A 72,089-nucleotide genomic window follows, 5' to 3' on the forward strand; every position below is an offset into this window, starting at 1 on the left:
ACAAATCCGCTGCTAAATGTTTTACTTAAAATGGCACAGTATAATTATTTATTACTTGTTAAGTTAAAAAATGTTAGCTCAAAATTGTCTGCGAGCCATATCGCGTTATCGAAAGAGCCGTATATGGCTCGCGAGCCATAGGTTCCCGACCCCTGGGCTAATGCGTGGAGAAAGAAGGGATCTGCTCATGATCCCAAAACACACATGCTCATCTGTGCAACATGGTGGAGGTAATGTCATGGCTGGGGCTCGCATGGCTACTTCTGGGATGGGCTCATTTATCTTCTTTGATGATGCAACACATGATGGCAGCAGCAACATGAACTCAGAAGTCTACAGAAACATTTTGACGGAGTTCATCAGGGGAAGAAGTGGAAGGTTTTACACTGGTCAAGTCAATTCCAGACTGAAACCCTATTGAGCATGTTACCTGCTAAAGAGGAGACTGAAGGGAGAAACGTCTTCTTCTAAGTGTTTATCAGATCTAGATGTAAATACCTGGAAATATGCTGAAAGACTGATCTTTTCTTCTCAATTTCTCTTCTGATGTCAAAAATCAAGTGAATGCAAAAAAAAAAGGAATTGGCTGCTGTTCAATAGTTGGAGGGGATGTATATCTATATCTATATCTATATCTTATATATATATATATAATAATATATATATATATATCTATATATATGTGTGTATGTATATAGATACTTTTTCATATTTATATCTATACAAAATAACACTTACAATAAGGGTACATTAGTTAATGCAGAAAACAAATATTAACTACCACTTAACTAACGTGTTAGTAATCATTTAAAAATGGTGTTCCTGTCAATTAAGGTATTAATTCATAAAGGTTTGAGTACAGTAATAAGCATTGATTTACCGTTAAATAGTACAATAATAAGCATGAAGTTACTGTTAACATTTATTAAGGGCTTCCATGTAATTAATTCACAGTTAAACGAAAATAAACTGTTTGTTTTATTAATGTTTATTTAAGGGTCATGATTGTTAATTTACTTGTTCGTAATCCAATTTATAAACTCATTTGAAATTGCAATTTGGAACCGGCACTAATTGGAACCGGTTCTCGATTCCCAACCAGTTCTCTTTACAACACAGTGTAACTACCAGATAGTCTACCTTGCGCTATACTCTACTAACACAGGCAGTCGCGAGATTCTCAGTTGTCTCAAGGAGCACATGAATCACAGCATTTGGTTTTGAAACATAGACATTTATTGTTAACAATGTTTAATACCAAGAATAATAAACAACATAAATTGTGCTTACATCTTTACAACAGCCGTATGCTGTCGTCTGTAACAACATAATGCAACATATCCTTGGTGTAATACTGTATACATCTATTTTACTCCACTGTTTTCCACCTGGGTGTTTGTGTTTTTGTTTTCCAAAAATGAGTCCGAGACTTTTCGCAGTCAGCAAATTTATTGCATATTACAGTAAGTGTCTGTGATTTAACCTTTATTGCCTTAAGAATTTGCACAAAAGAATATCAAAACAACATCAACAACCATCCACATAGCCTAATATGACATAAAAACATGAACATAAAAACATCAAAGGAAGTAAATTAAAGACATCAGGTGCCCGTGTAAAAAAGATGCAGAGAAAAACAGGACGTTGACGATACAAACCAAAAACACAGCTGTGTGACCGCGTTGCAGCGCTTTGTCCTTTTTACTTGTTCAGACACCATCTCACTGTCTTAAATTGAAGAGCTTATGCTTCTTACCTAATGTATGTAAGATGGTAAAATACTCAGTCAATGAATCAATTACAGAGTTCCATTCATCAAACATTTACTGTAAAGAACATTTCTTTTTATCGCCCAAAATCTCTCCCTTCAAACACGTATCTGCGACTCACAGCCAGGAGTGCGTCCACTTGGTTACTGTCCCGGGGTTCGCTGGTCTTGCATCAGATGGGCGGAGTTTTCCATCAAATAAATGGTAAATAAGCATATATGCCGGGGTAATAGACTAATGCTGTAGACCTAGCGTTAGAATATCGGACTCTCGAGAGCTTTCGTGATGTTTCGCTGGATTAAAAAATACGTGGTGCTGGTAGCCAAACAAAAGAAAAATGCTCATCAAGACATTGTTCTACACCCGTCCTAGTGGTCAAAAACCTAAAACAAGATTCCTCAATTTTCTTTCATTAACCGATATTTCACCAAGGATGTTGTCTCTCCCCTCAGATGATAGCAGAGCCAGTCCTGGCGACCGTCATCAAACTCTCCAGGAGCTCCAGCAGGAGAACCTGCTGAAGACTTTTCCCTCTGGTCCGTCTCTCCCCAGGTCCAGACACCGCTTGTCCCAGCACCGTCCCCAGGGGTCCTCCCCCCACCTGAACCTGAGGAGGACTCTGAGCTTTTTATTCTGGACCTGAGGAATTTCCCAGAGCTGGCCAATGCAGACATGGGCTCACAGAACCCCAACATCCAGGTAGGCATATGCATATAGGAAGAAGTCATAATATTGTGGACAAATTGTACCATTGGAAGTAGGTTAGGTCACTTTACATATCAGTGAAGTGTAGATGTTACATTAAATCATGTAGCGAGTCCTCTTCCATCAGTTTCAGTTCTCAACAGCAAATATCTCCTCTCGCTCCATACACACCATCTCTGTACAGCTGGTTTGAGTTAGGACAGCGTCTTAAGTTACCAAATGCAGGAACTTTAACAGTGGGCGCTCTATGAACATCAGAACATCTCACAGGGTTTGGAGGAATAACAGAAAAAAGGGGGAAAAATGGAAATATAAAACATATGAGAGCCGAATTAATAGTTCAAAAGGTATCTTAACTGTGACTGTGAAACAAAATCTGGTGGAGTTAGCTACAATAAAAGTGTTAAGACTTGTGAGTTGATTTACAGAAACAATTGATGTCACTGTGGAATTCACTGCCTGGTCCACATCCTGAACTTAGTAGAGACAGAAACACAATATAAAGTACAATACACGTACAAGTCTTTACTACGGGCTGAACTTTGTGATTCCAAGTGTATTTCAAATCAAATGAAATATATATATTTGTATAGCCCAATATCACAAATTATACCTTTGTCTCAGTGTGCTTTACAGACTGTACAGGTTATGACACCCTCTGTCCTTAGACCCTCGCATCGCACAAGGAAAAACTTCCTAATTTCAAATTATCGGGTTTGCAAGCATGGGTCGGGGGTGGCCGTGTGTGCAGGTGGATGGGGGTGGGGAGAGGACATACTATGGTAATGATATTGTTGGGGATGGTTAATTTGGCGGTGATTTGGACCGGGCGGTGCCTTTGATGTTTGAGGCTTTTTCTTGTCGCTGTGTGCACTCCACACATGGGCGATGATGTATGTCTGAATATATGATGTGTGTTGTGTGGGGTGGGGCGGGCGGGCGGCGATTTCAGATTGTTGGATGTATTGTTTGGTCCGGATCGCTGCGGATGATTGTTTTGACGGTGTTGTTGTTGTGGTGTGTCTTCTTTTTTTTTCACTTTTGTCGCACTTGGCATACATGGGTCGTTTTTGGCCCATGTGAGTGGACCTGGTGGTGGTGCAGGAACTGTTTTAGTTCATGGATTGAGGGGGAAGGGGGCTGGTGAATTGTGGTGATGGAGAAGGGATATTTGATGACTGATCGAATAAGTTGATTTCCGGGGATGTGGCGGGAGGGCACTCACACGGGGTGGCTTTGTGGGTCGATGCTGTCATGAGCCCTCCCCTGCCTGGTAACACCACTAATTGTTTTCAATGATGTGCCACTCTGCTCCCTGCCCGACGCACTCTCCAGGATGCTTCAGAAGGATGAGGCATCCAATGAGGAGCTGACACCATCCTCTCAAGCCCTGTGTTGTTGCTGCCTTGACCTGGGACATTGAGAAGCAGGTCGAGAAGCCATCCGGAACCAGCCGAGCCCCAGTGCATGCCCCTCTAACCGTCTCTTTGTCCCAGCAGATCTGAGGTCTCAGGTGATTCAGTGGGGGCACGACTCTCGCCTGGCCTGTCACCCCAGAATCACACGCACCCTCCCTCTGCTCTCCCAATGTTTCTGGTGGCCGTTGATGAGGAAAGATATCCAGGAGTTTGTTAGAGCTTGCCCCACTTGCAACCAGCACAAGACCCCCAGTCAGCCCCCAGCTGGGGTTACTCCAGCCTCTGCCAGTGCCCATGCGACCCTGGTCCCATATCTCCCTGGACTTCGTTACGGGCTTCCGCAATCTGAAGGAAACCCTGTCGTCCTCACCATCGTTGACCGCTTCAGTAAAATGACCCACTTCGTGCCCCTCCCAAAGTGCCAACTGCAAAAGAGACGCCCGGGTGGTCTTGGAACATGGTTTCGAGTCCATGGTCTGCCCAGGGATATTGGTGTCAGACCGAGGCCCTCAATTTCTCTGCGGCCTTCTTGGAAGGAATTCTGCAACCTTCTTGGGGCAACCGCCAGTCTGTCATCGGATTCCACCCACAGTCGAATGGTCAAACGGAGCGCATGAACCAGGAGCTGGAGAAGGCACTGGGGTGTGGACTCACGCAAACCCCGTGCTTGGCCCAACATCTTCTCTGGTAGAATATGCCCACAACTCACTCACCAGTTCTGCCCCCGGACTCTCCCCCTTTCAAGTTGTTTATGGATATCAACCACCTCGTTTACCAGTCAGGAGGGAGATGCTACCTGTCCCTCTGCGCTCGCCTATGCCCGCCGCTGCCGCCGCACATAGGCCCAGGCTCGCGCCACACTCCTGAAGTCCAGTGCAAGCTATGCTATCGGAGCCAACCGGAGGAGGACCCTAGCACCAGTTTAACCATGTCGGACAGAAGGTCTGGTTGTTGGCTCGAGATATACCACTGCGGGTGGAGTCGCGGAAACTGGCGCCTCGCTTCATTGGACCTTTCCCATACAGAGGGTCATCAGCCCTACGGCGGTCCGACTACTGCTACCCAAGACCATGAAGGTACATCCCACCTTCCACGTCTCCAAGCTCAGACCTGTACATGAGAGTCCCAGCAGCACCATCGCCTCCTCCTCCGCGCTTCCTCGACGGTGGCCCCGTTCTACACGGTCCGGCGACTGCTCCGCTCTCGACGAAGGGGTAGGGGCATCCAATATCTGGTGGACTGGGAGGGTTATGGTCCTGAAGAGAGGGCTTGGGTTCCCGCTGGAAGAATTGTGGATCGGCCCTATCACTGAATTCCATCGCCAACACCCTGACCAGCCATCTCTCCGACGGGGTCGGCGCAGGGCTTCTTGCCATGTAGATCCACTTCCAGGCCCCGTGCCCTGCTCCGGTGTCTAATCTGACCCAGAACCTGGTTCTGAGCTGGGGCCCTCGGATGTCGAGTCTTCTGATGGAGACGGTGCCGCTGAGGATATGGACTCTGACCGCCCAGAGGAATTCTGACCCTCCGCCGGCTCCCCCTCCTCCAGCCCGCCTTGGTGGTGTTTCTTGGGGACTTCTGGGGCCGTCCCTTGGGGGTTACTCTCATGAGCCCTCTCCCTGCCTGGTAACACCACTAATTTTTCAATTATGTGCCACTCTGCTCCCTGCTCTCTCTACCTGTCTGATTACCTCCACCTGTCTCTGTCTGCTCCACCTCGTTAACCTACCAGCTGCACTGCATTTACCACTCATCATGCCCTGTATAGAAAGCCTGTTTTTAAACACTTGTCAGATAGTTGCAATGCCTGCTCGGAAAGCCTGCCTGCCTGCGCCTGCCTGCCTGCTGCCTGCCTGCCTGCCTGCTGCTGCCTGCCTGTCTGCTTTCAACTCTGACTCCTGATCTGTGATCCCGGACCTGTTAATATTACTCTGATCTCCAGCCCCGTAAACCCGACTTGTCTTCCGCTTACGACTACGAGTTTGAAAAAGGCCTAGTCATATGTAATTCAAATTCAGTTCAGGTATTCTGAGGCGGAACAAAATGCCACTCCAAATTGACTTCACTTGAAACCAGAGCGGGTTTGTTTGCATATTAAGCACAAAGGGTTCGACTCGTGGAGGACAAATAAAAATTCCTCTGTACACTTTTCTTGAATTTTCCTATGCTCGTCTTGCTCGTACCTTTCTTTTTTTTAATGGGAGTAGCCAAGCTAACTCAAGTATGAAGTGCCAGGTTAGTTGTAGTATGCTCCAATTTAAATAATATAAATCATTTTTTAGCAACTGTCTATAAGCATGCTTATGATAACATATTTTTAATGGCCATAAGTTTATTTTTTTCTATACTAGCCCAACATGTATATACCCGTCCAAGAGCACATTCGCCATTGTAGTGCTGGATAGACCGCCACAACTGACAACTCTGCAGTGAGTGTAGGTCCAAGCAAGTTTAAATATCTTGTTTCAACTCTATATTTGCATCTTTTATCAATTATTATTATATATTATTTTTAATATTTGTAGGCTAATATAGCAGACACTTTCAGTGTTTTAATGGGGTTGTATGTAACAGCCATGCTTGACCCATTTTAAAAAGGCTGCAGGAGAAACGGTATGTTGTTAGTTGAGATAATGGAGCTTAAATTAGAAGAACTGTTACCCTGTTCATATTCGTATGAATATGAACACAGAAGATGCAAAGTCCCACAGGGCGTTCAAGCATCAGCTGTTGCTGTAGCTTTAGTATAATCGTCGAATATTCTTACGTCATTCCTACTTTCAACCCATAATGGATATTTGCCTTGCATAAAGGTAAATGATGAACATAACAAATGACTTCCTGATGTTTCATCCACAAATATGCTGAATGATAAAACGTTGTTTTTGAAGGAGCATTTCACTTACTGACCACCAACTGACTCATGCTATGATAAAATAACAATTCACTTTATTCAAGTTTTTCATTCTTCAATGATTGAGTTTTTATTTTGAAAACACATCACAGTCCTTGTGTCTTCTGTCTGTGAGTGAGGGGGAAGGGCATTTAGGGCTTATTCAAAAGCAGTCTCTAATTTTACAGCAATTTGTATCATAAATCACTCAGTTTGTGTTGTCAAGATGCATCAATAGCAGCTAAGGGTCCATACCGGAATGCTGCTTTGTGTGAGCAGTTGCTTGTTTACTCAGTATGCTGACGTACACTGCTACAACAGAAACAGTGGACCTGGGCTGTGTTGGTGGTTGTCAATGACTACTAAAACACATTATGCATTTCCACTTTTTTATTTAGTAACGTGAAGGGCTTACACTGCAGTTGCAAGCAGTCATCAGGTGAAGTAACCTTCACATTAACATGCTCAGACAGAGACTCTCAGTCAAGTCTTATGAATGGACAAATGGAAGGCTGGGAGTTACACTCTTGGCAGAGAGCATGGCTTCTCCCAGGTGTTGAAGAGGTGAAAGGACATTTGTGACTTGTCTGTTTAAAATCAGCTACACTCCATTGGTTAAGTTGCTGGATTACAGCTGTTGACTGTATTGCCTGACTCTGCCTGCTTTTTATTTACAGTATCTTTTGTTCCATTAGTGCTACTTTGTCAAGCTACAAAAAGCAACTTTTGACAATAGACAACAATAAATACATACACTTAATATTATATATCACCATGCACCTGTGACCCTGGTACGTCCAGTCCCCTCCAAAACTATTGGAACAGCGAGGCCAATTCCTTTATTTTTGCTGTACAATGACAACAATTGAGTTTGACATCAAAATAATACGCTTTAATAAGCTTTATTTGTATAGCACCTTTCATACAAGAATTGCAGCCTAAAGTGCTTCACAGCTCATCAAAAGATGAATATGAGAAAGAAAGATCAGTCTTTCAGCTTCTATTTCCAGGTATTTACATCTAGATCTGATAAACAACTTAGAAGATAGCATTTTTTATTTGAACCCACCCATTTTTCAAGTGAACAGAAATATAGGAACATGTGACTGACAGGTGTTTTTTGTTGCCCAGGTGTGTCCTGTACATTGATTATTCAAACATTAAATAACATTGTGAGAACTGTAAAGAAAAACTCTAAAACAACTGTCAGTGACATCACCAACAACCTCCAGAGGGCAGGAGTGAAGGTTTCACAATCCACCATTCGCAGAAGACTTTGGGATCAAAAGTACAGAGGCTACACCAGAAGATGCAACCACTCATTAGCAATAAGAATAGGAAGGCCAGATTAGAATTTGCCAAAAAGTACAGAGACGAGGCTCAAAGGTTTTATGGACTGATGAGACAAAAATTAACCTTTGCCAAAGTGATGGAAAGGCTAATGCAGGGGTCGGGAACCTTTTTGGCTGGGAGAGCCATAAAAGCCAAATATTTTTTTTATGTATTTCCTTGAGAGCCATATAAATTTGAATGCAACTTTATGCGTGCATTTTTTAAGAATAACACGTCTCCGAGTACTAATAGAGGTATCAGTGTTGCATTGAACAGGAGCTCTTTTATTAAATAAACTAAACGCTTACGTTATTTATCTCATTTATGTGCATGTTTCAGTGTTTACTGCACGGGTGTCAAACTCAATGCAATTATATTCCGGCCCGCGAGAAAATATCATATCTGTCATAACTAGTTTTGGTAATTAAATCAATGCATGGCACAACCACGGGAAAAGACATTTGAGGAAGAATCTAAATATGTGAATGAAATGAAAGTTTTTGGAAAGCAAAGGGAAACACACCACAGATCTCTGGGACGATGCGAGCTGGACTGTTTGTGCGACATAACGAAGCATCTCACTGTTAAACCTGCAGCTTCAGGGCCGTGTGATCACGGACATGTATGATGCCAAGCTGCCTGTGAGAGACTCTGATGCAGAAGGAAACTTTGGTCACTACGTGTTTCCAAACACTGACAAACATCTCCACCGCTGTGTTCCCGACAGCATTCTGCTGATCAACTGAGAGTATTTGCCGACTTTGCAGCTCAGATATTTTAATTGAACTGCTCAGCAATCCGTCTGCAGTTGACTTAAATATGTTCCATATCTTTTTGCACTTTATGTGTACCCTGTTCAATACATGAGGACCGTGTTTGGCCCTCGACGTAGTCCCAGTTTTTAATGTTGGCCCTCTGTGAATGAGTTTCGGTCTACTGCTTGCTTTGCGCAGTCTCGCGACGGGCGGGGCTCCGCCCCCTACACACACACATCACACACACACACACACACACAGCGGAGGAAAGGAGAGGGGAGAACTAAAAACAAATCCGCTGCTAAATGTTTTACTTTAAAATGGCACAGTATAATTATTTATTACTTGTTAAGTTAAAAAATGTTAGCTCAAAATTGTCTGCGAGCCATATCGCGTTATCGAAAGAGCCGTATATGGCTCGCGAGCCATAGGTTCCCGACCCCTGGGCTAATGCGTGGAGAAAGAAGGGATCTGCTCATGATCCCAAACACACATGCTCATCTGTGCAACATGGTGGAGGTAATGTCATGGCTGGGGCTCGCATGGCTACTTCTGGGATGGGCTCATTTATCTTCTTTGATGATGCAACACATGATGGCAGCAGCAACATGAACTCAGAAGTCTACAGAAACATTTTGACGGAGTTCATCAGGGGAAAGAAGTGGAAGGTTTTACACTGGTCAAGTCAATCTCCAGACTGAAACCCTATTGAGCATTGTACCTGCTAAAGAGGAGACTGAAGGGAGAAACGTCTTCTTCTAAGTTGTTTATCAGATCTAGATGTAAATACCTGGAAATATAAGCTGAAAGACTGATCTTTTCTTCTCATATTTATCTTCTGATGTCAAACTCAATTGTTTTCAGTGTACAGCAAAAATATAGGAATTGGCCTCGCTGTTCCAATAGTTTTGGAGGGGACTGTATATCTATATCTATATCTATATCTATATATATATATATATATATATATATATATATCTATATATATGTGTGTATGTATATAGATACTTTTTCATATTTATATCTATACAAAATAACACTTTACAATAAGGGTACATTAGTTAATGCAGAAACAAATATTAACTACCACTTAACTAACGTGTCTAGTAATCATTTAAAAATGGTGTTCCTGTCAATTAAGGTATTAATTCATAAAGGTTTGAGTACAGTAATAAGCATTGATTTACCGTTAAATAGTACAATAATAAGCATGAAGTTACTGTTAACATTTATTAAGGGCTTCCATGTAATTAATTCACAGTTAAACGAAAATAAACTGTTTGTTTTTATTAATGTTTATTTAAGGGTCATGATTGTTAATTTACTTGTTCGTAATCCAATTTATAACTCATTTGAAATTGCAATTTTGGAACCGGCACTAATTTGGAACCGGTTCTCGATTCCCAACCCAGTTCTCTTTACAACACAGTGTAACTACCAGATAGTCTACCTTGCGCTATACTCTACTAACACAGGCAGTCGCGAGATTCTCAGTTGTCTCAAGGAGCACATGAATCACAGCATTTGGTTTTGAAACATAGACATTTATTGTTAACAATGTTTAATACCAAGAATAATAAACAACATAAATTGTGCTTTACATCTTTACAACAGCCGTATGCTGTCGTCTGTAACAACATAATGCAACATAATCCTTTGGTGTAATACTGTATACATCTATTCTTTACTCCACTGTTTTCCACCTGGGTAGTTTGTGTTTTTTGTTTTCCAAAAATGAGTCCGAGACTTTTCGCAGTCAGCAAATTATTATTGCATATTACAGTAAATGTGTCTGTGATTTAACCTTTATTGCCTCTAAGAATTTGCACAAAAGAATATCAAAACAACATCAACAACCATCCACATAGCCTAATATGACATAAAAACATGAACATAAAAACATCATAAGGGAAGTAAATTAAAGACATCAGGTGCCCGTGTAAAAAAGATGCAGAGAAAAACAGGACGTTGACGATCAAACCAACAAACACAGCTGTGTGACCCGCGTTGCAGCGCTTTGTCCTTTTTACTTGTTCAGACACCATCTCACTGTCTTAAATTGAAGAGCTTATGCTTCTTACCTTAATGTATTGTAAGATGGTAAAATACTCAGTCAATGAATCAATTACAGAGTTCCATTCATCAAACATTTACTGTAAAGAACATTTCTTTCTTATCGCCCAAAATCTCTCCCTTCAAACACGTATCTGCGACTCACAGCCAGGAGTGCGTCCACTTGGTTACTGTCCCGGGGTTCGCTGGTCTTGCATCAGATGGGCGGAGTTTTCCATCAAATAAATGGTAAATAAGCATATATGCCGGGGTAATAGACTAATGCCTGTAGACCTAGCGTTAGAATATCGGACTCTCGAGAGCTTTCGTGATGTTTCGCTGGATTAAAAAATACGTGGTGCTGGTAGACCAAACAATAAAAGAAAATGCTCATCAAGACATTGTTCTACACCGTTCCTAGTGGTCAAAAACCTAAAACAAGATTCCTCAATTTTCTTTCTATTAATCCGATATTTCACCAAGTATGTTGTCTTTCTCCCCTCAGATGATAGCAGAGCCCAGTCCTGGCGACAGTCATCAAACTCTCCAGGAGCTCCAGCAGGAGAACCTGCTGAAGACTTTTCCCTCTGGTCCGTCTCTCCCCAGGTCCAGACACCGCTTGTCCCAGCACCGTCCCCAGGGCGTCCTCCCCCCACCTGAACCTGAGGAGGACTCTGAGCTTTTTATTCTGGACCTGAGGAATTTCCCAGAGCTGGCCAATGCAGACATGGGCTCACAGAACCCCAACATCCAGGTAGGCAATATGCATATAGGAAGAAGTCATAATATTGTGGACAAATTGTACCATTGGAAGTAGGTTAGGTCACTTTACATATCAGTGAAGTGTAGATGTTACATTAAATCAATGTAGCAGAGTCCTCTTCCATCAGTTTCAGTTCTCAACAGCAAATATCTCCCTCTCGCTCCATACAAACCATCTCTGTACAGCTGGTTTGAGTTAGGACAGCGTCTTAAGTTACCAAATGCAGGACCTTTAACAGTGGGCGCTCTATGAACATCAGACATCTACACAGGGTTTGGAGGAATAACAGAAAAAAGGGGGAAAAAGTGGAAATATAAAACATATGAGAGCCGAATATAATAGTTCAAAAGGTATCTTAACTGTGACTGTGAAACAAAATCCTGGTGGAGTTAGCTACAATAAAAGTGTTAAGACTTGTGGAGTTGATTTACAGAAACAATGATGTCACTGTGGAATTCACTGCCTGGTCCACATCCTGAACTTAGTAGAGACAGAACACAATATAAAGTACAATACACGTACAAGTCCTTTACTACGGGCTGAACTTTGTGATTCCAAGTGTATTTCAAATCAAATGAAATATATATATATTTATATAGCCCAATATCACAAATTATACCTTTGTCTCAGTGTGCTTTACAGACTGTACAGGTTATGACACCCTCTGTCCTTAGACCCTCGCATCGCACAAGGAAAAACTTCCTAATTTCAAATTATCGGGTTTGCACGCATGGGTCGGGGGTGGCCCGTGTGTGCCAGGTGTGATGGGGGTGGGGAGAGGACATACTATGGTAATGATATTGTTGGGGATGGTTAATTTGGCGGTGATTTGGACCGGGCGGTGCATTTGATGTTTGAGGTCTTTTCTTGTCGCTGTGTCGCACTCACACATGGGCGATGATGTATGTCTGAATATATGATGTGTGTTGTGTGTGGGTGGGGCGGCGGGCGGCGATTTCAGATGTTGGATGTATTGTTTGGTCCGGATCGCTGCTGGGATGATTGTTTTTGACGGTGTTGTTGTTGTGGTGTGTCTTTTTTTTTCACTTTTGTCGCACTTGGCATACATGGGTCGTTTTTGGCCCATGTGAGTGGACCTGATGTGGTGGTGCAGGAACTGTTTTAGTTCATGGATTGAGGGGGGGAAGGGGGCTGGTGAATTGTGGTGATGGAGAACGGGATATTTGATGACTGATCGAATAAGTTGATTTCCGGGGATGTGGCGGGGAGGCACTCACACGGGGTGGCTTTGTGGGTCGATGCTGTCATGAGCCCTCTCCCTGCCTGGTAACACCACTAATTGTTTTCAATGATGTGCCACTCTGCTCCCTGCCCGACGCACTCTCCAGGATGCTTCAGAAGGATGAGGCATCCAATGAGGAGCTGACAACCATCCTCTCAAGCCCCTGTGTTGTTGCTGCCTTGACCTGGGACATTGAGAAGCAGGTCAGAGAAGCCATCCGGAACCAGCCGAGCCCCAGTGCATGCCCCTCTAACCGTCTCTTTGTCCCAGCAGATCTGAGGTCTCAGGTGATTCAGTGGGGGCACGACTCTCGCCTGGCCTGTCACCCCAGAATCACACGCACCCTCCATCTGCTCTCCCAATGTTTCTGGTGGCCGTTGATGAGGAAAGATATCCAGGAGTTTGTTAGAGCTTGCCCCACTTGCAACCAGCACAAGACCCCCAGTCAGCCCCCAGCTGGGTTACTCCAGCCTCTGCCAGTGCCCATGCGACCCTGGTCCCATATCTCCCTGGACTTCGTTACGGGCCTTCCGCAATCTGAAGGAAACCCTGTCGTCCTCACCATCGTTGACCGCTTCAGTAAAATGACCCACTTCGTGCCCCTCCCAAAGCTGCCAACTGCAAAGGAGACCGCCCGGGTGGTCTTGGAACATGTGTTTCGAGTCCATGGTCTGCCCAGGGATATTGTGTCAGACCGAGGCCCTCAATTCTCTGCGGCCTTCTTGAAGGAATTCTGCAACCTTCTTGGGGCCACCGCCAGTCTGTCATCGGGATTCCACCCACAGTCGAATGGTCAAACGGAGCGCATGAACCAGGAGCTGGAGAAGGCACTGAGGTGTGTGACCTCACGCAACCCCCGTGCTTGGGCCCAACATCTTCTCTGGGTAGAATATGCCCACAACTCACTCACCAGTTCTGCCACCGGACTCTCCCCCTTTCAATGTGTTTATGGATATCAACCACCTCTGTTTACCAGTCAGGAGGGAGATGCTACCTGTCCCTCTGCGCTCGCCTATGCCCGCCGCTGCCGCCGCACATAGGCCCAGGCTCGCGCCACACTCCTGAAGTCCAGTGCAAGCTATGCTATCGGAGCCAACCGGAGGAGGACCCTAGCACCAGTTTACCATGTCGGACAGAAGGTCTGGTTGTTGGCTCGAGATATACCACTGCGGGTGGAGTCGCGGAAACTGGCGCCTCGCTTCATTGGACCCTTTCCCATACAGAGGGTCATCAGCCCTACGGCGGTCCGACTACTGCTACCCAAGACCATGAAGGTACATCCCACCTTCCACGTCTCCAAGCTCAGACCTGTACATGAGAGTCCCAGCAGCACCATCGCCTCCTCCTCCGCGCTTCCTCGACGGTGGCCCCGTCTACACGGTCCGGCGACTGCTCCGCTCTCGACGAAGGGGTAGGGGCATCCAATATCTGGTGGACTGGGAGGGTTATGGTCCTGAAGAGAGGGCTTGGGTTCCCGCTGGAAGAATTGTGGATCCGGCCCTCATCACTGAATTCCATCGCCAACACCCTGACCAGCCATCTCTCCGACGGGGTCGGCGCAGGGCTTCTTGCCATGTAGATCCACTTCCAGGCCCCGCTGCCCCTGCTCCGGTGTCTAATCCTGACCCAGAACCTGGTTCTGAGCTGGGGCCCTCGGATGTCGAGTCTTCTGATGGAGACGGTGCCGCTGAGGATATGGACTCTGACCGCTCAGAGGAATTCTGACCCTCCGCCGGCTCCCCCTCCTCCAGCCCGCCTTGGTGGTGTTTCTTGGGGACTTCTGGGGCCGTCCCTTGGGGGGTACTCTCATGAGCCCTCTCCCTGCCTGGTAACACCACTAATTGTTTTCAATTATGTGCCACTCTGCTCCCTGCTCTCTCTACTCTGTCTGATTACCTCCACCTGTCTCTGCTCTGCTCCACCCTCGTTAACCTACCAGCTGCACTGCATTTACCACTCATCATGCCCTGTATAGAAAGCCCTGTTTTTAGTCAACACTTGTCAGATAGTCTGCAAGCCTGCATCGGAAGCCTGCCTGCCTGCCTGCCTGCCTGCCTGCCTGCCTGCCTGCCTGCCTGCCTGCCTGCCTGCCTGCCTGCCTGTCTGCTTTCAACTCTGACTCCTGATCTGTGATCCCGGACCTGTTACTATTACTCTGATCTCCAGCCCCGGTAAACCCGACTTGTCTTCCGCCTTACGACTACGAGTTTTGAAAAAGGCCTACGTCATATGGTAATTCAAATTCAGTTCAGGTATTCTGAGGCTGGACACTCCGATCTGGCGTGCCTTGTTACACACGCCTGACCGAGGCTGTTTCTCTGACTATCCTGCCTGCTCTTCGTGGATCGAGGGTGTCCCTGTGATTTATCGCTAACACGGAGGCTGCCCGTCACAGTGCATTGTCTGTGCCCACCAGCTAACCTGCTGCTAGTCACCCACCTGGGTGTAGCCTGTAGTCTGTGGCTACATCTAATGCACTCAATCTCTCTGCCCGGCTGGTTCCGTAGCTTCCTCGTCATCCCATGGACTATAGAACTGCTAGATTACACTGTGACTGACCCCTCTACACCAGCACGATCATCAAACTTTTCAAATCGACTACTCTGTGTTTCTCCGCCACAAGCATCGCTCCACCACTGAAATACTCTGTAACGGGGTTGCTGTCTCTTCGATCCCACTACATGACCCCGTCAGCTCTGCTTTCCCATCGTGACATCCTCAAACGACCCAGATATGTACATCGTGGATCGCGTCGGAACTTTCAGTACGCCAAACACAGCAGCAACACAAACATTCGTTCTTTCTGGTCCACTGAGCCCCGCCCCCCTCGTAACGCCACCTGTACTGTCAATCACAGTGTGTTACTGACCCTTCATAAAGCTGCCACCTATACGCCACTCGACTGTTTGAAACTGGCTCTTTTCAATAAAAGATCTCTCACATGAGTTTATTATTGACACAAACCTTGACTTCTCATGCCTCACTGAGACCTGGCAACAGCCAAATGACTTCTCCCACCTGGCTTCACCTTCTTCAGTAAACCCTGTGCTACCGGGAGAGGGGGTGGCCTTGCTGTGCTCTATCTAGACAGCATTAAAATCAATACTATCACCGTACCCCATCATTCCTCTTTTGAATGCCCAGCTTTGAAACTCACTGGCTCTGCATCCATCATTATTGTTACCATCTACAGACCTCCTAAAAAAACCTCTGCTGTTTTTCTCACTGAACTATCAGAACTTTTAACATCTGTCTGTGCGATGTCCCCCACTGTCATCCTCATGGGGGACTTTAACATCCATATCGACAACCCTTCCAGTGCTCTTGCCAATGACTTCACCTCACTTCTTCAATGTCTTGGTATCACACAGCATGTCAACTTCTCAACGCATAACAAAGGTCACATACTGGATTTAATCTGCTGCACTGGTCTCACTTCCTCTTACGTCACTGTTGCAGAGTTGTCCATCTCTGACCATAAAGTTGTGTTCTTTAAGGTCAACGCCCCCCCCCCCCCCGTATCCACCATAATAAAGCAACGGACCATCTCCTTCAGAAACATTAAACACATCAACCCCACACATCTCACCACCCTCATTAACTCCTCCCACAGTATTCCCCCATCCTTCTCCCCTGCTGAACTGGTGAGTCACTACAATGACTGGATGCTCTGGCCACTCAAGTCTCTTGTTCATATTGTTCACAATCCACCCAGGATGGTTACCAACAGCCAACCATTCACCATTCACCAGCACCCTCTCCAATTTCTCTCTAGCAACAGAATCTACTATCTCCAAGCTCATCCTTAAATCCAAACCCACTACCTGTCAGCTCGACCCCCTCCCCACTATCCTCATCAAAGCCTGTCTGCCCTCCATCTCCCCATGATCACAAGAATCATTAACTCCTCCCTCACCACTGGATCTGTACCCCCCTCCCTCAAAACAGCTGCAATTACGCCCATTCTGAAAAAGCCTGGTGCTGACGTAAACCATTACCGGCCCATCTCCAACCTCTCCTTCATCTCCAAAACCCTTGAGAGAGTCGTTGCTGCTCAACTTCAGTTCCACCTCGACACAAACAACCTCCATGAACCTTTTCAATCTGGTTTCCGCCCCAACCACAGTACTGAAACAGCCCTGGTTAAACTCACCAACGACCTCCTCCGTGCAGCGGACTCTGGACTACTCACCATCCTCACCCTCCTTGACCTCACCGCTGCCTTTGACACCATCTCCGACCTAACACTCATCCAGCGCCTGGCTGACATTGGGATCTCTGGTGTAGCACTTTCTTGGTTTTCATCCTATCTCTACGACAGACAACATTATGTGCAACCACAGGTCAAGGTGTTCTGCTGTTTCACGGGGTGTCAGTACTGGGTCCACTATTGTTCATTTACCTCCTTCCCCTTGGCGCAATCCTCCGCCACCACAATGTCCACTTTCACTGTTGCCGATGCAACAGTGACTCTCAGGTCTACATTTCTATAATACCCACCACTGCCCTGCCGCCCACATCCCTCACCACCTGCATACAAGACGTTCGGAGCTGGATGACCTTGAAGCTCAATGGCAACAAAACTGAGGCCCCTTTTCATTGGCCTTTATCCAAAGCACAAAACTCCATTGCCCCAAACCTCATCATCGATGGCTTCTCCGTACCGTTCTCCAGTCAAGTCAAGAGCCTTGGTATCATTCTGGACAGCACCCTCTCCTTTGCACCCCACATAAAGAACATCACCCGCACTGCTTTCTTCCACCTGCGCAACATCTCCAGACTCCACCTGTCCCTGTCCCAATCCAGTACAGAAGTCTTGGTCCACGCTTTTGTGACATCACGGATCGATTACTGCAATGCTGTTCTCTCTGGCCTTCCCACCAAACTGCTCAACCGACTTCAAATCATCCAAAACGCCGCTGCCCGGATCACGACCCGCACCAAATCCTCTGAACACATCCCCCCCATTCTCCTGAAACTTCACTAGCTCCCTGTTCAATCCCGGATCGACTACAAAAACCTCCTGCTCACCTACAAAGCCCTCCACAAACTCGCCCCCACCTACCTATCTGACCTCCTTCAGGAGTATACCCCCTCCCGCTCCCCCGCTCATCCTCAGCTGGTCTACTGACAATCCCCACATCACGCCTCATCACCATGGGTGCCAGGGCCTTCAGCTGCACTGCGCCCAGGCTCTGGAATTCCGTCCCTCCACACATTCGACAGTCCAAAACTATTACAACATTCAAGTCCCACCTCAAAACTCACCTGTTCAAATTGGCCTACTCTCTGTAGTCTCCATCATCCTGTGTCCTCCCCCTCTTCTCTTTCTTTCTTTCTTCATGTGTCTCCACCTTATCTCTGGTTTTGTTTGTCTTATCTCCCTTCCAATGTCCCTCTTTTTTTATCTCTTGTATTTTATTTGGTGTCCTTGGGTGTCTTGAAAGGCGCCTCCAAATAAAATGTATTATTATTATTATTATAGTCCCAATGTCTTTATATCTGTAGAATATGTGAGGTATGATGATATGAAACAGTCTAGTATATTAATATATAGGCCATTAGGCCATTATCAAATGCAAACTCAATCTAGAAAGATAGGGCTGGCAGATGCAGCTCCGCAAGCAAACCATTTTCTATGTGTCATTCCCTGCCACCGTCATGTCCCAAGACTGGTTCATGGCCATTTGATCTAATCTTCATATGAGTGACCCAGAGAAAAATTAGGAAAATGATCAGAAAAAGGGCACTGAGGATAATGACCACCTCCACCGGGTCAGACCTCTCATGGAAATGATTTGCATGAACTGCAAGGCCATCTACCACCCAAGACAGCCCCTTGCAGTTGACCAGAGGATGGTTGGTACTAAGGCCAGGCTCAGCATCAAGCAGTACATGAAGGCCAAGCCAACAAATTGGGGACTGAAGTTTGTTGTGCTTGCTGACATGAATGGCTACACCATCGACTTCAAGCTCTAAACTCTGCAAGAGTGTGTGGAAAGGACTCAGCCTTTGTATATGGGTTGCCCGCGCTACCGGGTGAGCTACTGGGGCACCCTGGTTAGATAATCTTAAAACGTATAAGAAGCCTCTCCGTAATGCTAGAGCAGCTTATTACTCTTCATTAATAGAAGAAAATAAGAACAACCCCAGATTTATTTTCAGCACTGTAGCCAGGCTGACAGAGAGCCACAGCTCTACTGAGCCTTCTATTCCTATATCGCTCACCAGTGACAACTTCATGAGCTTCTTTAATGATAAAATTATAATTATTAGAGACAAAATTAATCTCCTCCTGACCTCAATTGGTAATGACTTAACTTCAACCTGTAACAACTGTAACTCCTGAAATATATCTAGACTGTTTTACTCCAATCAACCTTAACCAACTAACTTCAACAATCTCATCATCTAAGCCATCAACCTGTCTTTTAGATCCGATTCCAACTAAACTGTTCAAAGAAGTTTAACCCTTAATTAACACTTTGTTATTAAATATGATCAACCTGTCTATATTATCTGGCTACATACCACAATCCTTTAAAGTAGCTGTAATAAAACCACTTCTTAAAAAACCCCATTTATCTGAGCGATCTCAGTTTGTACGTGTTAACAATAAATCTGAACGATCTCAGTTTGTACGTATTAACGATAAATCCTCCATGACAGCCAAAGTCAGTCTTGGAGTCCCGTGAGGTTCTGTACTTGGACCTATTTTATTCACCTTATATATGCTTCCTTTGGGCAATATTATAAGGAACCACTCTATAAACTTTCATTGTTATGCGGATGAAACCCAATTATATCTATCAATTAAACCAGATGAAACCAATCAATTAGCTAAACTTCAAGTATGCCTTAAGGACATAAAAACTTGGATGTTCTGCAACCTTTTGATGTTAAATACAGACAAAACTGAAGTTATTAGTCTTGGCCCCAAACGCCTCCAAAATACATTTTCTAATGACATAGTAACTCTGGATGGCATTAATTTGGCCTCCAGCTCTAAGGAATCTTGGCATTATTTTTGATCAGGATGTGTCTTTTAACTCCCACATAAAACAAAGTGCAAGGACTGCCTTCTTTCATCTACGTAACATTGCAAAAATAAGACACATCTCAAAACAATGCAGAAAAACTAGTCCATGCATTTGTTACTTACTGGTTTACTGCAACTCATTATTATCAGGTTGCCAAAAATAAGCTTAAGATCCAAAATGCTGCAGCACGTGTATTGACAAGAACTAGGAAACAGGATCATATTACTCATGTATTAGCTGATCTGCACTGGCTCCCAGTAAAATACAGAATACAATTCAAAATCCTTCTCCTGAATTACAAAGCAATTAATGGTCAGGCTCCAGCATATCTTAAAGATTTCATAGTACCTTATAAACCAACTAGAGCAGGTTCTTCAACGTTTTTCGGGCCAAGGACCCCCAAACTGGTGTAGCGTGGTGTAGGGACCCCCTACTGTATATATTGTATAGAAGAGGCTTGAAGAGGTCCGTGCGATGGGGGGTGCGTGGCAGATATTTCTTTTAGTTCACCCCTCTCCTTTCCTCCACTCTGCCTCTGACTGTAGGTGTGTGTCGCCGCCCTTCGCGAAGTACAACGGAGGAGGGAATGAGTTTTTAAAAATGTTTTAATTGCTTTATCTACAAACAATTTTGCGACACCCCTGCAGTACCCAGTCCGTGGACCCCCTGTTGAAGACCTATGAGCTAGAGCATTGCGCTCCCAGAATGCAGGGTTACTTGTAGTTCCTAGAGACTCTAAAAGTACAATGGGAGCAAGAGCCTTCAGCTATCTAGCTCCTCTCCTGTGGAACCAGCTTCCAGTTTGTGTTCGGGAGGCAGACACCCTCTCCACATTTAAGAGCAGGCTAAAGACTTTCCTTTTTGATAAAGCTTATAGTTAGGAATGGCTCAGGCTTGCCTGGGACCAGCCCCTAGTTATGCTGCTATAGGCTTAGACTGCCGGGGGACACCTCTCTGCTCTCCTCCTTCTCTTCCTCTCTCCTTCCCTCCCTCTCCCCTCTTATCCCTCTCTATCTGTATGCATTTATGTAAATGTATATATGTGTATATATTTTTTTTTGGAGACACCGGGAAGCCATTTTGACATCATCCTGGATTCATCCTTTCTTTTTCTTTTTCTTTTTCGATCACACCATCAGGTCTGTCACATGGATGTTGTATTTTTACTATGTTGTTTAACCTGTACACACGTCATCTATTGCACGTCTGTCCGTCCTGGGAGAGGGATCCCTCCTCAGTTGCTCTCCCTGATGTTTCTTCCATTTTGTCCCCCTTTAATTGTCGGTTTCTTTTAGGAAGTTTTTCCTTGTGTGTATGTGTGCTTTACAGTCTGTAAAGCCCACTGAGACAAATGTGTAATTTGTGATACTGGGCTATATAAATACATTTGATTTGATTTGATTTGCCTCTTTAAGATTGTTTGAATATCAACCAGTTGTTACAAAAGTGTTGATGAGATGGTTGAGAATTGGAAGAAGGTCAGAAGCGATAGACTGGAGAAGGTGAGAGGAGATGGGAACGAGGTCATTCAGTTTTTGCCAGCTGCAAAAAGCCCTGCTCTGCTGAAAGCCCCTAACAATATTATTGTGAATGCAGATTATGGCCATCACTTCATTTTAGTATTGTTAGACTTATCTGCCGTCTTTGACACTGTCAATCATACTATCTTTGATATACTAAAGCACTGGGTCGGCTTAGATGGAACTGCCCTGAGATGGTTTTCCTTATATCATACAGAGATCTTCCAGGGTGACTGTTGATGATTTCATCTCATCTTCAGCACATATGTCATGTGGGGTTCCACAAGGAACAAAGAGTGCAACAACTGCCACAACACACCCATCTTGTTTAGTTTGTATATGCTCCACCTAGCTCATATTATTCGTCAGTTTAATGATTGTTGACTACAATTATGCAGATGACACCCAGCTTTATTTATAATTTAAATCTAAGAAGCTTTAACATCTGGATCCACTGTTGCCTTAATACTATATATCAAAATATCAAAGATTGGATGTCACTGAATATTTTACAGCTGAATACGGACAAAACAGAAATCTAGGTCATTGGCCTAGCCCAAGTTAGTTCATACCTCGAGCATGTAGCAAGAAATATGAAACCATCTAATAGAAATGTTGGTGTTGTGATGATCTTTTTGCATCTCCAAAATCAGTTCAGCTTTGCCTAAGAGCATCATAGCAAAACATGGATCAACCCGCTCCCATTCTCAACTCATCACATACTGACACTTGGTCAGCACCCATTGGTTAACAACTATTTCATCAATGACAGCAAGCATGCAATCTTTAATGGTTTCCACGTCAGTAAAGGGCCTCTTCTGTCTGGTTAATGTCCAGGCTACACGCAGGGATGCTATCGTCGCTCTCTCTTGTTCCGTGCAAAAGCGACCAAAAGCCACTTTTTCAGTCCATTTGCTCTGGAATTGCTGATTTTCACAATCAACTTTACGTTTCTTTGGCTTGGAGAGAGACATCTTGAAGCGTTAGCTTGCCTAGTTAAAGTAAGAGAATGACTTTCTCTGTAGCCTGCCAACCTGGTGTGCAACGTGATGACCTATAATGTGATCTTCACTGAGCCAATGGCAGGTGCGGACAGAGTGTGTTTTCTTTCCCACACGCGGACGGGCCTCATATTTTTTTGAATGGAAAAACCTGCGTTTTCGTGTTTGTAGATAAAGCAAATATTTTATATACCCCCCCCCCCCCCCCATTGCACACAACTTGGACAGTTGGACAGCCAACTTGGACAGCACCCCCCTCGCACAGAACTCTGACAGCACTCCCCCCCCCCCCCCTTGTTTGAATATCGCTGCAGTAGGGGGTCCCTGCTCCATGCTACACCCGTTTGGGGGTCCTTGGCCTGAAAAACGTTGAAGACCCCTGCCTTAGAGCATACATTTTTGTATGTTTTAATGTTTATGGGTGGCTCTGTATTACACATTGCACCTATATGGTTCTGCTAAAAAAATTGTTTTTAATTATGTGGTGCTGGAATTACTTATAACTGCTATATAGAGGCGTTTATGTGAGCGAGGATGCTCTGTCACCATTGTTATTTGACACTTATGCGTGAATGCATTTTGTAGGTTAATGGCAATTATCCACTTCTTAAAATGACAGAAGCATTGTTCTTGATGTTGCTAGCTGCTGAGGTCACTGCAATCAACTTTGGTCCATTGAAGCAGGTTGTTGAGTGTCGTGAAATTATAGGTCTATATGACATTGTAGTAAAATTTAACAATATTCATCAACTCAAAATTAGGTAATTTGCATAAGTTTAAACAATATAGTAAGTATTTTGTGTTTCTTTCAGGTGACCATCGAGGTTGTAGGTGACACACAGACTGACACAGAGTTGGAGATGGACCTGGTCAAGGAGGGTCAGCGCAACAACTGGTCAGTGTCATCCTCAGAATGGGCCAACAGCCACAAGAAGCTGTTCTGGCCACTGTTCTGGAAGTACCCAGAGCAGGTGGAGAACAGGCCGGAAAGAGCCAGTTTGGATGAACAATCTGAAGACTACAACTATGACCCAGAGGAGCCCGTTTTGAGTGGAGTGGGGGGAGACTGGGGTGGTCACTGGAACAAAGACTGGGATGCAAAAGATAAATACGGTAAGAATGATTTTTGAAAGCAAAACAGTACAGCTTTGATTAACACAATATGAGGAGGGATTAAAGGAATTTAAATCTCTATCACAATAAATTGTGAGGAGGCAGTGAGGATGTCAAAATCCACAAATTTGACCCACCTTATTATTTAGCAAAGAGCAGAGTAGAAACCATTCAGGTTGCCACTTCTCCTTCTTAGCCTATGCTTTCACCAGTTAAAATGACAAACGTCAACATCAGTTGTCACTGAATTAATGTTAATTCCTTGAGTACCTTGATGACAGGCCAGAATATAACTGAATTGTTAAAATGCTCCGTGCAAGCAAGAACCTCCACACTGTAACAATCAAGCAATGTATATATATATACAGTATATATACAATTTATAGAGCCCAATATCACCAATTACACATTTGTCTCTGCAGACTGTACAGCATACGACACCCTCTGTCCTTTGACCCATTAACAAACTGCTGAAACCGCTGGTCGAGTGGGCTTCCCATATACTAAAGGCTGAGTCCTTACTTCTCAGGTTCAAATCCAAACCGTGGCGCTTTGTTGCATGTCTTGCCCTCTCTCTCCCCCTTTCCTGTCTCTCTGACCGTAGAGAGAAAAGGTTTCTTAGTGACGTTTTTTCCAACTGTAGAATGTTGTGCTTGTATAGAAACATCTGAGTGAGAAGGCTAGCACTCTGTCGTGAACACTCTGTCCAGTGTCTTGGGGAGTTCTACTGCATATGTGAAGAAGTAGTACCCATTAGTGTCTCAAGTGTGAAGACAGAAGAAGGGATCTTACATCTCTCTTCGGCAGCACCCCCCTCACAGAGCTCCGACTGATTGGAAATTGACTCGCGGGCTGCACAAAGTGAGGGCGCAGGGCGCATACCCATCCCTGCTCTAAAATATGGCATTATGCCCTTCATTATTATTTATGAAAACATAACTTCTAGCTAATCAGTTTTTAAAAACCACGCTAGAGTTGGAGCCCTTCAATGTTCTACTGTTACAGAATTTCTATTATTACTGCATCAAAATCTTTAATGTGTACCACTCCAAGAAACTCTGTTCTGTCTGATTGACAGAGGGGTTTATGTTTGGACTGTGTGCGTAGGTGTGGCTGTGCTAACCGTCTGACTTGAATCTTGTAGTCTGTTGACACACAAACACACACATTTTCATGTGTTCACCCTCCAACTGACTTTTCACTCTGATACACAAATGCTAGCTGGTCGTACTTCCTGCTGATCATTAGTGTGTTTATGACTTTCCCCAGTAGTGTGTAATCTTTATTTGGTCACATTGCATGGCCACACAGGTAATGACCTTCTGTGTGGAAACAGGTCTGAGGGGAATAGTTTCAGATCTCTGACGTTGTCTGAAACTTACTGGCTTGTTTTTTGCAGCCCAAAGATCAGGTTGGTAGCCTATCACCGACCATTTTACTCTTTTCTTTTTTTCTTTTTGCAGGGCATTGATGCATTGCATTGATGCATTGCATATACTATAACAATGGTATTTTAAGCTCCTTATTGCAGAAAGAAAGAAAAGGAAGTAAAAAGGAAGTTTGCATTCAGGTCCACTTGTTGATAAAATGTTGGAGAATGAATAGCGTCACTCACTGTAGGAAGAGAGTCTTTTGAAGTTCTCCCCCTCTCTCCCCTGCTACAAGCGCTGTTTAAACACGGATGAGCATGTCTCAGAGGTCCCAGGCTGTTGTCACCCGGACCTTATCGGTCTCTCTTAATTACATAACGCACAAACATCAGCTGGCTGAGGAATTCACAGCCTAACTTCAAAGCCCGCTCTCAATATATTACTCCATAGTTTTGCTGTTGTCCTCTGTGTGCTGTCTTTCCTTCATCCATCTTTTCTCTCTGTGTTTTTCAGAATACGAGGAGTGGAGTGACTGGGCTCCCTGCAGCGTCACCTGTGGACACGGCACCCAGAAACGCACCCGGTCCTGTGCCTACGCATGCACAGCGACCGAGTCACGCACGTGTGACCTGGAGAACTGTGCCAGTAAGACGTACTCTGTGATCTGCAACTTAATTATTAAGTACTTTGTAATGATGGCATTTAATAGCAAAAGTAACATAACAAATGTTTTAAACTTAGTCATCAATGATAAATCATCCGTGTGGCCATCATAGTCCGTGTCACGTAAATGTTGCTCTCTTCCCATGTTCAGAAAATCACTGAATAGGTGCTTGAATGTCAACAAATGATCTCGGATGATTAGAACCACGTTCGTTGCCCGCCTGTGTTTTCGACCATGTCCGGCCCTTACAGCGTCGTCAAACTTTGAGAAATCACACAGTTGTCTGGAGTTACTGGTACTTGATCAAACTGGTATCTATGTCGAGCAAAACCAATGAGTCTTTCACAGCAGACAGGCGGGCCTCTAACTGAATAATTAGGGAACAATCATCTGCCTTCGAAGGAATCATCAGCGTGAATAATAAAGAAAGGATTTGGCCAAGACGTGAAATACAAAGAGAGAAGAGCAGAGGGCCAAGAACCGAGGGACTCCATATTACACGTCAGAAAAAAGTAAATGTCGTATTAATATAAGAAGCAAACTGTTCTTTAAGTTAAATAAGACTTTTAGAGCCAGGCAAGAGCTAAATAGTTCTAGGAGTATGCAGTCAATGAATAAGAATGTTGCTAACTAGTAAACATGAAAGTAAACAGTTAAATACAATATTCAAACAATAATCAGCTTTGCAAAGGTTTTATGAGGAAGGGAATTCAACACATGTGTTGGACCTCAAAGATACACAGGATGGGATTCAGAGAGAAATGTTGAATGTAACTTCGACACACAACTTTATTACATAATTGTAATTTTTCTGTACAGTTTGAAAACTCCTAATGGAGGCCCACCTGATTTTGCAAGTTTATCAGTTTTATAAAAGAAAGTTGAGCCAGTTTCAACTTCCTGCATTTTTTCACACAGAGACAGTCTCTCTGAATACCACACCAGCATCTCTACATTGTTTTACAACTTTGATAACCACAATGAAACACTAAAATGACAGAAACACGGTTGGATCTGTCCTTCATCTTGAGAATCAGGTGTCCACAATCTTTTTAAAGCACAGACTAAAACCAAACCTAAAAAACAGACACACACAGTGTTTCATAGTAGTTTTAGTATTTCTATTTCGTTCCTTAAACAAGTTGGACCTCGCTCACAGCGAGGTTGGGTGAAGAGCCTTGTGGTGAAGACAGCGAGTTAGCTTTGTTGCTACGGTTACCTCCCCTGCAGCCTGTGCCGCTTCATACAGCTGTCATCTCATTGGTTGTGCTTTGAAAGGTCAGTGGCAATCAAGGTCAAAGTTGAAGTAATTTGAACTGTGAGCGCAGTGCTCGGTGGCTCCCGACTCACAACGGATCATGTGAAGCTTTAATGTGTAGATATAATAAGTATGTGTGCATATGTTTGACCAGATACAATTAAAGGTTTTTCTCATCCTCTGTAATGCAGACGCTGCCATTTCAGTGACCGAGCTCACACCCATCCAGACGACCAACAGCACAGACACCAGTACGTATGGAGAGCGGGGGTGTGCTGAGTCTACCATAGTCAACAGGTTACACTCCATGTCTTCATGGTTGTCGGCATGTTTATGAAACATTATGTTCCATTCAGTGGTGGCTAGCAAAATCTGGTTTTGATATTCAGAAATCTCCCAGCTGAGTCTGTCAAAGACACGATGAAACCCCGAAGTTGCTTTTTAGTTCAGCTCCCCTGCTGCTACGCACCAGCCAGAGCACATGATAGTTCTTTTCACTCTGCAAACATTACTAAGGATCCAGCAGCACAGGAGAACATGATCCAGTGTCTGACATTTTCCCTCTCAACCCCACATCCACTATAGGAAGCAAATATAGAATATAGCTTCTATTTCATCCTTACTTAACACTGAATATGTTCCGTCTCACGCATGCGCAGGTCAAATATTTATATCAACAAAGTCCTCGTATGACCCCGGTCATGTATAACAGTGGTCCCCAACCACTGGGTCATTTGGTACCGGGCCGCACAGAAAGATTGAATAAAAAAATACTTTATTTTAAAAAATCACCGGATACATCTAACCGTGTGCATCTATGTCTCTTGACACATGTCAAGACGTTCGTCTCTCAGTCAAGTGATACTTTACTTCAAAAAAATTAAGCCCACAAGCAACAATGAGTGGAAAACAAACGAGCTTTTTTGGAAAAGGGAAAAGACCCAATGAGGAGGCATTTAAAAGACAATATCAGGAGTCCTACTTCAAATAATGTGTTTGTCGCTACAGGTGATTCTCATGTGCCGCTCTGCATAATATACAGGCTCGCAAATGAAGTAACGAAGCCTTCAAAACGGCTTCGCCGGCACCCAGCATTGAAAGTCAAGCCCTTGTATGTTTTTTGAAAGAAAAAAACATAAACAATTACTGATGGCTACCACATCAACAAATGCGAGTGCACTGAGAGCGTCATACTTAGTGACTAACCGTATTGCTAAGGCGGTACACCCTAATGGCTGCTATTTCCTCGCAACATACTAAAGTTGACAATAACACAGTGGGGAGCCACAGGCTGGTATTCCTCTTCTTAAGGGAGCTCTGAGGTTGCGCCCCCCAGAGGGCCTTCAAGGCCCTACAAGGGACTTGCCCCTGGTTTTGGACGCCCTATGCTTGCCTCCCTTTGGAACAGGCAGAGCTGAGGTAGCTGTCGGCCAAGACTGCTTTTCTCCTTAACATCATTCCAGCAAAGTATGTAGGGGAGCTACCAACCTTGTCTGTGAACAATTCATGTTTAAATTGGAATTCTGAGGGCTGTGGCCAAATACAGCGTTCCTTCCTAAGGTGTTGGCACGCTCACATCTGAATCGGCCTATCCAGTTGGCACAGTTTGTCCCCGTAGGAGACAGGGAGGAAAATGTCAAGACTCTTGTGCCCGGTGCGAGCCCTCAGAGCTTATATCAGGAATACTGCATATGTATACCGCATGCATAAGACAGTCAGAACAACTCTTTATCTGTTACGGTGGTACTAAGAAAGGCTACACTCTCTCGAAGCAGAGCCTGTACCACTGGATTGTGGATGTAATTTCCCATGTATACAGGGCGAATGACCATTCTCTTCCACCCAGTGTAAAGTGCCACTCCACCAGGAGTGTCTCCACATCATGGGCAACCCTGAGAGGTGTGAACCTTGGAGGACATATGTGCTGCGGCCACATGGGCATCACCAAGCACATTCTCCAGGTTTTACAGGGTCAGTGTAGCCACCCCTTATCCGTTAGGTGTGGTTCTTCTGCAGAGTTCCTCAGCCCCACCTTTATGAGGTAGGTATTCGGGATTCCTCGCAACTCTGTTGTTAAAAGTCATCCAGTGTTAAGCACTGCCTCTGGCGCTCAGTAAGGATGAAATAGAACGAAAGTTACGTCTGTAACTACGGTTCTATGAATCCTGGATGACCGCCAGAGTTCTTAGTCTCTCGGAATCTCGTGATTTCTCGAGAAGATTTTGTAGGACTGATCTCGTCGATGACACCGGATCTTATACATGACCGGGGTCATCCGAGGTCACACGTGACTTTGTTGATATAAATATTCGACCTGCGCATGCGCGAGACGGAACGTATTCAGTGTTAAGAACTGCCTCTGGCGGTCATCCAGGATTCATAGAACCGTAGTTACATACGTAAACTTCGTTTTAACTTGACCAATGCCAAAAACCTTTTTATTCTTGTTTTTCTTCAAAGCCCTTTTTTTGAATAACTGCTTAATGTTTTAGAACTGGGCTGTGGGTTTCAAAAAACTTTTATCAAACTGGCACTCTTAATTTTGGTCTTTTTGGACTGTAAATGTAAAACTCTTATAGCAGAGTGATAGTGAGAACTGACCTGCATGAATATTACTGAAGGGCACCAGCAGTCGGATGGAAGACAAGCAGCTGCTGAAGCATGAATGTAGCAGCGGGTGTCAATCAGCAAATTAATGATGAATTAATGCCATGCCCCATTCCCTGCCAGTCCGCACCCTGAGGGGACACAGTGGCCTTTGCTCCAATGCAGAAAGAGGACAGGACGGACATTTTGGATCTTATTGAGCTTACTTTCTCTCTATTTCCCCAATCAGTGAATTTAAAGCAGCTCTAACATACCCAGGCCTGTGACTCAAGCCATACAACATATGATCAGGTGTAGGATGAAGACTTAGACAAAGCTGTGTTTATGCTATGTACAGTACATACATATAATTCTATTCATCAAAATGGATTTATTAATTTCTGGTGTCCCTTTAGTGCAGGGGTCAGAAACCTTTTTGACTGGGAGAGCCATAAAAGCCAAATATTAGTAAATGTATTTCCTTGTGAGCCATACTGTCTGAGTTCCGTGCGAAACAGAGCTCAGATTGGTCTGCGAGCCATATGGCGTTATCGAAAGAGCCATAGGTTCCCAACCCCTGCTTTAGTGCATTGTCTATATTTCCTGACGTGTACCACTTCACTATTTCAATATTTCACATCCTCTGCCCCTTCATAAATGAGGTAATTACAGTCATTTTATTACATCTAGCTGCAACCTTTTGTTTTTTTTTATCTGAACAAATCCAGAAACTTTTTAGCTGCAGGAATACACTCAGAAACTAAACTGCCGCTAAAGCCATACTCCACTACCTCAACGCACGCACGCACATGCACAGCCCTCTCAGGTATCTCACATCAACAAGGAGCACAATAGAAACAAGTCCTGTGTTGTCCTTGATGTTCCTTGAACTGTGCATGTACATTGCTGTTGCAATCAACTGTGTGACAAGTGGCAATGAATGGTCAAATAAACGAAAAACAAAACTAGAAACTGAAAGTTACTTTTGCGCATTCTTTTTTGTGTTGCTATTAAGCTAATTCAAATTAGAGTTCCTGAAATTATTCCTGTAGACCTGGAAAAGTTCCTGCAGGGGAAATGGGTTATTGGGTTACTGTTTTTGTCATCCCCTTGTTGGGTTCCAGTTGCAATTATCTGAATTAGATTTCACTTTGTACCATTTTAAACTGAAATGATATGCGATGCACTTCATAACTTGCTATATGAATATGATCTTTTATCGAAACAAGTCTTTCTATATCTAACTGGTTACTGTATTTCAATGAATTGAAAAGTGTTAAGACTCTCTTTGATCAATTCAAACCTTTTCCAATCATCCAACCCCCCCAACCTAGACGTAGACAGCTGTGAGAAGTGGCTAAGCTGCAAGAATGACTTCCTCCAGAACTACCTGCACCAAGTGCTGACAGAGCTCCCCAGCTGCCCATGCTCCTACCCCTCTGAGGCTGTTTACAGTGCACTCAACATCCAGGATGGCAAACTTTGCAAGACCTATCGCTGGAGGGACGCGAGCGGACCCAAAGAGCGCCTGGACATCTACAAACCTTCCGCCAGATTCTGCATCCGCTCAATGCTGTCGTATGACAGCACAACGTTGGCAGCACAGCACTGCTGCTACGATGATCAGATGAGACTTCTAACGCGAGGGAAAGGAGCAGGAGCACCAAATTTGATCAGTACAGAGTTCTCACCAGAGCTGCATTACAAAGTGGATGTCCTGCCCTGGATCCTGTGCAAGGGAGACTGGAGTCGGTTTCACTCAGTAAGACCGCCCAACAATGGGCTGGACTGTGTGGATAACCCCCCTGAACAAGCGTTTCAGATGGAACTTAAAGAGGCCAGGGAGTACTGACTGTGTGGGGTTGTGGAGTCACAACAAGAAGGGATGATAACATAGAGACATCAATGGTAGCTTGTCATTCAAATCCCCATTTCTCTTGTTTATCGTCTCCAATCTGCACAAGCACAGAAAAACTGAACTACAATGTTAATGCAGCGTTTCTGTGGTCATGCAGGAACTCCTGCCAGCTGAAGTACTGTGGTGCAGTTGCAAGCTTTGTTGTTGAAATCTCATGGCCTCCTGCATCAACTGACACTTGGCTGGTTATCTTTGAATGATGTGAAAATATGAATGGAGAAACATGTACAATCATTTTATACTCATATGTAGACTGTCTGTTCACAGAAACTATAATGAAATAACAATGAAAATCAGTACTGAAGTGTTGTAAAGCATGTTCTATTGCAGGGGTCGGAACCTTTTTGGCATGGAGAACCATAAAAGCCAAATATTTTTAAATGTATTTCCTTGAGAGCCATATATTTAATAAAATTGAGTTTTAAGTACAACACGTCTCCGAGTGCTAAAAGTACTATCAGTGTTAACCCCCCCCCCCAATGGAACCCCGCTTTTCTGTGTCTAATGCACGGGTGTCAATTATATCCGGGCGTGAGAAAATATCATATGTCTATCATAACTGGCCCGCTGGTTTTGGTAATTAAATCAATGCATGGCACAACCATGGGAAAATATATATTCGAGGAAGTATCTCAATGTGTGAGAAATGAAACTGTCCCGGGACACACTGACAGGTCCGACAACAGACGGAGCCTACGATGTGATGAGAAGAGCACTAGGAAGCTCTGGAGATGGAACATGTAATAAGCACCGTAACACAGACAAGAAGCTTTGTAAGAGTCAATGTAAGTCTTTTCCTGAGGAGATATATTCTGAACATGGCGGTGCGATGGCTCAGTCGAGGGAAAGTGCTGAATACATTTTTCGAGTTGCGAGAGAAAATCTGCCAGTTTTTGGAAGCAAAGGGAAACACACCACAGATCTCTGGGACGAAAAGTGGCAATGTGAGCTGGACTGTTTGTGCGACATAACGAAGCATCTCACTGTTAAACCTCCAGCTTCAGGGCCGTGTGATCACGGACATGTATGATGCAGTGACAGCTTTCCAAGCCAAGCTGCTTGTGGGAGACTCTGATGCAGAAGGAAACTTTGGTCACTACGTGTTTCCAAACACTGACAAACCATCTCCACCGCTGTGTTCCCGACTGCGCATGAACTGCTCAGCAATCCGTTTGCAGTTGACGTGGAAACAGCACATGTGAACATCCAGTGTTATGACACACTCAAGGCAAAGTGTGACTCTGTGGGCGTTTCTAAGCTTCACCATCGAAACGATGCCTTAATGTTGGCCCTCTCTGTGATTGAGTTTGACACCTCTGGTCTACTGCTTGCTTTGCGCAGTTTCTCCTCTGCTGTTTCGCGAAGGGCAGGGCTCCGCCACACACACACACACACACGCACACACACACACACACATATACACGTGCGCACACAGTTACAGTCAGAGACTGAGCGGAGGAAAGGAGGGGGGAGAACTAAAACTAAATCCGCTGCTAAATGTTTTACTTTAAATGACACAATATAATTACATATTACTTGTTAATCATGTTAAAAAACGTCAGCTCAAAATTGTCTGCGAGCCATATCTCGTCATCAAAAGAGCCATATATGGCTCTCGACCCCTGTTCTATTGGGACACTTCAGCTGTATGTTACTGCTACTCTGTTGGGATGTGCTGAGCTGTGCTGAATGTCTCAGGTGAGTTTGTACAGTCTCTGTGTGAGTGTGTATAGAGGATGAACTTATTTATTGGCCCCTGAACTATTTTAATCTGATCTAGTGTATCTTGCTATTTACATTTATTTGAGTTGCCTTGTAATATGTATTAATTCTCTTTTCTGTTTGTTTTCTATTCAAAACGTTTTTCACCTAAATACCTTGTCTGACTTTTGCTGAAATTGCAAAAAATAAAAGAAGGAAAAAAGGAAAAGAGCAGTTTGGTTTTTTGGAGTGAAATCCAGTTAAAAAACTTTGGGTAGATGTTTCCATCCCTTTCAAGTAGGGAAGCTGCACATTTAGAAGATAACTTGACAGTCTCAGTGTGCTTTACAGACTGTACACCCTCTGTCCTTAGACCCTCGCATCGCACAAGGAAAAACTTCCTAAAACAAACCCTACAATTAAAGGGGGGAAAAATGGAAGAGACCTCAAGGAGAGCAACTGAGGAGGGATCCCTCTCCCAGGACGGACAAACGTGCAATAGATGACGTGTGTACAGGATAAACAACATAGTACAAATACAACATTTGACAGAAATTATGTTGGGATCAAAAAAGAGAAAGTATGGATGAATCCAGGATAATGTCAAAAAGACTTCCCCGGTGTCAGGCAGGACTAGGGCAGCAGGCGCAGCCACGATTCATGATCAAGACGTAAACTTTATCAGTGGCAACCTGCCACATGAAAGACACAGAAACTCCGGGGATGATGCCCCGGAGGCTGAGTTAGTAACATACGTTTACATAAATGCATACAGATAGAGAGGGAGAAGGAGGGGAGGGGGGGAGGAGGGGAAGAGCAGGGAGGTGTCCCCCGGCAGTATAAGCCTATAGCAGCATAACTAGGGGCTGATCCAAGGCAAATCTGAGCCAGCCCTAACTATAAGCTTTATCAAAAAGGAAAGTCTTTAGCCTGCTCTTAAATGTGAAGAGGGTGTCTGCCTCCCGAACGCAAACTGGAAGCTGGTTCCACTGGAGAGGAGCTTGATAGCTGAAGACTCTGGCTCCCATTGTACTCTTAGAGACTCTAGGAACTACAAGTAGCCCTGCAGTCTGGGAGCGCAATGTCTAGTTCAGGGGTGGGGAACCTTTTTCCTATCAAGGGCCATTTTTTTTTTACAACATCCTTCGAGGGCCATACTACTTATTGAACTCATAACCTCTGCAATTTTTTGCAATTGTTCAAGGATCCTGACCTTGGCCAGGAAAAATAGTCAGTCCCTTACTTAAAATATTGCCGTCTAGTTTTTTTTGCTTGTGGATTTTATATACGTGCGTTTTACGAATTACCTCGAGGGCCAGATCAATTGGTCTTGCGGGACGCATACGGCCCGGAGGCCGGAGGTTCCCCACCCCTGCTCTAGTTCATAGGTCTTCAACAGGGGGTACTGCAGGGGGGGGTCGCAAAATTGTTTGTAGATAAAGCAATACAATTAAAATAAAAAATAATTAAAATTTTTTGGTTTTTTATTACAAAGTTTTTCTTTGCTTTGCGCATTTACATTCCCTCCTCCGCTGTACTTCGCGAAGGGCGGCGACACACACCTACAGTCAGAGACAGAGTGGAGAAAAGGAGGGGTGAACTAAAATAAATTATAAATATATAATTATAAATTATTATAAATTATTATTATTTCACAATTCGCCAAACACTTTATTTGAGCTGCCTTTACAAAATTAAAGTTCAATCATGAATGTTCTTAGACAGCTGTCACACAGCAGTAACATCAGGTCTGTTCATTCAATAGCATCTGTGCCGTCTGAGGGAGATTGTGAATTATAGTGGGAGCAGACGTCACCTTCCAATTTCTCATGGACAGATAAATAACATATCTGAACACATAAATCCCACTGGCAACAACAGTCGTATTGTTCTGTGTGTGGCACAGAAAAAAAAGGAATTTTAGGGATAAATCCAGGGATGATTATTCCACCTGTGGATGTTACCTCACTACTTTTTAAGTAGCTTTACTTCATGTTTTTGTCTGGTAATTAAATTAAGATGTAATTAAACTTATTTTGTATATGCAAGGTACTCAGATTGGATGGTAGCTAGTATTTAATTCATTTGACCTTGATGACAAGTTTTAAATGATTGTATTATCACACAGTTTTGTGCCTGGGGATAGGAAGACATCCCTTTAAAAACTAACACAAAAGCACCTTCATCCCTAAAGCACCATAACTCCACAGCAGAGATGTTTTAAAGAACGCAGTATACTATACTAACCTACAATCCCTCTCACAAATGAGCACAGGCAGAAGTGACATCCACCACTAGGTTCCAAAAGAGGATAAGCACAGTGTCAAAGCTTTACACCTCTGATGGTGTCTGCAGGGGAGGCGTGGGTTTAGGTTCAAGATAATGATACCTACACAGGCATCTGTTTGTACTGAAAACAAGGCATTGTGGGAACACAAGCAGGGCTGGGTCGGAGGCATTTGCTTTACCTCCTGCAGGGAGATAAGAGGTAAACAGTGTCAAGTGTCGGTCAGCCGGGTTAAGTGACAAGAGATCTGCTCGTAAAGCAGAAAAACAAAGGCATTAGAAAAAACTTTAATGGCTGTTTTGTGTGCTCTGAACTACTGTAGATGAATTAGGGTCACCGTGAACACATGCACAATGATCCGTTGCTATGTCATTTTGCTGATTGAAATATGTTTAGAGTCAGTGTGTATAAGCCTAGTAGTACTGCCGAGGATAATAATGCCAAAACAATAATATTAATATTCTGAAAGCCACGGCTTCTCTGAACGATATTTTTCTGTGTCCCACAAGTACTATTGAGTGCCTGTGTGTGTACATTACTTTACATTACATTGTTTACCACAAAGAGCGGTCCAAAGTAAAGAAATGTGTTGGGTTGTGCAGTGACTCTGGCTATAGCGCAGGTTGCCGATACGATCGTTGAGCACAGGTTCTAGTTTTGGTATCAGTACAGGCATTACTGTACCAAACTTTACAACCTCACGAGACTCCAAAAAATAGTTCAAGCACAAAACTATCAATTAACTTAATGAGATGTAGCTTGGTGATTAGTGAGTTTTAGAGGTATTTTGGTCAGGCTATCTGTTTCACCCATTTCCAGTCTTTATGCTAAGCTAAGCTAACCATGTCCTGACTCCAGCTCTGTATTTATCACACATCCAAATGAGTATCCTACAATTTCACTCTGTAAACATGAAATAAGGGTGTTGTCTGTACTATTATACTATTTATTTGAAAGGTTTTCAGTACTTATATTTGTTACTGCAGTGTGTTTAAGTGTATGTATTCAGGGGGACTCATACATTTACATGTATGATAACACACTTGTAAGTGAGTTAGAAGCCCACTGTCCCAGTGTGCTCAGTGGCACAGGGTTCCCTCTGAAACTGCTGTCGCTGTCTTTACAGGACCTGAAATTATCTTTGACAGGGAATTCACTGAGCAACCAAGACAGAGGAAGTAGACAGAGTGAAGTGATCAAAGAGAGAGAAAGACGCAAACAGCAGTTCTCCCATTTTCCCCAGTGACCAAATGTTTTGAACTTTGGTTCTGAAGAAGAAAGAAAGCAAAGAGGGAAAAGTAAGAGAAGGCAGGAAAGGAAGAGATGATTACACACAGGCACATACATAGACACACTCAGGCATGTGTTTTATGGCCGTTGGAGGGGCAGTAAATTGTGGCCTGTTGTGCTGAGTGGATGGAGAGCATGGAGACCAGATGTCTGATTTAAGAACACACAACTCTCACAGGTTTCATTAGACATATTTATAGCACTGAATCTGATAGTTATCTGCAGTTTGAGAGAGAGAGAGAGAGAGAGAGAGAGAGAGAGAGAGAGAGAGAGAGAGAGAGAGAATATTGTGAACTTTGCCATCAGCATGGCCAAGACGTGTTTACTCTTGAGCCACTTCCCAGAACTTATCAAATTTATTATAAACCTTGCCAAACCCTCCGGCCAGAGCAAATTCTAACGAATGAAGGCAGGGCTATGTTTGTTTCTTTGGCAGAGGTGTCAAGATTTCTCTAAGCAAATATGTTTAAAGTATTTAGAGAGGTTAAAGGATCTTAATAGAGGTGCAGAGAAGTCAGTTTCTGTCAGTCAGCTCGACTGCCATTTACAGTACTAATGGTATTGTGGTAAAGCATGATAACTGCGTGCAGCTAATAAATGTCAGCTGGTAGTTGACGGAGGACCTGTAAAAACCCTTTCAAGGCCAGATTCAGTCCAGAATAAAATGCAGTTTGAGACGTCCAAATGTAAGGTGATTCTCAGCATAAATAAAGTGAGCTACCTGCAATCTTTGGTGGCAATGGAGCTCAGGATTAACTGTTCTGTAATAGTATATAGGCATAAGATGAGGTCAATTTACAGATGTTTTCAGTTTTATAGTCGTAATATCTCAGCTGTCGGAATGTCTTTTCATGACTTTCCCTCGACAAGCTTTATGAAGAGACCTCTCACCAGTTTGAATATTCCTAATAAATGGATTGCATTTCTATAGCGTGTCTTTGCCAGTACTCAAAGCGCTTGTACATTTAATGCATGTCAGCATTCACCCATTCAATTTGTACTTAATCAAAACCTTAGATTAATCAGGAATTCCCAAAAAAATGTGTCTGGTGTTAATATCTATGAGCTGGTCTTCTAATGTACATACTGAGGTCCGTTGCCTACAGTGGTAACATAAACTTTACAAGAAAACATCAACTTTATATCACATAAACACATTACAGTCACAACACATAAAGACATCTTTACTGGTAGGGACCACGCCACAACAATATAAGTTGTTTAATTTAATGGAATTGTACAAGGTATTTGATGTTGAGGATGATAAATGATTGTGAGGGGAGGGGTGAAGGAGAAAGAGGAAGTCGTCTGTTAGGCTGATCTGGAGGACGTACTGAAGTCCAGGCAAAGAGAGACTCAGTGTGGGGGTTCCGTCTCAGGCGTGTTTCTTCCCAATCTCAATACAAGCCCCCCGGAAGTTACCTAGAATGAGCCATGGGAGAGGTATGCACCCGTTTTAATTTGAAGGGATGAAGGGAGACGGGAAGAGAGGATAAGGGGAGACGGGAAGAGAAGATGAAGGGATGAGGGGAGATGGGAAGAGAGGATGAAGGGATGAGGGGAGACGGGAAGAGAGGATGAAGGGATGAGGGCAGACGGGAAGAGAGGAGGAAGGGATGAGGGGAGACGGGAAGAGAGGAGGAAGATATGAGGGCAGACGGGAAGAGAGGATAAAGGGATGACGGGAGCTTGGAAGCGAGGATTAAGGGATGAAGGGAGATGGGAAGTGAGGATGAATGGATGAGGGGAGATGGGATGGTACAAATGGAAATTGAATTGGTCATTGAATGTCTTGCAGATACATTCAAGTAAATTCTGTTGTTATTACATTTATTTTCAAATGACACATATGAAGAGCCAAACTGCGGTGACAATGTCACAAGGCTCAAAACATTTGCTGATCATGATGAACAGCAGCAGTCAGTCAGTAGAGAGAGTTCAACTTATTTCTGTAATAACAAAACATCTTTATTTGTCTGCAATTTGAGTAACAAATAACTAAAAGTTTCAACACAAGATTCAGAATGTTGTGAGGCATTGAGACTATTGAGGCTATTTGCTTCACAAAATGGATGGCAGTAATCAATCCACTGTCAGTCTGAATTGTCTGTTTGTTTGTTTGTTTAGTACTTACTAAACAAACAAACAGACAATTCAGACTGACTTTTATCAAATAGAGATAAAAGTCATCAAAATCAAACTTATAATAGTATTTCGGAAGACAGTTATCATGTTGTGTACTAAGAATAGAAATTAAAACACATCTAAGTGTTCGAGCGTGACGGTTGCCATCTGGCTTTCTGCATGACAGCTCTTGGAATGTAAAACTCAAGACTCTAATGGCCAGGAGTGGTTGAGCCATTATTAACTGTTAAGTGACTCAGCCCCGATGGGGGTTAGGAGGGGGAAGATGGCCAAACACATGTAGACCACATTTGATCCACAGGATATGTGCAGGGAGTAAGGGCGACAAATGTGTGTACAGTAGTAGAATTAGAAGGCCTGTCCCTCAGAGAGCCTCTATTGTCCGTCAAAAGAGGGGTGGGCTGAGACGATACACAAGGACATGTTCATATATGAGCACCCCCTTCAATAAAAAACCCAGACATTCAAGTTTGGGTTTAAAATGCAAAGTTCCTGAATTCTGATGATTTTCATTTTAAAGCTGCTTTCTTCAGACCACAAGTGGTGTGGAGCATTTTGTAAATTGGCAGAGGTTGGTTGGAGCAGAATAAGCTGTCAACACAGTATTGACTTATTATCATCTTTTAACTTATTAACCCTTTAACACCGAATGAGTCGCTGACGACACATTTTGCATGCAAAACTTTGGATTACCGTAATTATGTTATAGTTTGCGCAATCAAAAAAATGTCAACGGTTTCTGAAAGCTGAGACTCATTCATTACGGTAACTTCACTTACGGCCCTCCCGGAAGCCCGCGAAACAGCGCCTTTGTTCTGAGCGAATACACACACACAGCGCTGGAGAGACACAAACAACACCGCGGAGATATAGAGCCGGAAAACAGCGGATTTAATTCAAATGAAAGCAAGACGGTATGTAAATCAACACTTGTGTTGCGTGGTGACTTGTTTAGAACAGTGTATCAAGTCTGTAAGGTTGCACTAGTTGTGTAATTGTACTTTATATGCGTAAATGTGCGCATCTTCTTCAAGTAGCCTGTGTCCTAGCAGAGGCTGTGGGCAGACTTTAGCTGGAGAGGAGGAGGTGTCACCAGAGATCACAAGGTGTAACCAGAGATCACATTCAGGCCTGTATAGGGAGCTGTGGGGATGCTGGATGATCTGGTGATGCTGTGAGACACAGAAGCCCCTCACCACATCACACCACAAGATGGCAGACTGAGGCAGAGCCGGATGATTGAGTCCCTCAACCACCCCAGGTGTCCAACCCCCTCTCGATATGGGAAACCCAGCACCAGGTGACATTTATTCCCACTTTGATGCTGCAGTTTTCAAACTCCTCTGTGAATACACAAACAAAAATGCAGCCAAAAGCCTGGAGAGAGGGAGACAGTTCATCTGGACTGAAATAACTCCAGAAGAAATAAAGAAGTCCACAGGCATATTGTTGTACATGTCAGTTTTGGACCTGCAGAAAGAGGAGCAACTTTTGGTGTAAGCAAACCATTTTCCAAGTGTCATTCCCTGCCACTGTCATGTCCCCAGACTGTACAGGACAGTTCATGGCCATTTGATCTAATCTTCATATGAGTGACCCAGAGAAAACAGGAGCAACAGGAACAGTCACTGGCAGTACCACCAAGACCTCTGCATGTGAAGGGACACTTTGTGTTTCTCTTCATTTTAAACTGTTATACTCTCATAACATGCAATAAATTGTATATGACTGCCAGATATGGAAAGTTCCACGTATTGTTGGAAAATGGGCAAAAGCACTTACTCACAGGACATTTTCTGACCTTTTTATAGTCAAAATAAGCAAAAAAGTCCAGGCGAAAATGTTGAGGCTTTTTAGGCTTAGGTATTAAAGGGTTAAGAGGAATGTACGAGCAACTGTGGATTGTTTGCAGAACCAGCAGAAATCAAACTAATTAATTAGAGAGCTGCTTACTGAGGTTAATTAACATGTGTGGTGTCTTTAAAATGTGTCATGGACTATTTCTGTTTTTGTAATATATCGTACATTTGACTTCAAACCCTACTAAACTTAAAGATAAAAATGATTCAATGAAATGCAACTTGATTGATTGTAATTGCAAAATTAGAGACACAATTATGACTGGACTGGTTATGGTGAGACAGAGACAAAGTGGACTGGTTATAGTGGGACAGAGACTTAGTAGACTGGTTCTAGTGGGATAGAGTGGACTGGTTCTAGTGGGACAGAGTGGACCAGTTCTAGTGGGACAGAGTGGACTGGTTCTAGTGGGACAGAGTGGACTGGTTCTAGTGTCTGTCTTTTTATGTGAATGTGGTGCTTCTTCCAGGTGCTTTACGGTAAGCGTGTCATTTCCGGTTGTTAATGTTTCTGTGTTTCTGGTAGCATACTTTGGCAGCTCCAGCTCGACTCAGTTAATGTTGTTGTATTCTTGATCACATCGGCTAATTACCTGTCATTTTCTAAACCTACACTTGTACTTCCTAAGCACTTACAACTCTGTCCTTATCCTTTTTCTCTTAGCGACTCTCACTAAATCCTCAATTCTTTACACTCCTTTCGGCTCTGCTAACGTTAGCTGCTGTAGCTCGACAGCTAGCGATGGCATCTTCCTCTTCCTGTTATGCTCTCTCCTGCTCGGTGTGTTTCATGTTTAGCTATTGCTCTGCCTCCTTTAGTAATAATGGTACGTGTATTAAATGTAGTTTATAAGCAGGGTTGGAGGCGAGTTTTAGAGGGATAGATGAGTGGCTCCGTACCATGGTTAGTCAGCGGTTAGCAACTGTAGCTGTTAGGAAGCCCCCTGTAGCCGGTGCGGACCGACCAGTGGTATCTCCTGTTAGCTGTCCCCTGGCGGGGTCCAAGCAGCCGGAAGACTGGGTGACTGTCCGAAAGAAGTGTTATCAGAAGCCCACCGTTCAGTAGTTTTCTCTGGTCCTCTGCCAAATCTTTCATGTTTAGCAACATGTCATCATTCTGTCGCTGGCTCTCATGGTGGTGTCCAGATAATGATGTGGGCTTCGTAGACAATTGGCGGACTTTCTGGGGAAGACCTGGTCTGATTAGGAGTGACGGCATCCATTCTACTTTGGATGGAGCTGATCTCATGTCCAATAATATTACAAAGTTTATTAGTGGACCTAATCCATGACAACCTGGAGTTGAGACCAGGAGACAGAGTTGCAGTCTTACACACTGTGTTTCTTTCTGGGCAGTCACCCACTCAAATCCCCATAGTGACTGTGTCTGCCCCACGACCACTAAAATTAATAAAATCTCTGGTTAACAGAAGAGGAGGACATGAAAACCTAATAAAAATAAACACCACCGCTGCAAAAGTGCAACTAAATCGAAAAATGTAATGTGAGCTCTTAAACATCAGATCTTTATCAACGAAAGCTGGATTGGTAAATTATTTAATATCAGATAATAAGATTGATTTATTTTGTCTCACTGAAACCTGGCTGACACATGAAGAATATATCAGTCTAAATGAATCCACTCCTCCTGGTCATATTAATAGTCACATTCCTCGAGGCATTGGCCAAGGAGGTGGAGTTGCGGCCATATTTGACTCAAACTTCTTGATCAATCCTGAACCTAAACTAAACTATATGTTATGATCTTGGTTTCTGTTTCCTGTTTTATTTTTAAATGTTCCCTTCCCCTTGTGTCATGTCTGGTATTGCTTCCTGCCCCTGTCTTTTCTGCCTTTCTCCCCAGGTGTGTCTCGTTCCCTTCATTAGTTTCCTCCTGTGTATTTGCCTTTCTCTCCCAGCTGTGTCTCGTTCCCTCATTTAGTCTGTGTGTATTTATCCCTGTCTGTCGCAGTGTTCCTTGTGAGTTTGTCATCTAAGTGTCACCCCTGTTGTTGGTGTCTCCTCGTGCTCCTCGTGCTCCTCGTGCTCCTCGTGCTCCTCGTGCTCCTCCAGGTTTGTGTTTTCAGTTTTATTTGTTACTTTGTATTTGGCCAGTGAGGAGATATAATCTCTCCACCGAGTCCTGGGTCTTCCCCGGGGTCTCCTCCCAGCTGGACGTGCCTGGAACACCTCCCTAGGGAGGCGCCCAGGTGGCATCCTTACTAGATGCCCGAACCACCTCAACTGGCTCCTTTCAACGTAAAGGAGCAGCGGCTCTACTCAGTCTCTCACGGATGGCTGAGCTTCTCACCCTATCTCTAAGGGAGACGCCAGCCACCCGTCTGAGAAAACCCATTATGGCCGCTTGTACCTGTGATCTCGTTCTTTCGATCATGACCCAGCCTTCATGACCATAGGTGAGGGTAGGATTGAAGATCGACCGGTAGATTGAGAGCTTTGCCTTCTGGCTCAGCTCTCTTTTCGTCACAATGGTGCGGTAATGTGACAATCTCTCGCTCCATCGTCCCCTCACTCGCAAACAAGACCCCAAGGTACTTGAACTCCTTCTCTTGGGGTAAAGGCTCGTTCCCTACCCGCAATCCACCGGTTTCCTGCTGAGAGCCATGGCCACAGATTTTGAGGTGCTGATCCTCATCCCAACCGCTTCACACTCGGCTGCAAACCGATCCAGTGACTGTTGAAGGTCACAGACCGATGATGCCATAAGGACCACATCATCTGCAAAGAGCAGCGATGAGATCCTCAGGTCACCGAACTGCAACCCCTCTCCTCCACGACTACGCCTCGATATCCTGTCCGTGAAAATCACAAACAGGATTGGTGATAAAGCGCAGCCCTGGTGGAGGCCAACATTCACTGGGAACAAGTCCGACTTACTGCCGAGTATCCGGACACAACTCTCGCTTTGGGCATACAGGGATTGGATGGCCCTCAGAAGTGACCCCCTCACCCCATACTCCCGCAGCACCTCCCACAGTATTACCCGGTCATACACCTTCTCCAGATCCTTATAACACATGTAGACTGGATGGGCATACTCCCAGGAACCCTCCAGGATCCTTGTGAGAGTGAAGAGTTGTTCCACGAACAGGACGGAATCCGCATTGTTCCTCTTCAATCAGAGCTTCGACTACCGGCCGAACCCTCCTTTCCAGTACCTTGGAGTAGACTTTATATATAGATGTTGATAGTGACAGCCTTAATAATGCATTTATCTCAATATTAGATTCAATTGGGTTCAGTCCAAATGTACATAAACCAACTCACTGTTTAAACCACACTCTGGACCTTGTTCTGGGATATGGTGTTGAAATTGAAAGTTTATCAGTGTGTCCACATAATCCTCTTTTATCAGACCATTTTTTACATAACTTTTGAAGTCCTGTTACTGGACTACAAGCCAGTAGACAAAATATCCTACGATGTCTATCTGATAGTGCTGTGACTAAATTTAAGGAAGTGATTCCATCAGCACTTAATTCAATACCAGACTCAATATCAATATAACGGAGAACTCCAATGCTAACTTTAGTCCCTCCCAAATGAATGATTTTGTTGATAGTGCTGCAGCCTCACTGTGAAACGCACTCAACTCTGTCGCTAAAGAAGATCATAAAACAGAAAAAGAAAGCTCCATGGCTTAATTTACAAATCCGCAAACTAAAACAAAAGTCGAGAAATCTTGAAAGTAAATGGCGTTCCACTAATTTGGAAGAATCTCGTTTAGTCTTGAAAGATCATCTTAAAACGTATAAGAAGGCTCTCCGTAATGCCAGAGCAGCTTATTACTCTTCCTTAATAGAAGAAAATAAGAACAACCCCAGGTTTCTTTTCAGCACTGTAGCCAGGCTGACAGAGAGTCACAGCCCTACAGAGCCTTCTATTCCTATATCTCTCAGTAGTGACGACTTAATGAGCTTTTTTTAACGATAAAATTATAATTATTAGAGACAAAATTAATCTCCTCCTGCCCTCAATTGGTAATGACTTAACTTCAAACCTCCGGAATTTCAAAAACATCTGTAACTCCTGAAATATATCTAGACCGTTTTACTCCAATCAACCCTAACCAACTAACTTCAACAATCTCTTCATCTAAGCCATCAACATGTCTTTTAGACCCGATTCCAACTAAACTGTTTAAAGAAGTTTTACCCTTAATTAACACCTGATTATTAAATATGATCAACCTGTCTCTATTATCTGGCTACGTACCACCATCCTTTAAAGTAGCTGTAATAAAACCACTTCTTAAAAAGCCTAGTCTTGATCCAGAGGTTTTAACTATAGACCGATATCTAACCTTCCCTTTCTTGCTAAGATCCATGAGAAAGCAGTCGCAAAACAGTTGTGTGATTTTTCACATAATAGTTTATTTGAGGTTTTTCATTCTGGATTTAGAGTTCATCATAGCACAGAGACGGCACTGGTGAAAGTTACCAATGACCTTCTATTGGCATCAGACAAAGGACTTGTCTCTGTTCTTGTCTTGTTAGATCACAGTGCTGCTTTCGACACTGTTGATCATGACATTCTTCTACAGAGACTGGAACATTGTGTTGGCATAAAAGGAACCGCACTAAGCTGGTTCAAGTCCTATTTAGCTGAGCGATTTCAATTTGTACGTGTTAACTATAAATCCTCCATGACAGCCAAAGTCAGTCTTGGAGTTCCGCAGGGTTCTGTACTTGGACCGATTCTATTCACCTTATATATGCTTCCTTTGGGCAATACTATAAGGAACCACTCTATAAACTTTCATTGTTATGCGGATGATACCCAATTATATCTATCAATTAAACCAGATGAAACCAATCAATTGGCTAAACTTCAAGCATGCCTTAAGGACATAAACACTTGGATGTCTAACAACGTTTTGATGTTAAACACAGACAAAACTGAAGTTATTATACTTGGCCCTAAACGCTTCCGTAACGCATTTTCTCATGACATAGAAGCTCTGGGTGTCATTAATTTGGCACAACCAAAACCTAAAACAACAAATGATGCAGAAAAACTAGTCCATGCATTTGTTACTTCAAGGCTGGATTACTGCAACTCATTGTTATCAGGTAGTTCCAAAAAGTCGCTTAAGACTCTTCAGTTGATCCAAAATTCAGCGGTACGTGTATTGACAAGAACTAGGAAACGGGATCATATTACTCCTGTATTAGCTGCTCTGCACTGGCTCCTGGTAAAATACAGAATATAATTCAAAATCCTTCTCCTGACTTACAAAGCAATTAATGGTCAGGCTCCAGCATATCTTAAAGATCTCATAGTACCTTACTAGAGCATTGCGCTCCCAGACTGCAGGGTTACTTGTAGTTCCTAGTGTCTCTAAGAGTACAATGGGAGCCAGAGCCTTCAGCTATCAAGCTCCTCTCCAGTGGAACCAGCTTCCAGTTTGTGTTCGGGAGGCAGACACCCTCTCCACATTTAAGAGCAGGCTAAAGACCTTCCTTTTTGATAAAGCTTATCGTTAGGGCTGGCTCAGGTTTGCCCTGGATCAGCCCCTAGTTATGCTGCTATAGGCTTAGACTGCTGGGGGACACCTCCCTGCTCTCTTCCTTCTCTTCCTCTCTCCTCCCCTCCCTCTCTCTTCTTCTCCCTCTCTATCTGTATGCATTTATGTAAATGTATGTTACTAACTCAGCATCCGGGGCATCATCCCCGGAGTTTCTGTGTCTTTCATGTGGCAGGTTGCCACTGATAAAGTTTACGTCAGGACCAGGAATTGTGGATGCGCCTGTTGCCCTGGTCCTGCTGGACACCGGGAAGCCTTTTTGACATTTTCCTGGATTCATCCATACTTTCTCTTTTTTTCAACACAACATCATTTCTGTCAAATGTTGTATTTGTACTATGTTGTTTATCCTGTACAGACGACATCTATTGCACGTCTGTCCGTCCTGGGAGAGGGATCCCTCCTCAGTTGCTCTCCCTGAGGTTTCTTCCATTTCCATTTTCTTCCATCTGCTGCTGAGCAGGGAAACACAGCAACTTTATCAGAGTTGTTTTACTGAAAGCAACTGTTTTCCTGCTACAGTGAAGTTGAACCAAACAGAACATATGTGGGCAGGAAACTAAAACAATACATTTAAAGATGTTAAAATGTTCCACAGAACTGCAGAGTTGGGTAAACATTATTGTCGCTTTAAAGAAATTGCTAATCAAAAGGTTAGCACAGCTGTTAGTTGAAACAAGTGTAGAGGCGATAGGAAATAAAATAGTAGTCTGTTTTTGTTCACTTAACGGGTGGACGGCCCACCGGCGGCATTTAGTGAGCAAAACTGTTTTGAGATCAAAATCACAACAGCTAGTAATAATAATAACAATAACAATAATAATAATAATAATAATAATAATAATAATAATAATAATAATAAATTGTATTTATAAAGCGCCTTTCAAAGCTAAAAGCAATCTCAAGGCGCTAAAATGCAGGACAACAACAAAAACAACAACAACAACAGACATAAGATTTTACGGAAAGGCTTTTGTGAAAATAAAGGTTTTTAGGCTCTTCTTGAAGGAGTCGGTGGCCTGTCGAGTCCTCAGGTGCTCTGGGAGGGAATTCCACAGGTGAGGAGCGGCTGAGCAGAAGGCCCGATCGCCCATGGTGCGGAGCTTGGTCCTGGGGGGGTGGAGCAAAGCTTTTTTAGAGGAGCGGAGGTTGTGTGTGGAGGTTTGTTGGGGGAGGAGTTCCTTGAGATACGGAGGAGCATTTCCATGTATGCACTGATGGGTGAGTAGGGAGTTTGTACTCAATCCTGAATGTGACAGGAAGCCAGTGGAGGGAGTGGAGAATGGGTGTGATGTGGTTATATTTCCGCACCCTTATCAGGATCCTAGCGGCGCTGTTCTGGATATATTGGAGCTTTTGAAGGCTCCCGCTTGGAATCCCAATGAGGAGAGCGTTGCAGTAGTCCAACCTTGAGGAGACAAAGGCGTGGACGAGTTGTTCAGTATCTGACAGGGAGAGTGTGGGGCGGAGTTTTGCAATGTTCCTGAGGTGGTAGAAGGAGGTCTTGCACAGATGTTTGATGTGGATGTCAAAGGTCAGATGAGGGTCAAATCTTACACCTAGGTTGGTGACTGATTGTGATAGGGGTATGTTTTGACCAGAAAAGGTGATGTGGGTTATGGGGAAAGACTGGACCTGGTGTGGTGTGCCAACTAAAATAGCCTCTGTTTTTGAGCTATTAATTGAAGGAAATTGTCATCCAAGCCTTTATCTCCTCAAGGCAGGTGTTTGATAATGATGATGATGATGATGATGATGAAGATGTCGACAGTGTCATGTGGCATCGGGTTGGTTTTTATATATAGCTGTGTGTCATCAGCGTAAGTACAGTAGGCATCTCACACAAGCAAGCAAACTCACAATCAAACCCATAACTTTGAGCCAACTCACCTATGAAGTCTCATCATAATCCTGTAATCAGTGATAATAAAAATAAAAATAAACACTTCCTGTGTCATTGCAGAGGTCCAATAGATTGTTTCCAGTAAAAGATATATCCATCTTGAACATCGTCACACAAAAATAAATGCTAAAAGCCCATGAACAGCTGTTGCAATCTTTGAAATCAGCTGATCGATGTGTTTATTTTCACGATGATACTCGCTAAAAACGGCATGAATCAAGCTATTAGCGCTAGTTTAGTTATATTTGCTAACGGGATGTAGAACTCTGACCTTTCGATTGACACTTAATGTGAGCCAATCGAAGCTTCCATGCGTTATCTACAGCCATCAAGAGCCAATGAGTGTCAACTTGATAAGGAAGTGCCAGCCCTCTTTTTTTGTTTACAGACGGAGCCAGCAGCAGCCCAGTCTCCAGTTGACTTGCGTATCGTGTAGCCAATGAACTGCTCAAGCTTTAGAAATGTGACAACCATGGTTTTATTTTTACAAATGTTGTTCTTGTTCTTGTTCTTGTTTTCATAATTGTATTTCGGCCACTTGTACCCGTGATCTCGTTCTTTCGGTCATGACCCAGCCTTCATAACCATAGGTGAGGGTAGAAACGAAGATCGACCGGTATATTGAGAGCCCTTAAAAGTGGGCAAAAGTGGCCCTCAAAAGTGACCCCCTCACCCCATACTCCCGCAGAACCTCCCACAGTATCACCCGGGGGACCCGGTCATACGCCTTCTCCAGATCCACAAAACACATGTAGACCGGATGGGCGTATTCCCAGGCCCCCTCCAGGATCCTTGCAAGAGTAAAGAGTTGGTCTGTTGTTCCACGACCAGGACGGAATCCACATTGTTCCTCTTCAATCAGAGGTTCGACTACCGGCCGAACCCTCCTTTCCAGTACCCTGGAGTAGACTTTACCAGGGAGGCTGAGAAGTGTGATACCCCTGCAGTTGGCACACACTCTCTGGTCCCCCTTTTTAAATAAGGGAACCACCACCCCGGTCTGCCAACCCCTAGGCACTGTCCCAGACTTCCACGCAATGTTGACGAGGCGTGTCAACCAAGACAGCCCCTCAACACCCAAAGCCTTCAGCATTTCTGGACGGATCTCATCAACCCCTGCGGCTTTGCCACTGTGGAGTTGTTTGACTACCTCAGTGACTTCCATCAGGGAAATTGACGATGATCCCCCATCAGCTTCCAGCTCTGCTTCAACCATAGAGGGCGTGTTAGTCGGATTCAGGAGTTCCTCAAAGTGCTCCTTCCAGCGGCCGATAACCTTCTCAGTTGAAGTCAGCAGGGTCCCACCCTTGCTGTACACAGCTTGGATGGTTCCTCGCTTCCCCCTCCTGAGGTGCCGGATGGTTTTCCAGAAGCACCTTAGTGCCGACCGAAAGTCCTTCTCCATAGCTTCTCCGAACTTCTCCCACACCCGCTGCTTTGCCTCTGACACGGCAGAAGCTGCCGCCCTTCTAGTCCTTCGATACCCTGCAACTGTTTCCGGAGTCCTCCCGGATAACATAACCCGGAAGGACTCCTTCTTCAGTTGGACGGCTTCCCTGACCACCGGGGTCCACCACGGTGTTCGAGGGTTACTGCCCCTTGAGGCACCTAAGACCTTGAGACCACAGCTCATCACCGCAGCTTCAGCAATAGAGGTTTTGAACATCGCCCACTCAGGTTCAATGCCCCCAACCTCCACAGGGATGGCTGAAAAGCTCCGCCGGAGGTGTGAGTTAAAGATCCCCAGGACAGGGGCTTCCTCCAGACGTTCCCAGTTCAGCCGCACTACCCGTTTGGGTTTACCAGGTCTGTCCAGAGTCTTCCCCCACCCCTTGTTCCAACTCACCACCAGATGGTGATCAGTCGACAGAACTGAGTTTTGCATGTCCACTAAAGGTTAGCTTTTTGTCTAACGGACTATTTACTTCATAAAACCTTGTTTTCTCAAGAGGTTATCAGTAATCCCACACATTCACTCTGCTCACACACACTGGCCTTTCTGGCTGTGGAGAAACAGCCACTCAGACAAAAGTGACAGGACAGCAGTTTATATCGTTAGCAGTATTATTATTATTATTATTATTATTATTCTAACTGTAACTTCTTTGTGTCTTTTGTCTTGAAGGTATGATCCAAAACAGCCAAAATGTTGATCACTTTGTCTGATAGATCTGTACTGGGACACGCACACACTGGAACACACACACACACACACTGGGACACACACACACACACAGTGTGCCTGTGCTGTTTATCTGCATTATCTTTGCTTTGAGGTCCTGTGTTTGTCCAGCTTTTACAGCAGTCAAGGGTTGATGGAATACAATGTGCCTGGATGAATAGAGATACAAGGCTTTGCAATGCTGAGAACTGAGAAGCTGGCTGAGGGATCTACAGATAAAAAACGTTTGCCATCTGAGGTCTATTAAGGCATCATAAGAAGGACATAGAGGAGAAGTGTTAGTTTGTGCAGGTCATGAGGTGACAAACTGCCACAAATCACTTGAGGGCCTTCATCTTTATTTGATCACTTGCATGACAACATATACGATTGACTCACCAAAATAAAAGCATGGAGTGAATTTGAGGACAAAACTTGGACTGAGAGTTGCACATTGTCGATCCTGACCCTGGCAAAGAAAGAATATCCAACTTCATTTCCAAACAAGCTGAGAGGGGATGAGGAAAAAGGGTTCACTTTACAAAATGCTTTTCTACATCCGGCAATTCCATCCTAAAAATACTTCTCGAGTTGGATAGGAAGGTGATTTCTCACTGTGGTCATTTTCCTTCCCCTGTTACATAGATGGTTTAAAATAATACCAATGTTTGCACCACTCAGAGGAACTGTTAGAGGGGTATAAGTTGTTTGGGTAGAGTAACCGTAGCTGGTGTTGAGCATCATGCGGCCTTCACACAGGAAATTGTGACTCCAATTTTAGTAAAGCCCATCTGAAGGAGGGGATCATGTTTGAAGAGTTACCACAATGGCCCTGAAGATCTTGTATTAAATACATTAGAGATCTTGATTCATTTACATTAGTGCCTCCGTGGATCTGGTGTGTGTTGGAGATCCAGGCTGGATGTTGGCAGAGACATAAAGCTGTGAGAAGACGGTGGGGGGAACAGGAGACGAAGGAGACGAAGGAGACGAAAGAGACGAAGGGGCTCCAAGTCTGCTCAATGACACGATGGTGTCTGTCACCTCTCCGCCTATTAATAGAAGAGTCCGTCCGTGTGGAGGAACCTGTGAATGGAAAACACCATAGTGAAAATATGTGTGAGAGGCCGAGGGTAAACTAATCTGCCACTAGAATCTGACTCCATCCTTCTGCCGGTGTCTCGGCTCTGTGGTTGTTCCTGGCAGGAATAGTATTTATAATTTTTTATACTCACTAATGCTTATATTGCTGTAAACAAGCGTTTTACGGGTTATCCAATCTAGTTTGTCTTTAAACATGGTATTTTGAATTGAATTGTATTTAATTTTATTGCCATGAATTTATTTTGAAAAGTTGCAAAAACCGAGTATCTACCTATATACTGCTGATACATTTTTAGCACTGTGGCATTATTAATGCCTGATTTCTTAAGGAGATATTCAGTATAATTTTTGTAATGCATGTGTCATTTAGAGCAGCGGTTTCCAACCTTTTTGCACCACGGAACAGTTTCATGCAAGACAATATTTCTACAGACTGGGGGGGCAGGCATAACAAAACACACAATAAAGTGCAAAACATATAATTGAATTATTATATATAATATAAATGTATTTATTCCATTTTATATTATGCACTTTATTTATTTTTTCAAAATAACATACCCTGCAGACTAATGTATATAAAATGTTTACAATAAATAATACCAACACAAAAAAACGTTTTATTATTTCTGTGCGGCCCAGTATCAAATGATCTGTGGCCCGGTGGTTGGGGACCCCTGATGTAGTAAACAGACATTTAAAGTGTCAGACAAATTCTATTTAAATTAAATAAAGGTTTTTCAGATGGAGGAAACAATGCTAAGAAATACATGTTGGAAATTAGAGTCACTCGTGTCATTCCTCTAATTAGAGTTTTCTGCATACTGTATATCTGGTTATAAAAATGTTATCAGAAATGAAAATAATAAAAATAAAGAGGAACGAGTGAAGCATTTTCCGGGCTACGACAGATATCACAAGTGAATCTGGATCATGTCCTGCTGACGAGGCCTTTCAGGGACACAGGATAAGCAGCAAACAGCGGCAGCGGTTTGGACACCACAAGCCACGGACACATGTCACATGAAGTAAAACTCTTGAATCCACTTAAATTAAAGGATCAGAGGGTTCAGTGGTTTAAAAGACGTTAAACCCTTTCTAAGAGCACAGGCTAAACTGTTTTTCTTAGCTCCTGAAGAAGAACTAACATTGTACTCGATGGCAGCTGTACGTCTGTTTCAGCACTGGCTGTGAGATTTATTTTAAGCAGGTTTCATGTCCTTTTCCTTTCTGTGAATAATCTATCAGTGGACTATCTGGTTGACAGAGTGACACAGACAATGCACTAAAACTATTCATACCAAAAATCTCTAAAAACATGTGCTACTTATTTTGTCCAAAGGCAAACACATCTAGTTGTTCTGTCTTCAATAAGTCCAACTACCCAAATTTGAAACTGGGCAAAAGTGTCTCTTAGGGTGAGACAACAGTGCCACCTGGGGGCGTGGTACCAGTACTACCACAGTCCTGCAGCAAGCTGTATCACGCTCAGCTGGCTGTTCCACAGGTTTGTCTTTTGTGAAAATGCAAAGGTTTCTTTAAGCATGCTAACTGTACATTTGTTTAGTAATTTACCCAAAGACAATAACCACTATGTCATCGGTTTTCATTGAATTTTCTTAAGAAATAATTCTGTATTCCATTTGAACAGTGCCATTTTTAATGTCCACACAAAACACAGTACTGTCCATGTCCTTCACGTGATAAGTCTGGAGAACACTATGAAGCCAGAGAATCCAGCTTCCAATCCCAGGTCAAATGTATTTGTTGGGGATGTATGGACTGACTTTATTGCTGAAATGGATGTACCATGTATGAGCAGACTCCATTTTTATTAAAATGGATATTAATAAAATAAAAACTGGACTTTTGTGTGACTTAAATATCTCTGTCTTGTAGTTCAATGTAACTTTATTTCAGACTCACAGGTCCATATCAGTATAAAATAATTAAAAAAAACACAACAGGAGGACAGAGATCACATTGTGTAGGTTCATGTTCAACATGTTGAATCAGTTAATCAACACATACATTTCCTCAAATGTATGTACAAATGTATGTGTTGATTAATTGAACATCATCATCTCCAGATAGATCATCCCTGAGAATATGATCAAAATATCTTTCTTTGCTCACCACACGTAACACATAGTCTTCTTTTTTTAGTCCAGCGCATTTTTTCTTGGTCCAATCAGGTGATTCGCTGGCACTGCCTTGTTTCGATTCTGACAGGTTGAGACAGTTTTGAATTTGAGTGCCTCAACACTTTATAACCGCAAATTTGTGGGTTGTTGTCGTAGTATGCGTTGTTGCTGTTGAGTTGTTGCGTTTGTATTGGATCATTATGCAGCCAGCCAACTAGCGAAAAAAGTAAAGTAAAGAAAATAAATCTACATCGCACATTCTCATACCCTGCCCCTGTGGCGCAGCTCGTAGAGCAGGCATCCCTCAATCTAAGGCTTGGCCTAGTGGCCTGGGGTTCGTATCTGACCTGTGGCCATTTGCTGCATGTCATTCCCCTTCTCTCTATCCAATCTTAAACTGTACTATCATTTAAGGCAGGGATCTTCAACGTTTTTCGGGCCAAGAACCCCCAAACTGGTGTAACGTGGTAAAGGGACTGCAGGTGTCGGGAACCTTTTTGGCTGGGAGAGCCATAAAAGCCAAATATTTTTAAATGTATTTCCTTGAGAGCCATACATTTAATAAAATTGAATGCAACTTTATGCGTACATTTTTAAGTGCATTTTTAAGTATAACACGTCTCCGAGTAATAAAAGCGCTATCAGTGTTTCATTGAACAGGTGCTATTTTATTAAATAAACTAAACGCTTATGTTATTTATCTCATTTATGACCACGTTTACTGCACGGGTGTCAAACTCAAGGCAATTATAACCGGCCCGCGAGAAAATATCATATGTCGATCATAACTGGCCGGTTTTGGTAATTAAATCAATGCATGGCACAACCACGTGAAAATGCGATGAAGTATCTAAATGTGTGAGAAATTAAACTGTCCTGGGACCAACTGAGTGTCCAAAACATGCGGCCTCAGATCAGATGATACGATCACAAAATCGATCATTGACCTTTGGCCTAAGGTGCTCTGGTACCACGTACACTTACAAGCATCCTTATGTTCGAACATGGTGTTTGTTATGACCATTCCATGACTAGCACAGAAGTCCAACAACAAACGACCGTTCGGGTTTAGATCAGGGAGGCCGTTCCTCTCCAGGTGTCTCCATCGTTTCCCACGTGCACGTTAAAGTCTCTCAGCAAGACTACGGAGTCCCCTGTAGGGCTCCATTCAGGGTCTCCAAGAAGGCCGAATACTCCGAACTGCGGTGTGGGGCATAGGCAAAAACAACAGTCAGAGTTTTCCCCCCCCATAACCCGAAGGCGTAGGGAGGTGACCCTCTCGCCCAACGGGGTTAACTCCAACGTAGCGACGCTCAGCCGGGGGCTTGTGAGTATCCCCACACTCGTCCGACGCCTCACACCTTGGGCAACTCCGGAGAAGAATAGAGTCCAACCACTATCCAGCACTACGGTTCCAGAGCAAAGACCACCAGATCCAACTGGTAGCACTTCACCTCCTGCACTAGTTCCGGCTCCTTCCCCTACAGAGAGGTGACGTTCCACGTCTCCAGAGCCAGCCTCTGCTGCCCGGGTCTGGTCCGTCGAGGTCCCTGACCATCACTGCCACCCGTGTGACAGTGCGCCCGACCCCAGCAGTTCTTCCTGTGAGTGGTGGGCTCACAAGATGGATGGATGGATGGATGGGAGGCACCACGTAGCTTCTTCGGGCTGTGCCCGACCGGGCTCCTTGGCAAACCCGGCCACCAGGCGCCTGGCTCCAGACGGGGCCCCGGGCTTTCTCCGGGCAGGGTCTCTCCTTCTTTTTTTCATGAGGTCGTTTTGAACTATTCTTAGTCTGGCCCCTCACCTGAGACCAATTTGCCTTGGGAGACCCTACCAGGAGCACAAGGCTCCAGACAACACAGCTCTCAGGTTAATAGGGACACAAACCTCTCCACCACGGTTAGGTGATGGTTCCTGGAGAGGTATAGATAATTGCTTTATCTACAAACAATTTTGCGACCCCCCTGCAGTACCTCCGCGGACCCCCTGTTGAAGACCCCTGATTTAAGGAATAAAAAGCCCAATTTGTTTCCCAGCACTCTCTTCCCAATAACATATATCAATCATCAATCTTTATTTTTATAGATTAATTTAATTTTAAATAGAACATGATATTCAGTCTTAAGGCCCTGTCACACATATCCGCACACAAAATATCGGCAACACGCTGGTTTACATTGATATAAGGGAAGGTATAAGTAGTATTCATTAAGAGCTCACTGTGTTACTTTGGGGTGCCTTGTTGAACGCTGATGTTTTGAGCATGTTCAAAATTACCGGACATACCCGACGTGTGCTTTATAAGATATGCAGATGTTACGTGACGTACGTGAATACGGAATACGTAGGTGAATATTTACCTACATAAATACAGTAGGTGAATACTTACCTACATAAATATAGTACGTGAATACCTACGTGACTACGTAAGAGGTACGTTAGATATAGGCTACGTCGGCTGACGGTAAATCCTATAGCCAATTTATTGATAACGAGTGGATACCCTATTCCTACCCTTTGTTAAGATTATGCCTGACAACGGAGTAACTTATTAAACGTGTTTCTACAGTACAGCTAGTGTTCAGCATTTTAGCCGTTCTCCAGCATCAGAATGACGTGAACCAAATGGCACTTTTCCAGCTCCGTTGGCCAAACACTCTGATACGTTTTAAATAGGTACGTCATAAGCTATCAATGTTTGACATACGTATAATAATTTGTTATGTATTCGTTATGTATATGTCAGCTACAACACCGCTGTGGAAAAGTTGGACACATTTTGAGCTATACGCCGGTATATGTTTCTGCCATACGGAACTGTGTATGTCTGGCGTGTTCGGCGTATCATCTGCGTCCTTGAAACGATCACAACTAACCCTTAATTTATATCAACCTATTGCCGATATTTCGTATGCGCCGGCATATGTTTCTGTCATATGGATATGTGTGATAGGGCCATTAGATGTCAAATCAAATCAAATGTATTTATATAGCCCAATATCACAAATTATACATTTGTCTCAGTGTGCTTTACAGACTGTACAAGTTACGACACCCTCTGTCCTTAGACCCTCGCATTGCACAAGGAAAAACTTCCTAAAAGAAACCCCATAATTGAGAAGGGATCCCTCTCCCAGGACGGACAGACATGCAATAGATGTCGTGTGTACAGGATAAACAACATAGTACAAATACAACATTTGACAGAAATTATGTTGTGTTGAAAAAGAGAAAGTATGGATGAATCCAGGAAAATGTCAAAAAGGCTTCTCAGTGTCCAGCAGGACCAGGGCAGCAGGCGTAGCCACGATTCCTGATCCTGACGTAAACTTTATCAGTGGCAACCTGCCACATGAGAGAGACAGAAACTCCGGGGATGATACCCCGGATGATGAGTTAGTAACATACATTTACATACAGGACTGTCTCAGAAAATTAGAATATTGTGATAAAGTTCTTTATTTTCTGTAATGCAATTAAAAAAACAAAAATGTCATGCATTCTGGATTCATTACAAATCAACTGAAATATTGCAAGCCTTTTATTATTTTAATATTGCTGATTATGGCTTACAGCTTAAGAAAACTCAAAAATCCTATCTCTAAATATTAGAATATCATGAAAAAGTATACTAGTAGGGTGTTCAACGAATCACTTGAATCGTCTAATTAACTCGAAACACCTGCAAGGGTTTCCTGAGCCTTGAAAAACACTCAGCTTGGTTCAGTAAACTAAATCACAAGTATGGGGAAGACTGCTGATCTGACTGCTGTCCAGAGGACCATCATTGACACCCTCCATCAGGAGGGTAAGACACAAAAAGAAATTTCTCAAAGAGCAAGCTGTGCACAGAGTGCAGTTTCAAAGCACATCCACAAAAAGTCTGTTGGAAGGGGGAAATGTGGCAGGAAACGCTGCACAACCAAGAGAGATGACCGCAGCCTTAACAGCATTGTGAAGAAGAGTCGCTTCCAGAATTTGGGGGAGCTTCAAAGACAGTGGACTGAAGCTGGAGTCCAGGTATCAAAAGCCACTGTTCACAGACGTGTCCGGGAAATGGGCTACAATAGCCGTATTCCCATGGTCAAGCCACTTCTGAACTCAAGACAACGGAAGAAGCGTCTGACTTGGGCTATGGAAAAGAAGCACTGGACAGTTGCAGAGTGGTCCAAAGTCCTCTTTTCAGACGAAAGCAAGTTTTGTATTTCATTTGGAAGTCAAGGCGCCAGAGTCTGGAGAAAGGCTGGAGAGGAGCAAAATCCAAGTTGCTTGAAATCCAGTGTGAAGTTCCCACAGTCAGCGATGGTTTGGGGAGCCATGTCAGCTGCTGGTGTTGGTCCACTGTGTTTCATCAAGCCCAGAGTAAATGCAGCTGTGTACCAAGAGATTTTAGAGCACTACATGCTTCCGTCTGCTGAAAAGCTCTATGGAGATGAGGAATTCATTTTCCAGCATGATCTGGCACCTGCCCACAGTGCCAAAACCACCAGTAACTGGTGTACTGACCATGGCATTACTGTCCTCGATTGGCCTGCCAATTCCCCTGACCTGAACCCCATAGAGAATATGTGGGGTATTGTGAAGAAGAAGCTGAAAGACACCAGACCCAAAAGCTAAAGGCCGCTATTGAAGCATCCTGGGCATCCATAACACCTCAGCAATGCCACAGGCTGATTGCCTCCATGCCACGCCGCATTGATGCAGTAATCCGTGCAAAAGGATTCCCAACCAAGTACTGAGTGCATTAATGGACATTTTCAAATGTTTGATTTTGTTTTGCTGTTATAATCCTTTTTTTTTACTTGGTCTGAGGAACTATTCTAATTTTTTGAGATAGGATTTTTGAGTTTTCTTAAGCTGTAAGCCATAATCAGCAATATTAAAATAATAAAAGGCTTGCAATATTTCAGTTGATTTGTAATGAATCCAGAATGCATGACATTTTTGTTTTTTTAATTGCATTACAGAAAATAAAGAACTTTATCACAATATTCTAATTTTCTGAGACAGTCCTGTAAATGCATACAGATAGAGAGGGAGAAGAGAGAGGGAAGGGATGAGAGAGGAAGAGAAGGAGAGCAGGGGGCTGATTCAAGGCAAACCTGAGCCAGCCATAACTATAAGCTTTATCAAAAAGGAAAGTCTTTAGCCTACTCTTAAATATGGAGAGGGTGTCTGCCTCCCACGCAAACTGGAAGCTGGTTCCACTGGAGAGGAGCTTGATAGTTGAAGGCTCTGGCTCCCATTGTACTCTTAGAGACTCTAGGAACTACACGTAACCCTGCAGTCTGGGAGCGCAATGCTCTAGTTGGTCTGCGTCAAAGAATTTTCAAGGCAAAGATACTTTAAATCCACTGCAGCCCTGCACTTCGCCAGTGGAGGTCACTGTACCTGAAGCTTCGAGTAATGAACCCATTTTCGAAAATAATTGGCTGAAGTGGTTCAGTGCTTCACAAAAGCTTCATTAGCCCATCACTAGCCACAGGGTAGCCACGGTGTAGCCACGGAGTAGGCACGGAGTAGGACACAAACAGGCTGAGCAGGACACGAGCGGTCAGATAACAGACACATAACATGAACAATGATCCCGCAAAGAACACTGAGACAGACAGGGATATATACACAGAAACTAATGAGGGGAACGAGACACAGCTGGGGAGAACAGCACAATGACAGGAATTAAAACAAGACATGACACAAGGGGGAGTGAAACTTCAAAATAAAACAGGAAACCAAAGTGCAAGACTGTGACAGAGTGATCAGCACACAGGTGGTGAACAACGATCGTCACCGTACATCAGTGACGTGTGGTGAGGTTCATGGCTGGGGAGGCACTGAGTCAGATTTACAAATATATGAACCCAACTTCCTGGCTGCATGAGTACTGGTTATTTTTCATATCTCATATCAGCATTCTTTATACACACATAGGTAAGTAACATATTTGAACGTTACATTTATAGTGGCTCAGAGAGGTATTTGGTCTGCACCCTCCATAGCGTTTTTAGTCTGATGCTTTGTTTAAATTTAATACAGACTGCACTATTAACAAAAATATATTTTATTTTAGGTCAAAATTTATTTTTTTATTTAAATATTGGATTGTTTTCTCTTAGTCAGATCACATTTTCAATAAAATTGTGGTCTTACCTTTACTTGTAAAATCTTCCATTTTTGGCCGTCAGTCGGAGAAAGAAACTAAACTAAACGGTGTTACAGTGCACCTGACTCTGATGTTAGCTAGCAGTAGCTTGTTGGTGCTTCCATTTCTGCGTAAAAGAACAGCAGCAACACGAATCTGTGGGCTCACGTGCGCCCTACTGTCTGCCTCACCTGGTTTTTTTCACTGTGGTTTTATGTCACATCAGCAAGACTAAATATGTTACACACATACATTACATACATTAACTGGACTCTGGAAAGTCAGGAAGCATAATACAAGTGTATGTAAACATTACATTGGTGACATACAGAGAGATAGCAACAGGCATGCGCCAAATGCATGCGCTCAACCTAGTTTGCAAAGGATTGCGCAATCCGAGGGGAGGCTCAGCTCGTCGCTGCCTCAGCTCACATTTCTCCTGTATCAGAACAGAGAATACGCAAATTCAGGGATTTTGAATATAAAAATTATCAAAATTATTGGAATCATACAGAAAATGCGGTTATAGCACAGACCAGTGGACAAATATATATTTATATTTATTTTATTGTTATTAGTTTTTTTACTTTTCATGATGACGGGGGCTCTGCCTCCCCTGACCGCACGTCCCTGCCGTTCATCAGGTGGTGAACAACTATCCTTACCGTACATCCAGTCTTATACTTGTTTTAACATTTTACAAACACTGTCCATAAGACAGGGGTGTGAAACATACGGAACCGGCCCGTCAGAGGGTCCAATTTGGCCCGCGGGATGATTTTGCAAAGTGTAAAAATTACAGCGAAGACATTAACTTCAAATCTTCAATACAAGTAACTGCTATTTCAAATGTGTCCACTGGGGGTCGCACACAACACTGCCAAGCAAGCAAACTGTTCATGCTGGAGCTGGTGGGTTCTGTCAACATTACACTCGCAGCCTCATTACCCAAAATGTCTTTATCAAAAAGGAGAAAAGTGGACACGGAGTGTAGAGTTTTCCAAAAAAAATTGACCATTTCCTATTTATTCACAGAAGTGAGTGAGAAAGATGTGTGCTTGAGATCACTATGAGACTCATGGCGAAAAATACAACAGCTTGCAAGGAGATAAATGAATTGTTAGCGGGTCTGAAGAAACAGCAGTCTGTTGCTACCCATAGCCGAGATATCGGTGATGCAGCAGTGAAAGCTAGCTACCTTATTGCTAGCGAAATGGCATTAGCATCAAAGCCATACTGCAGTGTTTCGCTGGCCGTTCACGGTCAAGGCTTCTGATCTGCCCGTCGACATCCAACTTGAAGTAATCAACTTGCAGTGTGATTCAGATTTGAAGGACAAATTTGCCTCGGCGGGCTTGGACACCTTTTATCAGCATCTCTTGCCGGGGTACCCCAAATTGACAGCCCTCGCTGCAAAGGTTTTGTGCATGTTTGGGACTACCTACCTTTGTGAACAACTTTTCTCTGTAATGAGCATCAATAAAACAAAGCTGCGCTCTAGGCTCACAAACAAGCACTTAAATGACATCCTGAAATTGGCTGCTACTCAGGATTTGATGCCTGATATTACTATATACTTGTGATGCTAAAAGATGCCAAGTTTCAGGAGCAAACTAAACAGTGAGTAAGCCTACTTAATGTAAAATGCTGCTTCAGACACTTTTGCACGTTAGATATTTCTGTGAAAATGAATACTTACTGTGGAAATATTTAAAGACATTGAACAGTGTGAAATATAATGTCAGTCAGCAGCTGCAGTACAAAGAGACACAACCTTATGTATACATTATATACATTTACAAGGCAGGGGATAACTTAACCTTCTTCCTTAATAGTTGCAACTTTAATTTGTATTGTGTAGTGTGTCATGATTACTACACAGATGTGGAAATGCATGTAATTTTCAAATTATTTATATATCTTGACAAGTTGTTTGATCATAAAGTAAAATACTATATTGTTCCAGATACCTGTGACTAAATGGTTTGTGCCTGATACACTGTGATCTGTGAGTTGTAATGCAACTAAATGATAAACTGAGGCATACTATTGTTGAAATTGCACTTTTAGGTTGTTCATAATGTTTTGTAAAAAGATAGTTCATTAAATGTGAACATTTTCAGAATGAACTTGTACTTTTTTGCACTAAAACAAAGGGAAACATTTTGAGATCTTGTTACTTATAGGTTATTATGATATGATTTTACTAGTCCGGCCCACTTGATATCAAATTGGGCTGTATGTGGCCCCTGAACTAAAATGAGTTTGACACCCCTGGTGTAAGAGAACAGGTCGTCCACCTTATTGTACCCCATTGGTCACTAGGCAGGATGCGGATATACTCTTTCCATAGCTTACATGGCTTGATGCGAATATCAAAAATGCAAGATCCTTATTAAATATCGCTTTTCTAGTTTACAGTTTTTACAATTGCTAAAACACATTTCTTGAAACCTTCATCCATTTTCTCAAAACTTTAAACACTAAACAGAAACTCAAGCTACATTCACAAAACCACAGACTCTTCTGGCAAAAATCAAACAATGCTTTCAGATCATGCACTTTTCTTCAAAATAGAAAAAACCTACAGCACATTCATTAGACACTACATTAAACACATTAAAACACTGCAGCCAGTGCATGTAGTTTTGATTTAGTTTTATTGTAAATGACATTTTTGCAAAAGTACAATTATCCCAACTTATACAAATAACAAAGAAAACTTCATACGTAAATGAAAAGCACATTACAGGTAAATGAAAAGCACATTACAAAACCAACTGCAAAAAACGTCAACCTACGATTCATTCTGCCTCAGCAGCATCACACCTTTGTGCTGGGTCCGGCCAGAGGACTTCATCTACATCACACGCAATATTTTCTCTTGCTAAGCAACGGGGGAAAAACCCTCTGGCATGGCGGATCCAGGCTTGACAAGCATCCACGCCTATGTCACCACAGTCCATTCCATTGCCTGTAGGAGGTTTACCCTGGTACAGGGGTTCCGGTCACAGACCCTCCAGCTCCACGCAGAAAATAACTCCTCTATTGGGTTGAGGAATGGGCTGTATGGTGGAAGGTAAACATTTATGAAGCGCTGGTTGATGTTGAACCATTCACGGACTCCACGGTGAAAGCTGACATTGTCCCAAACAACAACATAAATAGGATGCCCGGCCTGATGAGGAACCTGCTGCTCACGATTAATCAGAAAATCCTGAAGACCACTCGGATATGTGAGAAGATGGTCGGTGTTGTAAGGCCCCAGTGGTTGCATGATGGTGGATTACCCCCCAATTACTTATGGCCGCACAAAGGGTGACATTGCCAACACGCTGACAGGGACTTCCACAATGGCCCATTGGACAATTATGTTCCTGCCTCTTCTTCTCCTCTTCGTCAGATTGAACCCTGCTTCATCTACAAAAATGTATTCATATGGCCTTTCCATAGAATCAAATTCAATCAATCTCTAACTCTACCTGTTTTCTTCTCTGAATGCCCTTATGATGGTGGCCGCAGAGAACCTATTCAAATTTCACCTGCTTCCCTCATTGTCAAGCCATGAACAAGAACATGGTCTATGACTGTTGCCGAATTGCATCTGAAATGCTGGTTCTGGTTCTTCCTCTGTCTGATATCTTCTTATTGGCCCATCACCTCTTACTCGTACTCTTCCTTCTCTTCCCTCTTCCTCTTCTTCCACCCTCTTTCTCCTCTGCCTCTCAAAAATGTTTTCATCCATGGTCAGTATTCACATGTGCACTCTGAACTTGCTTATATAGTGTTTTTGAATTTGTTGATCACAATTATTAGAAAACAAGTGTGAACAACAGTTTTGAGTCGTTGGTGTTTAAACGATGACAACTGTGTTGTAGTTGTGTTCACACTTTTGCTTGCCTTGTTTAGCATTTGCAACACATGTGCATCACAGTGGGAATTGTGTTTTATAGCAAAGGAGAATGTTGTTTAGATTTTTCAAATAGTGTCTAACTACTTGAACTTGTTAGGGTTTTGCTAAAAGAGTGGTTGATTCAACAAATGGGTTTAGGCAACTGATCAACAATCTACCGTAATTGATTCGATCAAGGAGGAGGAGAGGAGTAAAGGAATAGATGAGAAGAGGAGTAAAGGAGAATAAGAGTAGAGGAGAAGAGGAGTAAAGGAGAAGAAGAGTAGAGGAGTAGAGGAGTAGAAGAGTAGATGAGTGAGGAAACTGGCTGGCTAAGGCTAAACGTAAATACAGTAAGATTCTTATTCACGTCGGCGGCGATTGCGTCAATCGGAGTGTACTAAAGTAAATGTGGAGGCGGTGTGTACATTTGCCAAAACAATGTCGGACTCCGTAGTTTTCTCTGGTCCTCTGCCAAATCTTTTGAATGATGACATGTTAGCCGCATGTCATCATTCCGTCGCTGGCTCTCATGGTGGTGTCCAGATAATGATGTGGGCTTCGTAGACAATTGGTGGACTTTCTGGGGAAAACCTGGTCTGATTAGGAGTGACGGCATCCATCCTACTTTGGCTGGAGCAGATCTCATATCCAATAATATTACAATATTTATTAGTGGACCTAATCCATGACAACCCAGAGTTGAGACCAGGAAAAAAGTAGTTGAAGTCTTACACACGTCTCTGTGCTTCTTTCTGAGCAGTCACCCACTCAAATCCCCATAGTGACTGTGTCTGCCCCACGACCACTGAAATTAATCAAATCTACAGAAGAGGAGTTATACATGAAAACCTAATTAAATAAACACCACCGCTGCAAAAGTGCAACCTAAATCGAAAAATTAAATGTGGGCTCTTAAACATCAGATCTTTATCAACGAAAGCTGGATTGGTAAATAATTTAATATCCGATAATAAGATTGATTTATTTTGTCTCACTGAAACCTGGCTGAGACATGAAGAATATGTCAGTCTAAATGAATCCACTCCACGTGGTCATATTAATACTCACATTCCTCGAGGGTACTGGCTGAGGAGGTGGAGTTGCGGCCATATTTGACTCAAACCTCTTGATCAATCCTAAGCCTAAACTAAACTATAACTCTTTTGAAAGCCTTGTTCTTACGCTCTCAAACCCAACATGGAAAACAATAAAGCCAGTTTTATTTATTAGTGTGTATCGCCCCTCCTGGTCCGTATTCTGAATTTTTATCTGAATTCTCAGAATTTTTATCAAGTTTAGTCCCTTAAAACAGATAAAGTAATTATTGTAGGTGACTTTAATATTCATGTGGATGTTGATAGTGATAGCCTTAATAATGCATTTATCTCAATATTAAATTCAATTGGGTTCAGTCAAAATGTACATGAACCAACTCACTGTTTAAACCACACTCTGGACCTTGTTCTGGGATATGGTGTTGAAATTGAAAGTTTATCAGTGTGTCCACATAATCCTCTTTATCAGACCATTTTTTATAACTTTTGAAGTTGTTACTGGACTACAAGCCAGTAGGCAAAATATACTACGCTCAATGTTTATCTGAAAGTGCTGTGACTAAATTTAAGGAAGTGTTTCCATCAGCACTTAATTCATTACCAGGACTCAATATCAATATAATGGAGGACTCCAATGCTAACTTTAGTCCCTCCCAAATGAATCATCTTGTTAATAGCGCTGCAGCCTCACTGCGAATAACACTCGACTCTGTCGCTCCTCTAAAGAAGAAGATCATAAAACAGAAAAAGAAAGCTCCATGGCTTAATTTACAAATCCGCAAACTAAAACAAAAGTCGAGAAATCTTGAAAGTAAATGGCATTCCACTAAATTGGAAGAATCTCATTTAGTCTGGTTAGATCATCTTAAAACGTATAAGAAGGCTCTCCGTAATGCCAGAGCAGCTTATTACTCTTCCTTAATAGAAGAAAATAGAACAACCCCAGGTTTCTTTTCAGCACTGTAGCCAGGCTGACAGAGAGCCACAGCTCTACAGAGCCTTCTATTCCTATATCTCTAAGTAGTGACGACTTCATGAGCTTCTTTAACGATAAAATTATAATTATTAGATACAAAATTAATCTCCTCCTGACCTCAATTGGTAATGACTTAACTTCAACCAATTTTAAAAACATCTGTAACTCCTGAAATATATCTAGACTGTTTTACTCCAATCAACCTTAACCAACTAACTTCAACAATCTCATCGTCTAAGCCATCAACCTGTCTTTTAGACCCGATTCCAACTAAACTGTTTAAAGAAGTTTTACCCTTAATTAACACCTCGTTATTAAATATGATCAACCTGTCTCTATTATCTGGCTACATACAACAATCCTTTAAAGTAGCTGTAATAAAACCACTTCTTAAAAAGCCTAGTCTTGATCCAGAGGTTTTAGCCAACTATAGGCCGATATCTAACCTACCTTTTCTCGCTAAGATCCCTCCCACTCTTTTTCTCCCTCTCTATCTGTATGCATTTATGTAAATGTATGTTACTAACTCATCATCCGGGGTATCATCCCCGGAGTTTCTGTGTCTCATGTGGCAGGTTGCCACTGATAAAGTTTATGTCAGGATCAGGAATCGTGGCTGCGCCTGCTGCCCTGGTCCTGCTGGACACCGGGAACCTTTTGACATCACCTGTTCAAATTGGCCTACTCTCTGTAGTCTCCATCATCCTGTGTCCTCCCCCTCTTCTCTTTCTTTCTTTCTTCATGTGTCTCCACCTTATCTCTGGTTTTGTTTGTCTTATCTCCCTTCCAATGTCCCTCTTTTTTTATCTCTTGTATTTTATTTGGTGTCCTTGGGTGTCTTGAAAGGCGCCTCCAAATAAAATGTATTATTATTATTATTATAGTCCCAATGTCTTTATATCTGTAGAATATGTGAGGTATGATGATATGAAACAGTCTAGTATATTAATATATAGGCCATTAGGCCATTATCAAATGCAAACTCAATCTAGAAAGATAGGGCTGGCAGATGCAGCTCCGCAAGCAAACCATTTTCTATGTGTCATTCCCTGCCACCGTCATGTCCCAAGACTGGTTCATGGCCATTTGATCTAATCTTCATATGAGTGACCCAGAGAAAAATTAGGAAAATGATCAGAAAAAGGGCACTGAGGATAATGACCACCTCCACCGGGTCAGACCTCTCATGGAAATGATTTGCATGAACTGCAAGGCCATCTACCACCCAAGACAGCCCCTTGCAGTTGACCAGAGGATGGTTGGTACTAAGGCCAGGCTCAGCATCAAGCAGTACATGAAGGCCAAGCCAACAAATTGGGGACTGAAGTTTGTTGTGCTTGCTGACATGAATGGCTACACCATCGACTTCAAGCTCTAAACTCTGCAAGAGTGTGTGGAAAGGACTCAGCCTTTGTATATGGGTTGCCCGCGCTACCGGGTGAGCTACTGGGGCACCCTGGTTAGATAATCTTAAAACGTATAAGAAGCCTCTCCGTAATGCTAGAGCAGCTTATTACTCTTCATTAATAGAAGAAAATAAGAACAACCCCAGATTTATTTTCAGCACTGTAGCCAGGCTGACAGAGAGCCACAGCTCTACTGAGCCTTCTATTCCTATATCGCTCACCAGTGACAACTTCATGAGCTTCTTTAATGATAAAATTATAATTATTAGAGACAAAATTAATCTCCTCCTGACCTCAATTGGTAATGACTTAACTTCAACCTGTAACAACTGTAACTCCTGAAATATATCTAGACTGTTTTACTCCAATCAACCTTAACCAACTAACTTCAACAATCTCATCATCTAAGCCATCAACCTGTCTTTTAGATCCGATTCCAACTAAACTGTTCAAAGAAGTTTAACCCTTAATTAACACTTTGTTATTAAATATGATCAACCTGTCTATATTATCTGGCTACATACCACAATCCTTTAAAGTAGCTGTAATAAAACCACTTCTTAAAAAACCCCATTTATCTGAGCGATCTCAGTTTGTACGTGTTAACAATAAATCTGAACGATCTCAGTTTGTACGTATTAACGATAAATCCTCCATGACAGCCAAAGTCAGTCTTGGAGTCCCGTGAGGTTCTGTACTTGGACCTATTTTATTCACCTTATATATGCTTCCTTTGGGCAATATTATAAGGAACCACTCTATAAACTTTCATTGTTATGCGGATGAAACCCAATTATATCTATCAATTAAACCAGATGAAACCAATCAATTAGCTAAACTTCAAGTATGCCTTAAGGACATAAAAACTTGGATGTTCTGCAACCTTTTGATGTTAAATACAGACAAAACTGAAGTTATTAGTCCTTGGCCCAAACGCCTTCAAAATACATTTCTAATGACTAGGTAAGCTCTGGATGGCATAATTTGGCCCTCCACTCTAAAGGAATATTGGCATTATTTTGATCAGGAGGATGTTGTCTTTTAACTCCCACATAAAACCAAGTGCCAAGGACTTGCCTTCTTTCATCTACGTAACATTGCAAAATAGAGCACATCTCAAAACAATGCAGAAAAACTAGTCCATGCATTTGTTACTTACTGGTTTACTGCAACTCAATTATTATCAGGTTGCCAAAAATAAGCTTATGATCCAAAATGCTGCGCACGTGTATTGACAAGAACTAGGAAACAGGATCATATTACTCATGTATTAGCTGATCTGCACTGGCTCCCAGTAAAATACAGAATACAATTCAAAATCCTTCTCCTGAATTACAAAGCAATTAATGGTCAGGCTCCAGCATATCTTAAAGATTTCATAGTACCTTATAAACCAACTAGAGCAGGTTCTTCAACGTTTTTCGGGCCAAGGACCCCCAAACTGGTGTAGCGTGGTGTAGGGACCCCCTACTGTATATATTGTATAGAAGAGGCTTGAAGAGGTCCGTGCGATGGGGGGTGCGTGGCAGATATTTCTTTTAGTTCACCCCTCTCCTTTCCTCCACTCTGCCTCTGACTGTAGGTGTGTGTCGCCGCCCTTCGCGAAGTACAACGGAGGAGGGAATGAGTTTTTAAAAATGTTTTAATTGCTTTATCTACAAACAATTTTGCGACACCCCTGCAGTACCCAGTCCGTGGACCCCCTGTTGAAGACCTATGAGCTAGAGCATTGCGCTCCCAGAATGCAGGGTTACTTTAGTTCCTAGAGACTCTAAAAGTACAATGGGAGCAAGAGCCTTCAGCTATCTAGCTCCTCTCCTGTGGAACCAGCTTCCAGTTTGTGTTCGGAGGCAGACACCCTCTCCACATTTAAGAGCAGGCTAAAGACTTTCCTTTTTGATAAAGCTTATAGTTAGGAATGGCTCAGGCTTGCCTGGGACCAGCCCCTAGTTATGCTGCTATAGGCTTAGAACTGCCGGGGGACAACCTCTCTGCTCTCCTCCTTCTCTTCCTCTCTCCTTCCCTCCCTCTCCCCTCTTATCCCTCTCTATCTGTATGCATTTATTATTATGTCACCATTGTTATTTGACACTTATGCGTGAATGCATTTTGTAGGTTAATGGCAATTATCCACTTCTTAAAATGACAGAAGCATTGTTCTTGATGTTGCTAGCTGCTGAGGTCACTGCAATCAACTTGGTCCATTGAAGCAGGTTGTTGAGTGTCGTGAAATTATAGGTCTATATGACATTGTAGTAAAATTTAACAATATTCATCAACTCAAAATTAGGTAATTTGCATAAGTTTAAACAATATAGTAAGTATTTTGTGTTTCTTTCAGGTGACCATCGAGGTTGTAGGTGACACACAGACTGACACAGAGTTGGAGATGGACCTGGTCAAGGAGGGTCAGCGCAACAACTGGTCAGTGTCATCCTCAGAATGGGCCAACAGCCACAAGAAGCTGTTCTGGCCACTGTTCTGGAAGTACCCAGAGCAGGTGGAGAACAGGCCGGAAAGAGCCAGTTTGGATGAACAATCTGAAGACTACAACTATGACCCAGAGGAGCCCGTTTTGAGTGGAGTGGGGGGAGACTGGGGTGGTCACTGGAACAAAGACCTGGGATGCAAAAGATAAATACGGTAAGAATGATTTTTGAAAGCAAAACAGTACAGCTTTGATTAACACAATATGAGGAGGGATTAAAGGAATTTAAATCTCTATCACAATAAATTGTGAGGAGGCAGTGAGGATGTCAAAATCCACAAATTTGACCCACCTTATTATTTAGCAAAGAGCAGAGTAGAAACCATTCAGGTTGCCACTTCTCCTTCTTAGCCTATGCTTTCACCCAGTTAAAATGACAAACGTCAACATCAGTTGTCACTGAATTAATGTTAATTCCTTGAGTACCTTGATGACAGGCCAGAATATAACTGAATTTTTAAAATGCTCCGTGCAAGCAAGAACCTCCACACTGTAACAATCAAGCAATGTATATATATATACAGTATATATACAATTTATAGAGCCCAATATCACCAATTACACATTTGTCTCTGCAGACTGTACAGCATACGACACCCTCTGTCCTTTGACCCATTAACAAACTGCTAAAACCGCTGGTCGAGTGGGCTTCCCATATACTAAAGGCTGAGTCCTTACTTCTCACGTTCAAATCCAAACCGTGGCGCTTTGTTGCATGTCTTGCCCTCTCTCTCCCCCTTTCCTGTCTCTCTGACCGTAGAGAGAAAAGGTTTCTTAGTGACGTTTTTTCCAACTGTAGAATGTTGTGCTTGTATAGAAACATCTGAGTGAGAAGGCTAGCACTCTGTCGTGAACACTCTGTCCAGTGTCTTGGGGAGTTCTACTGCATATGTGAAGAAGTAGTACCCATTAGTGTCTCAAGTGTGAAGACAGAAGAAGGGATCTTACATCTCTCTTCGGCAGCACCCCCCTCACAGAGCTCCGACTGATTGGAAATTGACTCGCGGGCTGCACAAAGTGAGGGCGCAGGGCGCATACCCATCCCTGCTCTAAAATATGGCATTATGCCCTTCATTATTATTTATGAAAACATAACTTCTAGCTAATCAGTTTTTAAAACCACGCTAGAGTTGGAGCCCTTCAATGTTCTACTGTTACAGAATTTCTATTATTACTGCATCAAAATCTTTAATGTGTACCACTCCAAGAAACTCTGTTCTGTCTGATTGACAGAGGGGTTTTATGTTTGGACTGTGTGCGTAGGTGTGGCTGTGCTAACCGTCTGACTTGAATCTTGTAGTCTGTTGACACACAAACACACACATTTTCATGTGTTCACCCTCCAACTGACTTTTCACTCTGATACACAAATGCTAGCTGGTCGTACTTCCTGCTGATCATTAGTGTGTTTATGACTTTCCCCAGTAGTGTGTAATCTTTATTTGGTCACATTGCATGGCCACACAGGTAATGACCTTCTGTGTGGAAACAGGTCTGAGGGGAATAGTTTCAGATCTCTGACGTTGTCTGAAACTTACTGGCTTGTTTTTTGCAGCCCAAAGATCAGGTTGGTAGCCTATCACCGACCATTTTACTCTTTTCTTTTTTTCTTTTTGCAGGGCATTGATGCATTGCATTGATGCATTGCATATACTATAACAATGGTATTTTAAGCTCCTTATTGCAGAAAGAAAGAAAAGGAAGTAAAAAGGAAGTTTGCATTCAGGTCCACTTGTTGATAAAATGTTGGAGAATGAATAGCGTCACTCACTGTAGGAAGAGAGTCTTTTGAAGTTCTCCCCCTCTCTCCCCTGCTACAAGCGCTGTTTAAACACGGATGAGCATGTCTCAGAGGTCCCAGGCTGTTGTCACCCGGACCTTATCGGTCTCTCTTAATTACATAACGCACAAACATCAGCTGGCTGAGGAATTCACAGCCTAACTTCAAAGCCCGCTCTCAATATATTACTCCATAGTTTTGCTGTTGTCCTCTGTGTGCTGTCTTTCCTTCATCCATCTTTTCTCTCTGTGTTTTTCAGAATACGAGGAGTGGAGTGACTGGGCTCCCTGCAGCGTCACCTGTGGACACGGCACCCAGAAACGCACCCGGTCCTGTGCCTACGCATGCACAGCGACCGAGTCACGCACGTGTGACCTGGAGAACTGTGCCAGTAAGACGTACTCTGTGATCTGCAACTTAATTATTAAGTACTTTGTAATGATGGCATTTAATAGCAAAAGTAACATAACAAATGTTTTAAACTTAGTCATCAATGATAAATCATCCGTGTGGCCATCATAGTCCGTGTCACGTAAATGTTGCTCTCTTCCCATGTTCAGAAAATCACTGAATAGGTGCTTGAATGTCAACAATGATCTCGGATGATTAGAACCACGTTCGTTGCCCGCCTGTGTTTTCGACCATGTCCGGCCCTTACAGCGTCGTCAAACTTTGAGAAATCACACAGTTGTCTGGAGTTACTGGTACTTGATCAAAACTGGTATCTATGTCGAGCAAAACCAATGAGTCTTTCACAGCAGACAGGCGGGCCTCTAACTGAATAATTAGGGAACAATCATCT

The 72,089-nt window shown here is 43.2% G+C and overlaps 1 protein-coding gene and 1 pseudogene across 1 annotated transcript; both read left to right on the top strand.

The window, feature by feature from the left end:
* Positions 1–221: 221 nt before the first annotated feature.
* Positions 222–31,883, top strand: LOC115027762 (isthmin-2-like). Its single transcript, XM_029461247.1, has 7 exons — positions 222–230; positions 2,322–2,468; positions 11,430–11,678; positions 23,304–23,604; positions 25,488–25,619; positions 27,088–27,147; positions 30,817–31,883. Exons 1-7 carry the CDS (start codon positions 222–224, stop codon positions 31,332–31,334), a joined length of 1,416 nt encoding a protein of 471 aa, XP_029317107.1. The 3' UTR covers positions 31,335–31,883.
* Positions 31,884–67,030: 35,147 nt separating this feature from the next.
* Positions 67,031–72,089, top strand: part of LOC115027764 (isthmin-2-like) — a 10,481-nt pseudogene continuing 5,422 nt past the window's right edge.

Source organism: Cottoperca gobio, chromosome 22 (genome assembly GCF_900634415.1).
Source record: "Cottoperca gobio chromosome 22, fCotGob3.1, whole genome shotgun sequence".
Lineage (NCBI taxonomy): Eukaryota > Metazoa > Chordata > Actinopteri > Perciformes > Bovichtidae > Cottoperca > Cottoperca gobio.

Bases quoted from the DNA above. Each gene is read 5' to 3' on its own strand.
- LOC115027762 (XM_029461247.1), top strand. The intron at 2,469-11,429 runs GTAGGCATATGC...TTCTCCCCTCAG, and splicing joins CACAGAACCCCAACATCCAG to ATGATAGCAGAGCCCAGTCC. The intron at 25,620-27,087 runs GTAAGACGTACT...TCTGTAATGCAG, and splicing joins TGACCTGGAGAACTGTGCCA to ACGCTGCCATTTCAGTGACC.